This window comes from Mangifera indica, chromosome 4, assembly GCF_011075055.1.
Source record: "Mangifera indica cultivar Alphonso chromosome 4, CATAS_Mindica_2.1, whole genome shotgun sequence".
In the NCBI taxonomy this organism is placed as follows: domain Eukaryota; kingdom Viridiplantae; phylum Streptophyta; class Magnoliopsida; order Sapindales; family Anacardiaceae; genus Mangifera; species Mangifera indica.
The window spans coordinates 1,385,345-1,457,433 of NC_058140.1; the positions used below are offsets into that span (position 1 = coordinate 1,385,345).

General features: G+C 30.9%; 6 protein-coding genes and 1 non-coding gene across 13 annotated transcripts; 4 read left to right on the forward strand and 3 right to left on the reverse strand.

Moving 5' to 3' along the window:
• The first annotated feature begins 11,221 nt into the window (after positions 1-11,221).
• On the forward strand, positions 11,222-13,356 carry LOC123213345 (heavy metal-associated isoprenylated plant protein 22-like). The gene is made up of 3 exons (XM_044632763.1): positions 11,222-11,415; positions 11,511-11,586; positions 12,783-13,356. The coding sequence occupies exons 1-3, from the start codon at positions 11,344-11,346 to the stop codon at positions 13,073-13,075; spliced, it is 441 nt and encodes a 146-aa protein (XP_044488698.1). The 5' UTR covers positions 11,222-11,343; the 3' UTR covers positions 13,076-13,356.
• An 11,974-nt stretch (positions 13,357-25,330) lies between these two features.
• On the forward strand, positions 25,331-27,660 carry LOC123213008 (heavy metal-associated isoprenylated plant protein 37-like). 2 transcript variants are annotated; one of them, XM_044632319.1, is made up of 4 exons: positions 25,331-25,554; positions 25,665-25,730; positions 25,917-25,992; positions 26,332-27,660. In XM_044632319.1, exons 2-4 carry the CDS (start codon positions 25,692-25,694, stop codon positions 27,465-27,467), a joined length of 1,251 nt encoding a protein of 416 aa, XP_044488254.1. In that variant the 5' UTR covers positions 25,331-25,554; positions 25,665-25,691; the 3' UTR covers positions 27,468-27,660. The 2 variants fall into 2 exon arrangements, with proteins under 2 accessions (XP_044488254.1, XP_044488253.1); XM_044632318.1 differs by lacking the exon at positions 25,331-25,554 and having other exon boundaries at positions 25,566-25,730.
• A 2,551-nt stretch (positions 27,661-30,211) lies between these two features.
• On the reverse strand, positions 30,212-34,187 carry LOC123214859 (actin-interacting protein 1-1-like). The gene is made up of 8 exons (XM_044634863.1): positions 33,652-34,187; positions 33,365-33,526; positions 32,877-33,063; positions 32,360-32,782; positions 31,805-32,212; positions 31,109-31,398; positions 30,819-30,880; positions 30,212-30,662 (listed from the first exon to the last, which is right to left on the reverse strand). Exons 1-6 carry the CDS (start codon positions 34,041-34,043, stop codon positions 31,141-31,143), a joined length of 1,830 nt encoding a protein of 609 aa, XP_044490798.1. The 5' UTR covers positions 34,044-34,187; the 3' UTR covers positions 30,212-30,662; positions 30,819-30,880; positions 31,109-31,140.
• A 2,030-nt stretch (positions 34,188-36,217) lies between these two features.
• Positions 36,218-44,475, reverse strand: LOC123214623 (transducin beta-like protein 3). The gene is made up of 13 exons (XM_044634501.1): positions 44,056-44,475; positions 43,620-43,802; positions 43,033-43,182; positions 42,657-42,874; positions 42,213-42,498; positions 41,716-41,850; positions 41,391-41,509; positions 39,841-39,997; positions 39,345-39,591; positions 39,188-39,264; positions 38,179-38,298; positions 36,899-37,204; positions 36,218-36,716 (listed from the first exon to the last, which is right to left on the reverse strand). The coding sequence occupies exons 1-13, from the start codon at positions 44,350-44,352 to the stop codon at positions 36,363-36,365; spliced, it is 2,649 nt and encodes an 882-aa protein (XP_044490436.1). The 5' UTR covers positions 44,353-44,475; the 3' UTR covers positions 36,218-36,362.
• A 9,517-nt stretch (positions 44,476-53,992) lies between these two features.
• On the forward strand, positions 53,993-58,430 carry LOC123212738 (multicopper oxidase LPR1-like). The gene is made up of 3 exons (XM_044631910.1): positions 53,993-54,310; positions 56,661-58,118; positions 58,247-58,430. Exons 1-3 carry the CDS (start codon positions 54,083-54,085, stop codon positions 58,298-58,300), a joined length of 1,740 nt encoding a protein of 579 aa, XP_044487845.1. The 5' UTR covers positions 53,993-54,082; the 3' UTR covers positions 58,301-58,430.
• A 588-nt stretch (positions 58,431-59,018) lies between these two features.
• LOC123213018 (uncharacterized lipoprotein syc1174_c-like) lies at positions 59,019-64,593 on the forward strand. Of its 6 annotated transcripts, none has more exons than XM_044632332.1 (10): positions 59,021-59,208; positions 59,298-59,432; positions 60,255-60,419; positions 60,501-60,629; positions 61,048-61,224; positions 61,722-61,862; positions 62,480-62,665; positions 62,803-62,874; positions 63,480-63,646; positions 63,782-63,968. In XM_044632332.1, exons 1-9 carry the CDS (start codon positions 59,089-59,091, stop codon positions 63,642-63,644), a joined length of 1,290 nt encoding a protein of 429 aa, XP_044488267.1. In that variant the 5' UTR covers positions 59,021-59,088; the 3' UTR covers positions 63,645-63,646; positions 63,782-63,968. The 6 variants fall into 6 exon arrangements, with proteins under 6 accessions (XP_044488269.1, XP_044488267.1, XP_044488265.1 ...); XM_044632331.1 differs by lacking the exon at positions 63,782-63,968 and adding an exon at positions 64,313-64,593 and having other exon boundaries at positions 59,022-59,208; XM_044632330.1 differs by having other exon boundaries at positions 63,480-63,968.
• Positions 64,594-70,035: 5,442 nt separating this feature from the next.
• On the reverse strand, positions 70,036-70,109 carry TRNAN-GUU. Its single transcript has one exon. It is a non-coding gene; the product is annotated as a tRNA-Asn (tRNA).
• Positions 70,110-72,089: the final 1,980 nt, after the last annotated feature.

The following is a 72,089-nucleotide window of genomic DNA, read 5'->3' on the forward strand; positions in this document are numbered from 1 at the left end:
GAACATTTACTTGAATTCCAGAAATGCCCTTCATAATTTTTTTATATCAATTTATGTGAGCTTGATTTTTGGTACTATCAAATCCTTTAGTGATGTATCTCACTATGACATAATGCGGATAAAAAACAATTATATAATATAATATATTAGTGTATTTAAAAAATTTTAAAATTTTATTTTTGGTATGTAATATTTGATAATATTATAATTATATGTATCATATAATATAATATAAATAAATACCAGCAAGATGCGAATAAATAATGTCCTACTTTCATTCAATTGGCTTTAACGTTAGCCTATAGAGGGATAAGGATAAATTAAAAATTAATACAATATAAGAACTTACACCAAGTGTTTCTTAAACAATAAAATTACACACACATTTTTAATATATAATTTATGTAGACAAATGATAATATATTTTTTATGTTAAAGTATATTATCTATGTGTTCAAATTATATACAAAAAATATATACATATAATATTATTCTTTCTAAAATGATGTAACATTTATAATTTTTTTTTCTATTCTATTATTTAAGAAAGAGTATCTCTTCGTATAATACTCGATTTAAATTTTAAACAAAATTTTAATATACAATATGATACATAGTTCAAGTAATACTCATGAAATCAATAATTTAAAAATTAGAAATTTATAATAATTAAAACAAGAAGTTTGATATAAAATATGAAAATTCTCAACTATAGATTGAGTCTTATTAATAATCTTAAACTTTAATTAATATCCATAAAAAAATTTATTAGCCATCCTTGTAGCAAAATCTTCACTACTTCCTTCATAAAAACCATAATCCTGAGGACGGTCATAATAGTGAAAAGGAGGATAATTATTTACTGCACTGTGGAAATTAGGGTATTCCACTATTGCTTCAGTATTCGAATTCCAGTTGGGATAGTCCATGGTATGTGTTTCTTCCATATTTGAATTTTCAATCGCAGGTGCTTTCTCTTTAATTTCACGAGTTTGAGGACGTGCTAAAAGACAACAAAAAAAGAAATAATAGTTAAATGCTGGAAAATATACAAACTAAGAAAGTAATTAGAAAATTTTCACAAGGTCACACATCTAGTGTTACGGATTAACACAATATAACAAAGGAAAGTTCAGAAAATCAAATAGAGGATGAACAATAATGAGTTTCATACCAAAACAACCTCCCATCTCTGCTAGCTATGACTAGTTTGAGCTACTTACGATGAAATAGTTTGAGCATGAACTCGCCTTTTTTTATAGTAGAGTACTGAAAATTTGCTCAATGTAAATTAATCAATTTGATTGGAACAATGGGAAAATTAATATTTTTTTCCCTTTTCAATACTTAAAATCCCGTAATTGGCATTTCGAAAGATTTCTTAGAATTTGGTATTAAATATTATAAAAGTTGCGGATTTTGATCATTTATGGCATGAAGCATTAATTTTGTATATAATATATATATCTATTATGAATATATAAATTGATATATATTTATGTGTGTCATAATATGTTACTTTATTCTTAATTCAAAATTACTAAATAATATGATATTGTACACTAAGTATATTATATTTTATGTATATATAATTTTATTGAAAATATTTTTCTCGAAATAAAACATAGAGAAATTAATATTTTTTTTCCTTTTTAATGCTTAAAATATAGAGTTGCGGATTCTCATCATCTATGGCTTCAAGCTTTAATTTTGTATATAATATTTTCCTCTATCAAATTGAAATAGAATATTCACAAATCCACAAGAAACTTACTAAAATAATTAGTCAAACGACTATGTCCCACCCAAGATTTGATGAAATGATGTAATACCAACCTTTAAATTTGGAAAAGTCAATTTCTCATCTATTTGCTAAATTTGTTTAAAAAATCTATTAATTTTTTTTATAAAACTATTAAAAAGGCAAAAAACCGTCAAGCTAAATAATATTGTGCCCCAAATTTTTATTAAATTATATTTTATACCTATAATTTATATTAATTTTAATTAAATATAAAAAAATTACTAGTACAAGTATAGATAGATATATCAATAACATCTAGTTGTAGGTTTGGGGCAAATTATAATTTTCCAAATTTTAGGGTTGATTAGAAAATTTTCTAGGGGTTTTAGAAGTACTACAAAAGTTTGGAGGTGTTTTTAAAAATTTTTTAATTGTAATATGCCCCTCAATAATTTCAAAAATTATAATTACACCCTAAAGAAAAGAAAAAAAAAATGTAACAAATTAGGAGTGCAAATGTCATATTATAAACTATTAGGATTATAAAATATTTTTAAAATATAAGGGGGAATAATAATTTTTGAAATAAGATAGAGGAAATGTTCATTTGCCTCTAAGTTTTGAAAAATGACAAGTACACCCCACATACACCTCATAATATTTATACAAAATAACATAAATATTTTTTGATTATTAAAACTAACAGTTAACTTTAAAGATTGTGTGTTGTGAGTGTGTGCAAATAATAGAGAGGGTGAGTTAGGGGTGTGAGTGTAATTAAGTGAGTCAAAGTGTTGAGTTGAGTTGTCAGTTTGTGTATTGTTAGTGAGTGGTGTAAGTTTTTGTGTAAGTGTGGCATTATACAAATTTATAATCGTTCAATGTTAATAAAATTATCATTTTATAATTACCACTCCTATTGAACAAGTGATATTAAAGTAGGCGGTCAAGGATTAGGATGAAAATTTTGAAGGTCATTAGGATTGTGATTGTGAAAGCTCTAAAGGAGATTAGGGACTATAACACATGGATCGAGTAATTAATAGTCAAGTTACATCAAAACTCTGCCAATATACAATATGGGATTGTGAAGTTACTTGGTTGCAGACCAAACTTACTTGGTATATTGCTAAGCATTATTACCAAATTGTTATGATAGAATTTTCAAATTCAATTGACAACATCGAGAAAATGAGACGTGTAACATTTACAAGTATATCTCAAACATGAAATAGTCTTTTTGTCTGAGTATAATTGATGTAATAATACTTCAAATCGCAACAAATGTCAAAGTGTGATTTATATGTGACACACAGCCATGCACGGTGAGGCTACACATATGTGTCATTTCTATGTCAGTTGAATAAAATGATTTTTGCAACACAACCATGTATGGTAAAGCATACGCCTGTGTATGACATTACGAAAATTCAGTCTTAAAAAAACATATTTGTAGTGTTTTAGGGATTTTTACCCCTATTTGAAACTTGTAAATGAGATGAGAGAGAGAGAATTGAAGTTTTACTTTCCAGCTTTCATAGGCAACTCTTGTAGTATTTTTTGGTGATGCAATCGTCACAATAGTAGGGAGAAGTTTTTAAAGTTTTTTTAACGGTGAAATTGTTATATTTAAAATGTTTGAGTTTGATATGTAAAGGAGTTATTTTTTTAAATTTTATTTCAAAATTAATATTTTACCCTTATACGATCAGTTTTTTTTTTAATTATATAGAATTTTGATTTTGGGTGAAAAAAGTGTTATTTATGTCAACTTAAGATAAAAAAGTGTTGTTAGGCCAAAACTTTGAGGGTGTTTGCAATTTTTATTTTAGTATAATGACAATAATTATAGATTTTTATTATTTTATAATTTTACAAAAAAGAAAAAATCTATCTTACAGTATGATACATAATTTAAAAAATTAAATAAAATATATTTTTGATACAAAATAAAATACATGATTTGACTATTATGTCAACAAAGTTTTATTCATTAATAATTTAAAATTAAAATTTTATAATTATTAAAACAAGAAAATTTAATCAAAACATAAAAATTCTCAACAATAAATTGAGTCTTATTAATAATCCTAAACTTCAATTAATATCCATAAAAAATTTAATTAGCTATCCTTGTAGCAAAATTCTCATTATTTCCTTACGTAAAAATGATGACCCTCATAATAGTGGTAAGTATGATAATGATACCCTTCCAAACCAGGATAATTATTTATTGGATTGTGGAAATTAGGGTATTCGACAGTATGTAATTCTTCAGCATTCGAATTCGAGTTGGCATAGTCTACCATTTGTGTTTCTTCTGTATGTGAATTTTCGATAGTGGGTTCTTCCTCTTTATCTTCGATACCGGGTTCTTGCTCTTCATCTATTGTGTGTAGTGGTTCAGTATTTGATTTTTCAGTCGTGGATTCTTTTTCTTTATCTTTGTAAGTATGAGGATGTGCTGAAAGAAAGTTACAAGAAATTTTTCGTAAAATCACAGATCGAGTGTTCTATATTAACACATTATAACAAAGAATTGTTCAGAAAATCAAATAGAAAATGAACGGTGCCAAGTTTCATACCAAAACAACATCCCATCTCCGTTAGCTATGACAAGTTTGAGCTCTCCTCGATGAAATAATTTCAGCATAAATTTGGCTATTTATAAAAGAGTTTTGAAAATTTTATGAATGTAAATTAATAAATCTGGTTGGAAAAATTGGGAAATTAATATTTCTTTGATATTTTTCCTTTTATAATGCTTAAAAATCCCGGATTTTGGATGGGTTATTAAAATTTGGTAATAAATATTCTAAGAGTTGGGATTATGATCATTTATGGCATGAAGCTTTGATTTTGTATGTAATATTTTCCTTCTATGACATCGAAATAGAATATTGAGAGATCCGCTAGAAACTTCCTGAAATATTTTTTTTATTATCAAAATAAAATTGGATTTTTTTTTTTTTTTTGAGAAAACCCATTCGGTGGAGCCTGTCAACCAAGCTAGTAGACTCTGAAAAGATTAGTCTAGTAACCTTTTGTTAGTCTTCTACTTCGATACACACATATCAGAAGATGTTAGTAGATGCATTCAGGTCCACTTGGAAGAGTGTGGAGTTGAATTTAAGTCTTCTTAGAGGTGTAATTGGGGGAGTCTAGTTGAATAGTATTTGACTCGAGTTTGGCTTGATAGCAATAAGACAAGATCAAATTTTGAGTCAAATAGTTATTTTAAACCACGATTCAAAGTCAAATATATTTATCATAAACTCACATATTCAAAGTTAAAGAGTAAAATTTAAAATGTGTAAGTTGAGATTTGAATTCTTTTAGAGGTTTATTGATATTTTACCTCAATCAAATCATGAGTTTGCAAACTCGAATACCAAGCTAGTAAACCCCATATAGACCAGCCTAACAACCCCTGCTAGGGTCTCTTACTTTGATATAGGTACATAAAAGGGTGTTAACATGTGCATTTAAGTTTCTTTGTAAGAATTTGAGGTTGAACTTAGTTTCCCTTAACAGTGTAGTGGCGCATAATCATGCCAAGTAATACTTGGCTCAAATTTTGTTTGATGACATTAAAGCAAAACTCAAGCTCGAGCTTTCGGAACTAGGAAGTTCTTAGTTCAAATTCGAGATAGGAATAACTTTTTAGAGCTCAACTTAGAAAAAATATATATATTTAAACCTCGTAAGTCATATATTTTTCTATTATCTCATATTCGAAGTTAGAGAGAAAGATTTTAGGAGTGTAAATTCAAGATTTTAAACTTTCATAAGTTTATTAATATTTTATTTAAATCATGTCATGAGCTCATTGAGTTAACTGACAATAAGCTCGAGCTCAACTCAATTGCCTTATAAAAAAATTTGCTTGGGGATTGATTATTAATGCTTTTTTCCATCTCTTGTAACATTTTGACACAAGTAGTTGTAATTCAAATTGATCCATTGTTGGTCAATTGCTAGCTCTATCTTTATGCAGTTTAACAAGCTCAACATAGACTTTCACCACCTCTGATAATTTTGATGACTAGTTGACCTATTAGTTCGTATTATCGGCGTTATGTTTATATCGTATCAATTCAAGTTTTGAAATACTCTTAATTCTAAGTCAATCAAAATTAAAATTATATCGAAACCTCTCAACCTTTACCCAATCTGAACTATGTTTGAATTGACTTAATACAACCCGAATTAATCCAAAATCATCCACCGTTTCTATCCTCCTAAGTTGTTTTAGTGTTTAAATTTTTTTCCTAAATTACAACAATTAGCTATCAACAAAACGCACAACATAATACGTTGTTTTATTTATGAATGACTCAAAAATTATATACTAATACCCTTTAAAATACATTAATAATCTTAATAACCAAATATCATTCTCACTACCCAAAATTTAAATTAGATTTCTAAATAATAATCAAGAATAATTAGAGTAAGTATAACTATATGAAGATAAAACTATATATAATATATAAAGATTTCAGTAATACTTTCCTTTTAACATTTCTTCAATTTCTCCTTAAAAATTCTAATACTTTTCTAAACATTTGGGTTAATTAAAGTTGGTCTCGTGTCAACCCAAATTAAACATAATTTAGTTTCAAATCATATGGGATTAATCTAAAAAAAAAATTGTGTGAAAAAAATCAATCCTAACTTGATTTTTTGTGTTATGTCATATCGTATTAATGGATCAAATTGAAAATTACCAATCTTTTTTTTTTATCAGTGGCGGCACAGAAATAAAAATAAAGGCAAGTTTGAAAATCATTTTCGTGCTATTATACACGTTGAATCGGTATAAATTAAAGAGGCATTAGTTTAAACTTAACAAGTTTAGCACACAAAAGTCCAAACATGTTAATCCATAGAGAAACCCATAGAAGCCCAAAAAGAGGAAATCGTTTGAAGTTCTTAGAGTATCCATGGGCCGAAACTGTCACAATTGTATTCGATTTTGATTGAGTTTGAATAAGATTTAATTTGAGATTAAATTAAATAAAAAAATCAATTTAAGATTGATAAATTAAAACTCAAACTTAATTTGAAAATAACTTAATTTTAAATTTGATAAGAACCAACTCAAATTTGAATATTCAAATATACTAAAACTCGGTTCATTTTATGAAACGAGTCCAAACCTTATCTTGAATGTGAGTCATTTGATTCATCTTCAATAGTATGATTGAGACAATGATTTAGGGTATGGGAAATTTATTTGGGTATTATTTGACTAAGTCGTGAACCTTAATCCATCTCCAATTGATATTCAATTGAACTTGTCGTGCACTTAATAATTTATTCTCTTGCGTAATATAATTCAATCGATTTCTTGAATGAATTAATGTTCATGTTTCTATGGTGAAGTAAAACATAATTTGTATATATTATATTATATTGTTTGTAACGTTTCAAATGTGTATATGGACACTAAATTTAGTAGACACGTGTGTGTAATTTAGATGAAATTAAAATCAATTATTGAAACCCACTACCGGTGGAAAGTCTAGTTAAAACATGAAATTTCAAACTTAAAATTAGAAGATTAGATTCAACTTTACACTCCTTTGAATAAACTTAAGTGCACATATTACTGTTCACTAACGTGTTCTACAGTCCTTGTATTAAAGTGGAAGAAACATGATGAAATTTGTAAGGTAATTTATCTTATACCTCATAAGTTTATGTTTATGATTATATTATTGATTAGTCGAAGTAAATTCTAGCAATATATTAATATTGAGTGTATCGTGCCAGAAATTATAGATGCGTCTAAGACTCCGTAAATCTTGAATAAAAAAGTAATATTACAAATTCTAATAATTGCCACCATTATTAGACGATCATACGTTTCTGTAATGATAAGAGAATAATTATGTTTCAATTGTAATAGGTATTATCACGAGAGTAGTCTTATAATTATAACATAAAAGGACAATTGTATCTTTAAAAGCTCATGAGATCATGATAAGTTGCAAGTCTTACACTTCACCCTATCTTTGAATGTGAAGGTTTCTACCCATATTTTAAACCAATGAGCATATAGACAATAGCCGCTAAGTGATGGTGCATACTAAAGGGACGTTTACCAGATCTTCATCTACCTCTTTTAATTTCAAAGTGGAATCCTCTTGGCTCCAATCACGTCTGCTTTCTGAAACACACTTGAATTAATTTCTTAAAATCATTTCACACGTTATCTGGAGTCAAATACAGGCCATCCACGAGATTTTACAAGTTTTCCAGCTTTGATTTCAGAGTTGTTTAATTATTGTGTTTAATTTCAATGAAAATCAAGTTTGATTTTATGTCGTACGGCAACGTTTTTATTTTTATTTTTCTCAAATATATATATATATATATATAATTATCGAATTTTCTGATTCTTGTCTATTGGTAATAAGAAATAATAAAATTATACGTATATATTATTGATATATAATTTAGATATATAGATGATATATTATTATGAAATTTGATGAGTTTAAATTAAAAATCAAGTTACACTCAATTACATGATGATAAATCATTTATATATCTGATATATATATAAAAAATATATACACATAATATTATTTAATTTAAAAATAGAGTTCGACTATTAAATTAATAAACCCCTGAGATACCAGATTAATAACTATGGGTAGATTCGATTTAAGTTGAGTTAAGTCTATAATTATTTTGAGCTCATATCAAACTTATAATGTTCAGTTTGAGCTCTTGTATAGTGTCATTAGACAACCATTATAGATGCAAACAATGTTGTCAAAGTGTCGAGCAATATCACTAACAAATGAGTAATGTCATTAGATAAACCAACGAGTATTAAATTGGTAAACCTCGAGGATATATACCAATCCAAGAAGTTTAGATAGATTTAATCTAAATTGAGTCGATTGTGAGATCTATTTAAACTCATATCAAAGATATATTGTTTAATTTCACCCATCAGAGGGGTAAATAGTATTATCAAAGAGTAAAATAATATTATTGATAAGATAAATAATTATTAGACAAATAAATAAATCAATTTTAAATCAGACTGAATTTTTTTGTTCAAAATCAACTCATTCAATTGTATCATAAATTTAATTTGAATAATAAATTTTGATGCAAATTATTTCGAATTAGATCCACCTCAACTACCAATCCACAGGTCGGGCCTTCCACTTTAATGCGAAGATATGTCATAACAATAGATTTTTTTTTTTTTTCCCTTGATTTTCCGGCTGACAACTAATTCCATAAATTACATACACGTCAATCAATATAAGATTATGATAGGCAATTGACTGGGGGAAATTAATGCAATGTATTTTCCATCAATCTAATGTCAAGTCAGTTTAAACTTAAATTTTCTCACTCTCCAAACAGTGTCCACAAGAAAGCATGGGAAAATTTTCACGGTGATGAGGAAAGCTGGCCCTCCATTGATTGCCTCCACAGTAGTCTGCATGTCCTTTTCGAATAATTAATAATGCAATGCCCTCGTATATGTATTTATGTTCAAATAGTTGTTGCCACCCACAAATTAACCAGTAATTAATTATGTTCATTCTAGCTGTAAATTTCCGGCTACAATGTGAACAAAAAATTAAAGTATAGGTGGAGTTGAGTCAAGCAATCTCGGATTGTATTTATATTGGGTTCAAACAAAATTAACTCAAGTTAAAAATTTAATTTAACTCGAGTTTAAAGTAATCATCAACTTAGTTTAAAAGGTTATTAATACTATTGTATTAGAGTTTTTTTTTCTCCCGTAAATCTTCTTTTTCTTATTTTTAGTCGAATGACTTATTATCTTCTTATTTAACATTATTGTTTACCAATCAATTAAACCAAATTCAAATTAACCTTTGTTTAAGCTAAATTTTGCCCGAATTTGCATGAGTTGCAAACGTATTGGGTTTGTATCAGGTTGAATATTGCATGTAAAATTATTAGGTTTAATTATTTTACGTGCAAGGTGTCAGGCCGCCATTAATGAGTGAGCATGTTTTGTCAAAATTGGCATCACATATTACAGCAACATTTCACATGCAACACGACAACTTTACAGGTTGATCTTGTCTATATTTAGGGTCCCAATACATTATTTACACCATTTGCAAATTTGTTGGTATCATTGATTCTTATAATATAGATAATATATTATTTATATATTTAAATTATATATTAAAAAAATATATATAAAAAATTTTATTATAATTTTTATATATATAATAATTAATTATATAAAATTATTTTAATCTTAATTATTGCTTGAATCATCTAATTATCTGTTAAACTGAAACACCGCCTTCATCGATCAAATATCTCCAATTTATAGAGAGGAAGCATCACTTTCAATTTTGCAATAATTCAAGACAGATGGGCTCCAGATAATTCAATTTGAACTCTTTTTTTACATCTGTAAACTAACCATCTCCATCATCACAGCAAATGGTTTTTTCAAAGAAACTTCGCCACAAACAATAAATTATTCAAAATTAATTTTCAAAATGCAATCCCAATACGCTTTTAAAATTGAGTTAAATTTGAATTAAAAAGAGTTTGGTTTAATTCAATTTACATCAAAATTTGATTTAAATTATGTTAAATAATTGTTATAACATCTTTTTTTCTATTAACATTATCTTTGGTTCGATGAATTCTAGCTAAACTTAAATTATCTTATTTTTCATTTAATCCGAACTTGAGTTAAGAGATGTTTAGACTCAATTCGAATCATATTTGACCAACTTTGCTGCGAAGATACCAAAAGCGTGCAAAATTCTGATGATGAGAAACAGTGGGCAGAGAAATGGGAGTGTTGAGGAAACCGTGTTGCGCAAAGTAGAGAAAATAAGAGCGTAAAACCGAAGCACTTTACAGCAATTTTTTCTGCATTTTAATTTTTGTTAGGACCAAACCCAACACAAACAGCAAGACGACAGCTCTTTTTTTACCTGTCTTACAAGCAAACTACTGATAATCCAAATTAAACGTGTCTTATTTTATAATTTAATTAATTATCTTACGTTTAGATTATGAAGGAAAGCACAGATATGCCAAGTTGTCACTAGTCACTGCTGAAAATTGAAATTTCTCTTAATGGTATGCATGATTTAGGGGCACGGCATAAGTCATTTTCTTCTAACTTTGTTTATTTATATTAATTAATTAGGCTTAATTTTAATTAATTAAACTTAAATTGCTCCTTACTATAGGTGGATCCAATCATAACGGGTTAGAATTGAATTCCACAATTCAATTCGAATAAATCGATTTTGAGTTAGAACTTTAAATCAATAGTTCAATTGATTTAAACTATCAAATGATATTGTTTATGCATTTGACAACATTGTTTACAATGATGCATTGGTTGGAATGAGTTTGAGCTGAATATTATGTCTTCGGTCCGAGCTCGTGCCAGCTTGATCCCTATTTATACTCACCCTTTTTAACCTCTTATAAATACAACCAAACCTTTCTTATTATTTCATCCTCCTCCTCCACAGCAACTGTCCTCTCATCTCTCTCTCTTCTCTTTCTCTTTCTCTCGTACAGATTTCTCTGAAGCTTTGTGTGTTTCGAAGATGGGGGCACTTGACCATCTTTTGGACTTGTTTGAAATCACACCTAAAAGGAAGAAGAGAAAGCCGATGCAGGTATTTATTTTTTTCAGAATCAAAATTCAAAATTTAATGATAATTAAAATTAACTCTCCAAGTTTATTGAGTTCATGTTCTTTCTTGTTTTGTAGACGGTTGAAATCAAGGTGAAAATGGACTGTGATGGCTGTGAAAGAAGAGTTAGAAATGCTGTTTCCTCCATTAAAGGTAAAAAAGTTAACCTCTCTCAAAGTTTTCCCCCGTCAATCTCTTCTTTCAATGGAAAAAAATGGAGCCTGTTGCCTAGTTTGAAGGCTATTAAAGCCTATAGAGTTCAATTTTTTTTAACAAGTATCCCCATCACCATTTCTTTGAAGTTAAATCAGTCCCAGTGAAGATGTAAAATTTTAGATCCAATGACGAAGCCTACAATTACTTAACTGGGTCAGTAAAAAATATTATTTTTATATGCTAGGAGTTATTTGAATCTAAACTCTCTACCTTACACCCCCTTGTCAACCTACCCACCTCTTGGGGAGAGTTCAAAAAAATTCATGCAACAAAGCGAAGGGTTTTTGCATGGCTTTCCATTTTTTCCAACTTACTGGGCTTTCATGGTATTGGAAAATGGCAGGACCAGAAAATCTGTACATTTCTGCACCCCATTCCTCTTTGATATTCAGATTTAGATCATTATTCATCTCTGCCAGAACCCAGAAACCCTTTTCTATTTCAATCTAGTCCACCTCGATCTCTCTTTGTCTTTATAGCTAAAATCAATGCAAACATTTATTGCCCAGGACCAAATTCCATAAACTCTTGACTTTGGTTTACTGCATCCAAACTTAACCCTATAAAGATAGTCTTGTCAATTTATATTATTAAATTAGTTTTTGAATTACTTAACTGGGCGAGGTGGAAAGTTCTTGACTCAAACTCTTTTTTTGCTAAGCAATTTTTTACTTCAACTTGAGTTTGAAATTGAAATGAATGACTTAAGATCATCTTAATCAATTACAATTAAACCTCTCAAAGTGTCTGTATGTATATATATTTTAATTACCTCATATTCTAAGTCAATAAATTATATTTTAAGGGTGTAAGTGAACCATTTTAAATTTTTTTAGATTTGTTGATATTATATTCAAATCGAATTTAGTTTGAGTTTAGCTTGAAAGTTAAACTCTAGTTGTGCAAGCTTGGCTCGACAACAATCAAGCTCAAGCTAAACTCATTTAAAACCCTAGTTTTTCATGTCTATAATGGGGTTATTTTCCAAAACCCAGAGAGAAAATATCCTTTAACCATAGAGTGGGGGTCAAACTGTCATTAAGTCTTAAAAATATAAATTAAGTCCCTTTTACTTTATTAAAAACTCAAATTCAAATGATTTTTTTCTTTTTCTTTTTATTTTTTTTATACAGGAGCGAAAAGCATAGATGTGAACAGGAAGCAAAGCCGAGTAACAGTGACGGGATACGTGGAGCCGAACAAGGTGTTAAAGAAAGTGAAGAGCACCGGCAAGAGAGCCGAATTTTGGCCGTACGTGCCTTATAATTTGGTGGCGTATCCATATGTGGCGCAGGCGTACGACAAGAAGGCGCCGTCGGGTTTTGTTAAAAACGTTGCTCAAGCTCTTCCCAGCCCGAATGCCACCGACGAGCGGCTCACTACTCTCTTCAGCGATGAAAATCCTCATGCATGTGCCATCATGTAGAGAAGATGACTTCAAAAAGTGGGAATTTTGCACAACTTTTTCTAGTGTAGGACGTGTTTGTCTTTTGTTGTGATGTATTTAGGTATTTATAGTTGTATTATCGTTCGAAACTTATGTATATTATACATAGGGAGGCTTGATGAGTGCTGCTCAGCTTGAATCTATATTCGGATTGAGAGACTTTGTATGGGGGGAAATCAATTAATATAGGTTTTGTCATTTGTTGTGGTGTATTTTATGACATAATAATAATAAGCAATACTATGCATATTTACCTTGAATACGTAGATAAATATACACTTATGTATATTATCACATGATTTGATGTTATTTTATTTTTAATTTAAAATCATTCAATCATATGAAACACATATAAGTGTTTACCCATTTATATACTCAAAGTGAATACACATAATTTTATTAAATAATTATATTATTATTCAAAACCCACAAACTTAATTGATATAATAGTTATGAGATTGATTACTGGATTCAAGTTCGTTTACTTGATGAAAAGGTATGACCTTCTTAACAAATAAAAAAAAAGGTAAGGGACAAAGATCAAATTTAGTTGAGCAAATCATAGAATCACTAAGATTCTATCATTCTCATTAGTTTGGGATAAATGGATTCTTACTCATGTTTTGATTCAACTTAAATATAAATAGCACGTCTAATCACTATTTGTTGTATAACCAATCACTCACTTACGATATGATCAAACGCTTCCTTAATGTAACTCTTGTGCATTTTATAAAAGAAAGTCCGATGGCACAACAAAGATAAAGAATTTTGTAGTGTATGTTTTTTTTATTTTTCAAATGAAGAATCATATTTTTTAATTGAAGATGTCACCATATCTTGCAAGGTATCCCTGTAAATTAGGGATCTCATTGAAACAAGCAAAGAAAGTCTCTTTATTTCATTAATATAATTCAATTATTGGACATAGATTTCGCCCACGGCTGAATTAATAATTCACAGCCACAAAGATGGAAAAGAACAAGACAGCAGCATGCAATTTTGTCACTTTCATGTCCAGAAGATATAATTTAATAAACCATATAGTAAAATTTATGTGGTCTGTATCTCATAAAAGTAGGCAAGACAAGGAATTAGTAGAGAAGCTTCTCAAAAGGAGACACTTTTTCCCCAAGCAATATAACACTTTCTCTAAGTGATTTGTTCGACTGATAATATAGATTAGTAAGGATGAATTTGATCTAAACAACTCATGTTCAGGTCAAATGAATTGGGTTTGAACTAAGAATTGGTTTTGTTTTCATAAATAATTTGAGTTTAAGTCAATCTAAATATTCTAATTTAAGTCAATTTAAATTAAATTCAAAATAAATTATTTTCGAATTGAATTCAATACGAAGATTTCACTCAAATTGTGTTGTTTGAATATTTAATTTCTCTTTTTTCCTCTTAATCATAAAATAAATCTCTTTTTTTTAAATAAATAATTTTTTGTTCCAATACAAGTACAGGAGTGAGCCTAGGGCTGGATTCGAGCCGAGCCAGCTCGGGTTCGAGCTCGGCTCGGCTCGGTTCGAGCCCGAAACGAGCCGGGCTCAGCTCGGCTCGATCGAGCTCGAGCCGAGCCGAGCTGGCTCGGTATATTTTTTTAAAATTTTTTTTATACAAAACGGCGTCGTTTTGATTTATATATATATACAAAACGGTGTCGTTTTGATATAAAAAACGAGCCGAGCCGAGCCGTTACCGAGCCGAATTCGGCTCGAGTCGAGCTCGAGCCGAGCTCGAGCCGAACTCGAGCCGGCCCTCAAAAAGCCGAGCCGAGCCCGAGCTGGCTGCGAGCCGAGCTCGGCTCGGCTCGAATCCAGCCCTAAGTGAGCCTCAATAATTGTAGGAAACTTATTATTATCATAATCAAGAGTAGAAATGTACTGAGTTAATTTGAACTTAAATCTATAATTAAATCAAATGAATAAAAGTTTTAGTTCGATAACTCAATTTGAGTTTAAGGCCTCGTTGGCATTACTACATCAAAGTTTTCTTTTTCTTTTTGACAATTTTTTTTTTTTTTATATATCATTGTTCATCATCCGAGTCAATATGAACTTAAACTTAAAGTAGTTGTTATAGATTTGAATCGAATTCAAAATAACTCATTCAAGTTAAGTTCGAATCTACCTTGATCACAATACTCAAATATTATTGAGATATATATTTTTTAATTTTGTCCTCCACTTTCATTAAAGAAAGTTATCTATTGATTCATTTACACCCAGCTGTCCACCAACTTGTATAATTCTTACATTTTTTTAATTAATTAATTAATTGATTACCATTCTCTTATTTGAATTTTGCTAATTAAGGTCAAAACTAAGATTAAGAGAAGATTATTTTCAGTTAACATTGTTACACATGTCTCTCAATTATTAAATATGTCAATTATTAAATAATCACAATTTCAAACTAATAACTACAAGCTTCCTCCTTTCTAGTCTTCTGGGTGTTTGCCAAGTGTCCAATATCCTATAACTTTGCTCCGATAATCACTTAATTAGGTAAATTGAATTAGGATTAACATAAACTAATCTTGGGAGATGAAGATAGGGTTCAAGTAATTGTCATCCATTTCTCTTTCAGTCTCTAAATTAAATAAAAATACTGTGTGTGCAAGTTTCACTGCTGTACACCATATGATAGTGATGTCACTACCCAGAAAGTCACTAGAGTTTTCTAGGAAACGACATGAAATATCAAGTAATGCTTCAAGGTCAACCAGCCCAAAGACGATCAATCTCAAGATTAGAGTGGGTGCGGATAGGATTTTAGCTCGAGGCAACCAGAAGACCTAATTTGCTTCCTATTTCAAAAAGGTTATCTTCTCTTACTTGACACGATATTGTAATTTTTTATAAAAGTAATATTACATGTATTTATTTGAGTACATAAATAGATACACATTTATATGTTTCATTATGTGATTAAGTGTTACGTTATCTTTAATTCAAAGTCATCTAATCAAATGATAATATATATCAAATATATACATTTTTATATATTCAAAATATATATACATAATTTTATTTTATAACTTCTCTTCACAAGTTCTAAACTATGAAATAGAGATAATAATGCCCTAATAGACATTTCTAAGACATTCTAAAACTAAGAATGTACACTTGACAGTGACATACAACATTCATTGTATTCATCTTCCACATTATATATATTAGCTAATGTCTATATGGTGAATGTTGTCATTCTGATCAATTTAGACCGAACCATGTTAAATATCTTGTGTCTAACTTATTTATTTATTTTTTCAATCATTTTCACCCACCATTAGAAACAATTGGGTCTAATTAGATCTTTATCATTATTATCATAGTCTAATATTCTGAGTTAAGTGTAACAGTTGGTCTCAAGAAATCTCATCAACACACACTAAAAAAGAAAAAAGTAATAGCAATAAGAAAATAAAGTATTCGATAGTTATAAGTATTATATTCATTATTTTAGTGATTAATTATTTATACTCTCATTAAAAAAATATATATTTAAGATTTTGATAAAAAAAATAGTTGTTAAAAATTTAATTTTCGTTATTAAAAAGTTTTAACGCTAAGAAAAATTTTGTTATTGTCAGTTGTTATAATTTCTCTCGTTAGAAATATTATTTTTAATAGAAAAAGTTATAACAACAGATAACGACGAAAATTTTCTTATAGTTAAAACTTTTTAATGACAAAAAAAAGACTTTTAACAACTATGTTCCCCTCGTTAAAGTCAAATTTTTATTTAGTTTCAACGAGAATATAAATAATTAATCTTTAAAATCATGAAAATAATACTCATAACAAACAAATATGTATCCACTTGCTATTTTCAAATACAAAGTTGTATTAAAAAAAATAGGGTTGTTGAGATGCACAAGTAATCAATAATATAAGTATTGTGAGTTCATGCCAATCTGGTTATGTGTAATTTTATTTGTATTTTGTGTTGAGCGATGGTCAGAATGAGGGTAAATGTGGGCACCAGGACCCGCCATTAAAGGAACACTTTGTTAAGAATTACTTCTCCTGAATTTTTCAATGCTCCATTGAAGATGAAACCCAACTGCAGAAACAATTCCTTTGCTATATTAATTATTGTAGAATTTAAAGATACTGGTGTCTAAGGTTGTCATGGCTAGACTGGATTTGATCACGCCGAGTCTAAACAAAATCTAGTTTAACATCGATTGAAATCTAAATTAATTAGTTTTAGATCAATGAGTTGAAATTTAAATTCGATTAAAAAATAATTAAACTTTGAATTTAATCTGAAATAGTTCAAACCCAAATATTTAGATCAATTTAAACTTGTTTTGTTTATGAAAATAAGTCTACTCTTTGAATCATTCCATTTGAACTCGAACAATTCGAATTGAATTTATCTCGAATATTGGAGATCCCATACTTATTTGATGATCATGAATTTAACTAGTGTTGGAAAAAGACTCCCATAAAGCCCCCAAATTTTGGGAAAACTACCAAACGACACCTCCAAAGACAAGTATGTCTAAAGTAACTTTAATAAATGGGCTGAACTGAAGAATAGCCCAACCCATTTCCTTGTTTGATCAATTTTAGGCTTTAATTCCAAGCCTTAGCAAAATTAGAGTGAAGCTTAAAATTAGGTACAAAAATCCAAATGGGTAGACACAATCTTTTCAGATCTAAACCAGGCGTTGCCTGATCAAAGAGTCAGTTTGGGTCTTAACCAATCCAACCATCCGTTGATCGCCCACATAGAGCACAACAACCCATAAATCCGAATTCCAAACCCTATGATAAAAGAGTAAAAAAAAAAATAAAGATGGAAAGGCCCATAAAATTTGAGACATTGTAATCATCAAGCCTACCACTGTCATAGCCCAAAAAGCAATCAGAATTGAGAATCCAAAGAAGATTACAGAAATCCCAGTTCAGAGATTAAGTGAAAGATGAAAACTCACCCAGCCACCATTGGATCCAGAAAAATGTGGACCCCAAACTCATCTTGATCGTTGAATATTCATCTGATTTCACCATCACAATGTACCGTCCATCCCTACTAGCTTTAAATTTTCAGAGAGAATTTTTACCTCTTTTGGGGAATTGAAACTTAATAAAAAAATCAATTAAAAGAAAAGCCCAAAAAAAAAGTTAATAACAGTTAAGGACTAAAAGTTAGAATAAATTAATTGTCCCGCCCAAGGTTTTGCCAAATGACATTTCACACTTCTTGAAGACATAAATAATATTCTCTATTCAAAATTAATTTATATTGATTAAAAAATCTTGTCACGGTGTTAAAAAGTGAAATGTAAAATTATTATTTAATCACTTTTATTTTTTAAAATTATTATATAATATCATATTAAAAAATTAAAATAAATTTGATAAATATCTAAATTTTATCATAATCCACTTGTTTTCATTTCCTTTTACCTTTATTTATTCTTTTTTTGTTTATAATTTTATACTGTTGCCAATTTCACCCTTCATCTTCTTCCTCTATTTCACATTATTATCGATAATAACTTTCAATCAATCCAAGTTATGAATGAATCAATTGATCCACTAAAGAGTATCGTCAATGATAGCTTTTAGTTAATCGATCGAGTCGCTACTGGAAATCAATAGTTATTTTTTAATTTTTTTCACAATTAATTAGATAATAAATATACTATTTGACCCTTATGTTGTTAGATTTTTTTAAACTAAATTTAATTTTAGATTTTAAAAAACAGTGTTCTTCATGGCATATAGGGATGATGAAAAGGGCGTCAGAGGCAACCTTGGGTGGAAACAGTAATTTACTGCTGAAGCAATTCCTTCAAACATAAGCAAAAGCACCAGAAAAAATAGGCTGGAGCTCTGAGGCACCGGCAGCCCACACAACCTGCAGAGAAATTTGCAGTTTCTTGGGTTTTGCTGGCAAAAGGCAAAAGCAATGATGAAAGTTTTCTGCAGAGGCCAAAACTTGAAAAAAGAAACGAACCCTTTTCTTTTCTTTTTTTGTTTTCGATTTCTGTGATTGCGTGCTGAGTTTCTGCTGGCTCTACTAATGGCATAGCCCCTGAATTATGTATATAAAAACAAGGCCAAAAGAGTTATTCCCTCCCAAGGAATTTAAAACTTAAGAATTCTAATTTCTCACTTTTTACAACTAAATCATTTATTTATAAGATAATTTTTATTAAAAATTTTAATTAAAATTAAAAATAAAATTATTATTTATTAAAAATTTAAAAAATAAAAATTTTATTATATTTTTTAAATAAAAAAATTCTGTACTTTTTTTCAATTTAAAGTTTAAAATATAACAATTTTTTTGTAGAGTTTTTTTTTCTTTTCTTTGAAGACTATTCACCGTTTTCAGTCGTTGATCGTTCTCCTTTCTACCTTTATCTCTTTCTCTCAGTCTTTCTCTCTTTTTTCTCCTCGATCATGGATTGACAAAAATCTTCTGGATGACAACGTTTAGATTTTTATATGATTTTTATTAATCTGTGATCTAAGACAAAGGGGAGAGAGATCGAAAAAAGAGATAAGGCCAAAGGAAGAATGGCCGACGATTGGAGACGGCAAATCATCACAAGAGAAAAGAGGAAAAAAAATTTTTTTTAAAAATTATTTTTTAAACTTTAATGAAAACTTTAGAAGGAAAATTGAAATCAAATTGAAGGAAAAATATAATAAAAATTTAGTTTTTAAAATTTTTGTAAAATAATAATTTTATTTTTAACTTTAACTAAAATTTTTAATAAAAATTATTTTATATATAAATATTTAAACTTTTAAAAATTGAAAAGTAAAATTCCGGAATTTTACCATAAGTTAAATGGTAACAAGTCTTTTGGCCTATAAACAAAGCAAAGGGCCAACGCAAACCCTAAATATGCGAGGACTAAAAGTTCATAAATGTATATATTTATGCGCATATCAATACAAAGTTGCATTACAGGCATATGCAATGTTTGGGAAACTGTGAACCAAAAGTGGAGCTTTTAGATTTTGCATTTGGTTTTTTCTACTTTAAACTAGGGTTGCTAAAAGAAGACCAAAGTCCGACAAACCGGGAAAATCAATTATGAACTTCGGTTAACCGATTATTCACAAAGAAAGAATGACTGGTTCACAAGTCGTTCAATCAAAAAAGGCTTTGTTCCTCTAGTCTTTCACAACAATTTTGTCAAATTTTGGACAAAAATGAACGACGAAAGATAAAACATCTGTAATTGAAGCTTTATAGTTGTTTCAGACAAGAACAACATTATTCCATTGTTTGTTTCAATTTTTGTCAAGATTGAAGCAAACTCGGAGTTTCAATGTTGAACATTCATTCCTATATTGTTTTGAACTAATCTAGAATAACAATCGTAATTGTTTCAAGTGAAATTTGATTATATTTTGAAAATAAAATTTGACAAATACGGTTAATTAATCTAATATCACTAGTTAACTAGTAATATTAGATGGGTTATGTTTGGGTCTCTTCTATCCTATAAATGAGCCTTTAGCTCTTCATACACTCGTTCACTATTATTTATCGAAATAAAATTACAAATATTTAAAAAGAGTATGAATTCGAATAATTTTTTTTTTGTAACCAGAGATCCTATTCATAATAGTACTGGTGATACAATAACCAAATTTATGATTATTGTTGCAAGTGACTCAGGTTTTACAAACGTAATAAGAATTCGAACTCGATTTTGCTAACAATTCAAATAAATTTCTTCTCACATTCAAAGAAAAAAATATTTGGGACTAGGGGTGCATTCGGGGTGGGCCGAGCCCAAACACCCCTTGGCTCAAGTTTGGATAAGACAGAAAATGGTCATATTGGAACTTAGCTCGAATCTATCAAACCAAAATTAAGTCCAACTCGATTCGGTTTGAGTTTAACTTGATTTCGTAGCTCAAATCAATAGCTTGAATTTGTAGCTTGATTGGATTCGAATTAATAGTTTAAATTGATTATTCAAATTATGACTCAAATTTGTGGTTCATGAACAAAACGATATTATTTTACTTAAATAATATTCAAAATTTCTAATTTGAGTCATAGATTCAAATCATACTGAACCATGAATTCGAATGAATTTAAGTCATAAATTCAAGTTAAATCAAATTACGAATTTAAACTACTATTTTGAGTTATAAATTTTAATCAAATATTCTTTAACTCGAATTTAATTTGAATTAAAAAATAAATCATAGTTTTTAATTCAAATTTAATTCAAATTTTAATTAAATAAATTTAAATCAAATTAAATCAAATCAATTTTTGAGATCTAAGATAGCCGGATCATATCCAGGCGTATTTGAGACTTTAATTCTAGCAATGAATATGAAAAGTTGTCTTTTAGCATATGTTTAAAGATTAATAAATTTTGAAGAGGTAGGGGAGCAGTTTTCTATGAAAGTTACATAGGGAGGGAAGAATCAGTGCAGACAGGGAATCAAATGCAATATTTGTTCAGTTGCTTTATCCTTTTGCTTTGGCAGACAACTCCAATTTATCCACTACCATTTATTGGGACTCAGAATTTAGTTTGAGCTTGTTAGGGACATTCTCGACTCCAGATATGTAAATTCACCCTCTTTTTTTTTTTTTTATATAGCTATTCATCTTAAATAAGATAAAAATTTTAAAACTCAATCGATCAAATTAAATATATAAAATTTCAAATTAAGTGGCCGATTACATAATTACTGATAAATATTATCTTATTTGAACACTCATTATATTTATTATTTAAACTATTTTTCAAAATTTTTATATTTACCTATTAATAATGGTGTTTACATTATAAAATGAGGGTTAATCATGTGATGTTAATATGACAGATAGAGTTATCTATCGGTTTAACCTCAGGTCAATATGATCAAATAGATAAAATCGAGTTCTAATTATAACCAAAGCAGAATAAATATTTATAACACAATTTGATTGGATCCCTCTTGTTAAACTAAACTAAATTATTATTTACGAAGTAGCTAGTTTTACCATATTAAGAACCATAATTCTTAGTTGTTTAGTATATTATATAAAAAATAATAAAATTATGATTTTTTTAATTAAAAATCTAAAATTTCAAATTTTTAATAAAAATATTGATTTATTTAATTAAAAAAAAGGGTAATTCAATACTTTCAAATGTGATAATCCCTTCAAATTAATGTGTTCAATCGAAGCAATAAATAGAAAATTAACTAGTTTTGGCCACCAGTAGGGGAGAACAACATAAAGATAAGGGGTGTCAAGTGGCACAAATTAAAACTTGTCCTCGTAAGAAACCAGGATTGGCAGTGGACTGAAACAGGGCCCACCAGTCACGGGGATTCGTGAAGTTATCCGGTTTTAACGATAACGGTACATATTGAATTTATCCTGACCTTGAAATATCGCGCTATGCTCTAATTTCTCGTTGTACAAACGGAATATTTAATGGGCCAGGCCCACGTGATTAACACACTGTTATTGGTGACCAGGTAATTAGCTCGACAGCCCTATTATTGCAAGGTTTTGAAAATGACTAGGTATGGAATCAATTCGAGTTTGGTCTAAAGAAAGACTAATTTGATGAGTTCGAATTAAATTTGAGATTGATAGTGTTGTCATACTATATCTCTTCTTATTAGTGATTTTTTCTTTGACGGTCTTTTTTTAACAACTATTCTCCTCTGATGTTATTGTTTATCAATTCGAACGAATCAAACTTTAAGTAATTGTTATAAATTTGAGATAAGTTTGATATGATCTATTTGGAAACTCTAACCCCAATCGTTAATGAGAATTTCATTTTTATAGTCAATTCAATTATTTTCATCACCTACAATAATATTATCATCTTTTCTACCTCACAAGAAGTTAGTTAAGAAGTCAAAGTCGTTATACTTAGTTAATAAATTAGCCCAATTGTTGACGAGAATCTCGCTTTCATAATCAACTCAATTGTCTTCATCACGTATAACAATATTATCATCCTTTCTATCTCACAAAAAGTTAGTTAAGAAGTCAAAATCGTTATAATTAGTTAATGAATTGTCGACATAGACATAATTTCTTTAACAACATACTAAATGTTTGCATTTGTTAGCATGCTAATAATGATGCCATGTCCAAGTAATAATTCACACACAAAACATGAACATGACAAGAACATTGTCCATATTTCTTTGTTCTCTTTTCACTCTCGTTTTTTTCCCATTTGTTGAAGAATAAAAACTGTTCCCAAAATAGTGGGGATAAACAGCAATTGAAATAAACATGTTTGGAGTGGATTTTAGTGGAGTTAACTCCAGTTTGGTTGTCAATTTGATTCAAATAAATTTGAAATGAATTCAAGATTAAGAATTTTATATTATTAAATTTACGCTTGAGCTTAAACTTACAGGGTGTTTTGTTAAGTAAATTAACTAAGTTTAAAAAAATTCAATTTGAATAAATTAAAATGACATCGTTTTGATTAATACACATTAAAATCATATTATTTTAAGTAATACGCTTCAAAATGATGTAATTATAATCGATTTTGGCACCACAATATCAAGTTGAGTTTGAATCCCTTCAAATTAATCTGGTTTGAGGTGAGCTTATTGACCTCGACTTTTTTAATAGAGATACATTTGAGTTGGTTCAAAGTCAAATTTAATTTAACAGAGATACCTTTTTCTTTCATAAAAAACGATTTAGTTTATAATATTAGTTTAATATAGAAGAAATTATGTTTTTTCTTTAATCAAAAGAATTTTATAAAGAAAACATGTAGTCCATGACCCTTTTATAAGCCTTTACAAATATCTTTTGAGACAGATTTGAGCTAAACTAAATTAAATCTGAATAAATATCAATTCAATTTTAAAACAAGTAGTTTAAAATTAAGTTTGACTCGTTCAAATTATTAAACAAAAAAAATTATCAAAGAAAAATTGATAACAACATGAGCTCCTGTTTAAGTTGAGCCATATCAAAAGCTCAATAAAAAAATTTAAGATATTCTTGTATTATATTGTGTAATAGCCTTAATCAAGCCAAATCAAATTAAAAATTAATTAATTCGAGCTAAGCCCAATTAGATTTATACATAACTCAAGCCCAAGAGTCGTAAGTTTAAACACAAACTCTCTATAGGAATGTTTAACTCAAACTTAATTCAAAAAATTACGTTAAACCTTATATTTTATCAATAATCTCCAATTATAGGTGAAAGTGAACCGTGCCAAGCTAAAAATGGCAAGGCTTGAAATGCCATGAGTTATGCCATTCATTGGTGAGACGTGTTTGCACATCAAACCTCAAGGCTTTGTGGGTCCACCTACAAAATATATAAATTTTAAACTTTCGTAATTATTTTAAAATTTTTTTAATTAATTTAATCTTTGTGAATTTTATTATATTGACCTCATAGATCTTCTCATGTGTCTCCATACGATTTATTTTATTTGTAGGTTTGACACACTTACAACATGTCTCATAAATTTATAAGTTGTACTAACCCACGTAACGCTATGATCCACTATCAATTTTATCCCAAGAGTAAGATTTTAGTGGCACAGGCGAAAGAAATTAAATTTTTAAAGATTTGTTGAAATTAAACTCAAACTAAGTCACATAAACAATGAATTCGAGCCCAAACTTGACTATAAATAATTGAATCATGCATGATCTACAAACCAAGGTATAAGTAGTTTGTCAATACCTTATATTGTTTGCAACCCTACCCTTATCTAATATAATAAAGAATTACGTTATTATTCTTTTATCTCAAACGATAGGTAGTTTGAATGATAAAAAATAAAAGTTTTCAACTGCAGGAACAATTATATAAGGAATGGCCCAGTTAAAGTTACTTTAACCTTAAATAAATGGTCCCATTAAAGTAAAGTTTTTTCTCTTAAATAAGTTTTTTTTTTTTACTCAAAAAAATTTTAAAAAAAATTGTGAAGGATGAACTTGATGATTTTAAGAACCTTGAGGGACGAAAAAGACAAATGACTGAAGTTGATAGTTGTAATTATTTCTCTCTCTCATTTTCACGAGAAATGAAAAGTGACAAAAGAAGGACACAGGGATAAAAGTCTGTGGCTGTCAAGTCGCTGCTCTTCTTTATCTTTCCTCGATCATCTTTTTCTTCAGTAAGTATTCAACGTTAAATCACATCCTTTCTCAATCCGACATCTCTCTTTTTCTCTCTCCCCACTTTTACTCTTCCTCTGACTTCCATTTTTTCTCTTCCTTGTCTTTATATTTGTCCTGGGATTCTCTTGTTGTGTTGTGCATTTGTTTTTAATCTTGAAGAGCCAACACCCATGTGCTTTTCTTTTGTTTGTTTCTGAAAGCAACAAGAAGCAGCAAAGAACAGCAAAAGTAGAATCTGAAATCGCCCTATAGTTTATAGTCTGCAACTCAGTCTCCCACATGCAGCTCAGCCATTTTTAGTTTTTACTATTTCCCATTACTGGGTGTGTGACTGTTTTACTTTTCATTTTCAGTTTTTGATTTATTTTTTCTGTTCCTTTCTTCTCCTATATTGAGAGAAGACAGTCTCACTCTCACTTTCATTAACAAACAGCTAGGTAGCTACTACTGAAGAAAAGAAATGACTAAAGAAGACGACTTTAAGCTTCTCAAGATCCAGGTCTTTCTCTCTTAACCACATTTGCTTTTATTATCCTTTCTATGTCTTCTCTTTTTTTCTTTCTTTCTTTTTTTAATATTATTGCTGTGTTCTTTTCCTTGAGAATCTTTCTTCTTGTTTTTGTTCTTTGTTTCTTTCTTTTTATTATCCATTTAGCTGTCTATCTATCTGTCTATTCTACTGCAGACTTGTGTTCTCAAAGTGAACATTCACTGTGATGGCTGTAAGCAGAAAGTGAAGAAACTCCTTCAGAGAATTGAAGGTGCTCATCACTTTCTCTCTTTTGATTTTGTATTTTTCTTGAGTTTGTGTTTGGTTACTAAGAAAATGGAGAAAAAGAAAGTGACCCACTTGAGTTACTTTGCTCATTTTTCCTTGGAAACCATTACATTGTGGTAAAGTAAAAGATAAAGTTCGAAACTTTTCAAGTCATTTTCTTAGTATTTCTCAACAAGACTAAATAATTTTCACAAATAAATTGTCTGTTTCACTGTTTTGAGTTTGCTTAGGGGATCTCTAACTTGGGTGTTTATAGAAATTTTGTGTTTGGCTAATTTGTTTGTGATTTTTCTGTTATGTTCTTTTTATTTTCTTGTTGCAGGTGTTTATCAGGTAAATATAGATGCAGATCAGCAGAAAGTTACAGTTTTAGGGAGTGTGGATTCTGCAACATTGATCAAGAAACTGGTGAGAAATGGGAAACATGCAGAGCTTTGGTCCCAAAAGTCAAATCAAAATCAAAGCCAAAGCCAAAGCCAAATTCAAAACCAGAAGCAAAAGATCAACTGCATCAAGGATGACAAGAAGAACAACAATCAAGGTCAGAAGCAAGGGTTGATGAAGGGGCTTGAGGCCTTGAAGAACCAGCACAAGTTTCCTCTATTCATTTCTGAGGAAGGTGGTGAGTTTTATGATGATGATGAAGATGATGAGGAGGATGAGTTGCAGTTTCTCAAGGCAAACCAACTAGGCCAATTTGGTTTGCTCAGGCAACAAGCCATGGATGCAAATAATGCAAAGAAAGGTGTTGCAGGTATGCCTGGTGGTGCCGATAACATTAATAAAATGAACAACAATGGTGGAAATACAAATGCTGGGAAGAAAGGGAACCCAAATCAGGTTTTGGGAGGAATGAATAGCTTTAATCCAAGTGGGATTGATCCTAAAACTATGGCAGCTTTAAAAATGAACAATGTTTTCAGTGGTGGTGGACACGTCAATGTTAATGGGGATGGCAAAAGGGCAAATGACATTAATGCCATGATGGGTGGTCTTGGAGGTGGCTACCATGGAAATGGTGCTAATATTGTTTCAAATACTGCTGCTGCTTTGGGAGGAAATCCTAATGGTTTAGTAGGGTTTCAACATGTTCAACCCACCAATGGGTACCAAAATTCAGCAGCAGGAGGGTTGACAAATGGAGGATATGCTACTGGTCAACAATATCCATCATCCATGCCCACGAACATGAATGGTGGATACTCGTACAACCATCCATCAGCACAAATGATGACGAATATGAACATGCAAAACAGGCATGCCATTCAACAGCCTCAAATGATGTATCATAGGTCCCCATTCATTCCTCCCAACACAGGATACTTCTACAATTATAACCCTGCTCCATATCCATTCCCTGAACAACCACCACCCCAGAATTATAGTGTTGACCACTTAGGTGCCCCGTCATCCGATATGGTTAGTGATGAAAACACCAGCAGCTGCACAATTATGTAATGATATGTATGTAGGAGAGAGAGAGAATAATGTTTGACTTCAAATTCTCTCTTTGTTGAAACTAGTTAGTGACTTATTGAGACATCAATATTATGTAATAGCAGTAGTGTGGTGTGAAGGAATAGGGTGAAGACTGGATGATGTTTTCCGCCTAGTGAATCTTATCTGTGTCTTATGGTGTTTCCTTTTTTAATTCGATCCAGCTCTCTAATTTTTTTTAACCTTTCTTTGTGGACTGACTTGATCTGAATGTAGAATAGAATAATAACATTACAGCATACCTAACAATCTTAAAAAGAGATTAAAAATATGCGTATAAATTCTTGGTGGGTGGTTTTCAAGACCATGCCCAAGATGGAAGCTCCAATAATGTACAAAGTGACATTGGTAACAGCAAAATGTACAGCGATATGATAACGATTAGGGGCTGATTTGAATTTAAGTTAATTTCGAGTGAATTGATTTTGAATCAGTTTGTTAATTTGGTGATATAGTTTATCTTGTTTGTAATATTATTAATCTTTCGTTGATATTATGCATTCTATTGATAACTTTCGGATGATACTAACATATCAACAAGTTGAGTATTATAGATTTAAACTAAATGTGAATTGATCTCAAACTAATTTAATTTCAATTGGATCTAACCCTGGTAATGTTGAGCGTAAAGGAGAGGTACGACAGGGCTGATAATCTTTGACATTAGTGAGGGCCACTTTTAATAAGCAATCTGTAATTTTCATATAGGGCCACATGCTGCCTGGTGTGCAAAAAGCCAACAAATGAACATCATCAGCAGTCAATAGCATTTTGGAAACCTTTTTGACCCCATGTGTGACAAAACAAAACGTTGGAGCCTAAACATGGGTTAATTCCATCACAATTTAAATTTATAATAGTTAATTTGAAATTGGGTTTCAAATATAATAGAATAAATAGTATTATCGATGTGATAAACAGTATCATTAAAAAGAAATTTGAATTGAACTGAAATTCTAATTTAAATTTGATGTGAATTGAAGCAAAAACCAAATTGAACCCATTAGCTTATTTAATCTATAGTGGTGAAGGTGGAAGGTGGAAGTGATCGGTGAGTGAATCTAGGAAACCTGAAAGGGGATTTGAGGCATGGCAAGTTTAGTGATTTGAAAAGGGTATATTGACAGAGATTCTGAGAAATGGAGTTGAATATGGATTAAGAATATGCTTCGGAAAAAGAAAACATGCAGGAATCTATTCCCAACTGTTCTACTATTTATTTAGTGTTCTGCCATGAATGGTAGTTCTTTCAGCACATCCAAGGTAACTCCATTGTTAACTGATTTCCCTGTCCATTCAGTATTTTTAATTGAAGACGACAAGTCAATGACTGAATATCTCTTAGAATTGATGTGTTTTGATATTGGAGAGCTTAAAGTCATATATAAACAGTTTAAAGTTATATAAATTTCTCGTTAGAAGATTATACTCTTTAATGTGAGATTTAAATCACATATCTTATACTTGGGATTTAACATACCACTTTGCCCTGCCTTTGCAGTCCCGATGGTATCACGGGTGGCAGTGCTAGCATGGCATTGTGATTAAAAAGTCTAAAGTTGTATAAATTATACACTAGAAACTTATATTTTTTTACACAAGATTCAAGCATCATATCTGAGATTGCCTTTATTTTTCTACAGAAGATTCAAGTCTTATATTTTATATTTGGTATATTAAAATACCACTATTCTCTATAGTCTCGATACCTATATAGTTTGACTGTAAATTAACTCTACTCATATTATACGATTACAACTAGAGACATAATGATGACTTTAATACCAAATGCTATGAACTTTGAGAGAATCTTACGTCAAAAACTAGTTATTAAAATTAAAAAACTCAAAACTTTATAAATCCCACAAAAAAAAAATTTGTACTTTTTCTTTCATGAAATCTAAGTTTTATTCCATACACCTAGTCTCCTAACATATACTTTAATGCTTCAACATTATACTTGAAAACTTGAATGCAGTCCAAATTTTCCCGGCTCAACTATTACAAATTGAATACAAAACCAGTAACACAAGATTTAACTCAAATTGGAAAAATTCACGGGCGAACAAGATTCTAACTATAATTTGTACTTAAATGTAGTGAGGAGTCTAATCATTGATTCAGGTAACCCATTTGCGACTCGGGTCACCTAAAACACCCAACATGGCTTGAATGCACACATGTTTTAAGGCCTCACGGCTTGATCATAAATGTTGATGTTACCAACCAAAGAGAAAAGAAATCAAGATTTTGAAAGCAAGAATGGAGAAGAGACCATGGATGTTCTCGGAGACTAATAGAAGTTGGCAAAAGAAAAGAATGATCATGTGTAGAGTAGAGAAAAAAGAGCTGAAGAGATAAGGTGGTGGCGGCCAAGTGGCCACTATCAAATCCACCCATATAATAAATCTGGTCAGATTTCACAAATTGATTCCGTTCGTCAACAGTTGTGAAGACCAAAGAATCAAAATAGTGAGTACAAGTGATACAAAGCGTTGGCCTTCTGAGCTTAAACTAGTATACAGTGTTATCGGAAGGTTACAACAGAATGAATAATATCATCAAAAAAATAAATAATATCGTTAACGAGACAAATGCTTTCATTATATAGATAATTGAATCTATCTCTACTTAAGTTATTGAATTAGAGTTCCAACTCAAAATTAGTTCAATCAAGCCTCATGGTGGATTAGAACCAAACCAACTTGAATCATATCCACCCTTAATCAAAAAAGGGTATTTATTCATTAATCAATGAAGCTCATGAGAAAAAATACGTAAATAAATCAATAACAAGCTCATCAACTCTAGATCTAAAATTGTAAGCAACATTGTAAAACAGATGTGTGGAAGTGTAGCTATCATTAATAATGAAAAAACTTTCTTCTCAAAAAAAAAATCAAAGAGGAAACACAGAATCACTTTTATCTTTTAAAGGATGCTTTTATTCTGTTAGTCTGCCATAACTTCACCAAAAGAGAATTGGGTCCACAGTAGTTTCCCTGGGGGCAAATCCTCTGTGCTCTGGCGAGCCCTTTTTGCATTCTCAGAATTGATTGACTTAGGAGAAATGTACACTCAATACGGGCAAAGATCAGTGAGATCTATACATAAGATCTATGGACTGCATAGCTGTTTACACAGTCAAGTCCAAAGCTGCAGAAAAAAGCAAAATGATGGCTTCAATACGATCATACAACTGATTTCAAAGAATCTCTAGAAGCCAGCCTGAAATTGAAGGATATCTCATATTCCATGATGAAAAAAAGCATAAAAGAACATTAATGTAGCATATTTTAGGAAGTGTAATACCATTGTGGCACTGTTTGCTGCCACTCTTAAATATGGCACCATTTTTGCATGAAATTTGCTTCCTGCAACATGGAAATTGGTTTATGGTTTAACATAGAAAAATCTAAAGTAAAACCAAGCTGCTCTTCTTGCAAAACAATGCATACCACCTATAATTTGTGCCAGGTAATCAATTTGTTAATATGAGACTTCATTATATGCTAATTTGCCACCTTCTAAATGCCCTTTACATTTTAGACGAGATTTCTTTATAACTGTCTATGTTCATTTACAAGCTTGGTGCAACAAACCTGCATTAAGCATATGGGAGGCAGTAATCTTCTTATTCTGATGCTACCTTCCATACACGGATAAAGCCATCCTCTCCTGAACTCACCACATTAGAATCATCAGTAAAATGCAAGCCATACACTCCACCCAAATGAGCACACTTTATGGTTATGCGGCTTGATGCAGGCTTCCCTATTTCATAGATGATGACACAAGTGTCCAGTGAACCAGTAGCAACCATTGTGTTATTTGGAGACCAAGCCACACAGTTTATGCGAGCAGTGTGAAACAACATGTTATTAAGCTTCACCTGCAAGAAATAAATATCAGAAACATGACGGAGTTGAATAGAAAATGTGGCATTAAGAAGTAAAGGCAAAACACTTCCAATTGAATACAGAAAAGGCATTTCACAGTTAACATGAATATTTTATCACTTGAAATGTTTTGATGGCCTACAAAAGAAAATGAGGAATATGGTTTGATAGTCATTTAATGGACCAAACAATTTTGAGTCTTGTTGGCCAGGAGTCCTTACTAATTCATACTATTTCTGCACTTTTTCTAACTCATTATACTAAATGCACATAAAAGAAGATACATTAAATTGGATTCTAGGAGAAATTTTTTATATGCTTAACTATTCATCAGGAAGATTCAGAGATTAAAGGGCTTAAAATGGACAATTAATATTATTACTCATGAATACAAATTACCTCTTTGGAGGCACGGTCCCAAACTACAGCTTCCCGATTGTCATCAGCTGAAGCATACATGGAGATATCTGGTGAATATCTTATTACAGTAATTGCACCTCTATGCTTTTCAAGAACTGCCTCTTCTTTAAGAGTATTGTCTGAGATAGAATAGATGTGCAATTTGCCATCCTTACCACCCACAATGGCTTCGGTTCCATCAGGTGCAATCACACTTGCTGTCACAGTAAACCCAAGGTTGATGTTTGATAACACTTCCAAACCTCTGAGCAAAACAACTCCAGTGTCGATTGAAACCAAAGCCAGTTCTGGGGAGCTAAGGGCAAGGCTCAAGTCTTTGGGCTGACTGCCAATATCAACATGCTCTGCAGCTCCACATTCCTCTCCGCACAGAGGAACTCTCCATACCTTAAATTAGAAGTAGTAGTAAAAGAGCTCACAAGCATCAATATACAAGAAAAGAAACTGTAAGCTTGGAACTATGCCCCTGTGAAATCTATAAAAACCAAAACTGTAAAAGCATGCTTATGCATTCATCTGCTTGAAATATGTTACCTTGTTATCAAATCCAGATGTAACAATCTGCTCTTCAGAAACTGCTAAACATTTGATTTGGGCACTACATTTCCACTCTAATTTCCCACTGTACCCAACACCTTGCATCCATTTAATCAGAGCTCCATCATGGCTGCAGGACAAGATCATCTTTTGGCTGCTTTTGAGCATAGTCAATGCATTGACATTCTTCATGTGTCCAGAAAATGAAATAGGGTCTTTATCAAGATCACTTGCCGAGTATATGTTAATTCTGCCACCAAGGGACACAGTAAGAAGATGATCATTCTGCCAAAGGCATCCCACAAGCATGTCCTCCACTGCACCAGATTCAGAAGAAGCCAATGTTTTAATCACCCTTCCATTTCCATCTTCAGAAATCTCCCAAACCTTCGCAGACTTATCCGCAGACACTGTAAGAACCTAAATTCCAACAAATGTGCATCACCAGGAATGTAGAATGCGTCAAACAGAATGCATTCAAGCTGATGATTCAAAAATTTAACAAATTACTTACCTGTTTACTATCAGGACTCCAACACACTGCATAAATGCTGCCCTGATGACCATTTTCAGAGGACAATTCTCCAATCTTTTCCCCAGTTTTCCCATCATATAATAAACCCTTTTTGTCAGAGCTTACACTGATTAATTTGTTCCCATCTGGGGAGAATCTAATACAATTGACAAAGTTTGAATGATCCCTGCAAATCCCAGAGCAGAACCACATATATAAACAAAAATAGATGATCACTCATGTAACATCCCGACCCACTGTCAAGATATTGACAATTCAAAGTGCATCCCTATTGATTGACCCAAGACTTCATCCATAGACATAAATCAAGAAAACCAGTACAATCAAGAGAGATGCGCTCTGAGTCTCTGAGTTTGAGGTGAACATGAGACAGAAGTAGGACAATATCTTGACAATCCACCGGAATGTTATAACTCTAACTTAAAATAATAGCAAATATGATCAGCTATTGCTGAAAATATGGCAACCTGTGAGATAGTTTGAACTTAAAAGGTGGACCTTCATAAAAATTGACTAAGAAATCCTCCCCACATGTGGCAATTCGAAATGGCCTTGTTGGCTTAAATGCACAGCTCAGAACCCTCCTTGAATGGCCATCAAAATCACCCACAGTACTCCCTGAATCCCACCTAAACGTTTACAATTACAGAAATTTATACAATCAACCATAAAACAATCAGGATGCCTCTGGAACTTTTGCTTAAAAAAACAATTTTTTATTTTAAATTAAAAAAAAAAATTCAAATGAACTCACATGAAAGCGCGAACAAACGATTTTCCTTTGCCATCACCGCAGGCAACAATGCGCATACTGTCGGGCGACCATTGCAGATCATCGATCCGACCCGAAATAACTTTAAATTCGTTTTTAAGCACGAACTCATTGTGGGTACCCCAGATCCTGACCGTCCCAGACACGTCAGCAGACGCGATCCACTCTCCATTGGGGGAGTAACGGGCCACGGTGACCGGGTACCCGTGCTCCCCGTAAACCTCCACGTGGAGCGGCCTGTCCAAGTAACGGATCAAAACGGAACGGCCATTGCAGTAGAGAATGGAATTAGATTTCGGGTCCCCCGAGATGAGAATTCCTCGTCCACGCTCGGTGGATGGCGAGCAGGCGTAGGTCTCTGTGAGTTGCGCCATGGATTTGGAGATGGGTTTGATGGGTCGGCTTGGGTAGTTATGTTGCAGAAGAAGAAGAGAATTTTGCCGCGAATCTTGGGAGGATTTTTGAACGAGTTAGCGGGTGAGATAAATGGGCTCAAGCTCGGGTCTGGGTTTCGGCTCTTTTTCGGTAACCAATCCTTTCATAATACAGTCCATTCATTCCAATCTCATACAATGTTTTAATCTATTAGGATTGGATTTAATCCGAATGGTCTATACTCAAATTTGAGTTTGGATTAAACATATCGAGTTTAAATAAGATTTTATAATACATGAACATAACATAATTCAATCAATTAAATTCACAAAATCTAGTATAAGTTATAAAATATTGAATTAAATACTGAATTTATAAAATTTATTGATTTACCCATATGTCCGTAAAGATCCTTAAATTTACGGTATTATAGCGGCCAACCTTTCTCTCGTGAAACCTTGCAAATGACACTTTTCAATTCCAAGATATAACTTACCTATTATATATTATGTTATCAAACCCCATAATAAATCTAATAAACCTTAAAAGTTACATTAATATTATTTACTCAAACATATAAAGTGTGTCGCACTTATTGTTATTATCCATTTATCAATTATCATTAGACAATTCAATTATTTAATTTTACTATACTGAATTATAATTAATATTCCCACATAAGAAAATTTTATAACAATTTGAGTCAAATTAGAGATTTAGCTTGTTTTCGTAAAATAAATCTTATTCAAATCAATTTAAGTGTTCAATTATTTTTTAGATAAGTCCAAATATTGACTCATTAATCTCAAACTAATTTTTTTAAATTCAAATCAATTTCGATTTTACTATGTTTGAGCTACGCTAGGATAGAATCCAAAAGTACAATCAATTATGTTTGTTCACTTTCGGCTAAATAAATTCTATAAAGCTCTAAATTACAAGTGAATAAATAATTTTCTCAAACTTACTCATGTGACACCCTCCTTGAATGTCTGATTTTAACCTTAGGGTAATAGGAGTTTGATTGAAGCAATGAAACTTTGCTATATTTCATTACCGGTCAGAAATAAGTTTAAACAAGACTTAGTTATAAATCAATTTAAATCTAAAAAAACTAGTTTGAAATCGACAAACTATGATCTAATATCAATACATTAATAACATTAATAAGTTCACTCATTTTTATGTTACGAACGGTTGCATATAGAATCACAAGCAATCAAGGCTAATGAAGCGTGGATTGCGATCAATTTAACATTAGATAATCACCTATTCCACATACATCTAAGATTATTTGCAATGTTGGAATAGACAGAGTTAAGGTTGAACTCAAATTAAACTTGTTTGAACTTAAACTCAATTTGAACAAATGCAAAACAAACTTGGCTCAAGTGAGATCGAGTTTCATAGTTCAATATTTTCAAATTCGAGCTTTAGAGGTATTCAGTTCGTAAAACTCGCAAGCTTGAAAAATTCAATACAAATAGACTAAAACAACATTGTTTTGAGCATTACACATCAAAACAACGTTATTTTAGTATTGAATTGAACTCACAACTTGATTCGAGTTTAAACTCGAATTCAAACTCGAATTCAACGTCTCTTAAATGAATCGAGTTCAAACACCTTTGAAGTGAGTTTGACGAACTCACACTCGACTTAGCTTAAATCCTATCCTAGGCAAAGTTGATCAAAATAAGATAGTTCAAGTCATATAAAATAATATTATGTGTACACACTTTTATATATACAATATGACATATAGATGATATGTCATCTATATATACTTAATTATTTACTAAAAAATATATACACATAATTTTATCGTAATTCTAGGATATAAATATCCATTTGATGCTACAAAGGAGTCTGGATACATTTACCACAGCCACATAAATATCATTTTCATCTTTCAGGGATCTATTCTTTCAAATTTTAGTTCATACATTTAGGCTTGGATTTGATTTTGATTCAAGCTGAACTCGAATAAAAACCCAACTCGATATATGCTCAAACTCAAATATCTCAGATCTAATCCAACCTTATGTATTATTTTATGGATAGTAAACTCAAATTCTATATAAGTATACTTCATGGTTGAGTTCTCTGATGTAACATTATTAATGCAGAAATGCAGATCCGGGGTCACGAAGACAATGAAATGATAACAAGATTCAAAGAAAAAATATGTGTTAATTAAGTTATAATTATGTGTATTTAAATTGTATAATCAAAATTGATTGCAGAGGCAATTGTAACAACTGATGAACTAATAAAATACAAGCCAACGACACTGGTTAACTATACCAAAATACCTGCTATGCTTGCACTGAAATAGCGCCAGATTTTGTGTTGTATGAACCCTTGACTTTCTTACTCGAACTCTCTCGAGGCTTGTTCGATTTCCGTTTCTTTGAAGCAGACTTCAATTTAGACTCAGTTTGCTCCTCGTCGACATTTCCTTCTAGAGCTACTTGATCAGCCTTCTTGATGTCAGAGTGTATCAAGGATTTGGGTTTTAGTTCTCTCGTGTCAATATCTGGTTCAATAACTGACATTCCAGTTAAGGTATAGTCCAATAAAAATGTGCTTCTCAGAAGTCTATCTATTCTGCTGTAGTGCCTCTGAGAGTATGGGATGAGGCCTTCAAGAAGTTCTGCAATGCCTTTAATCTGAAAATCAATTGCATTGAAAAGGTAATCAGGAAACGTGTGCTTATATATAAACTCAAGATTTGTCATTCAAAACATAACTAGATGAAGTCCAAGAGACCGACTATGCAAAATATCCTGCCATATGCTGTCACTCAACTGTGTGAGAAGAACCAGAACAAGAAAGCATAAAACACCATTACCTCAATAATCTCTGTCGGAGAAAGGATGTTGAAAAGTCGGAAGAGGATGAATTGTGCAACATGACACAACTTTGGCTTTGAATTCCATTCTCGAACATATTCAAGTAGTAGACGAAACTCTTCTTTGCCAAGTGCTTGAAGGGCTTTCTCCATCTGATGTTCGGCTTCTCTCTTCTTGCAAAGATTGGAAAAAAGCTCAAAGAGTTTATGAGGTCTGCGAAGTTCAAATGCTATTTGGATTGCTTTACTGTAGTTGGCATCCAAAACAGCATTTTCTAGTTCTTGACCTCTTAAAACACCTTCTTCCTGCATCAACATCAAAATAGATAAGAGCAAATATTATTACGTGATTATTGTAAAACACCTAACGATATAATGAAAAATGCAAAGAGAAGTTGTATAAAAAACATTAAGAGCCATTACAGCTTGAAACTTGAACGGAAATTCAGAAACTGTATACTGTATATTAATCAGATCTCAGTCAGAAACCTATGGTCTGATGTGCAGAACTCATCATTTCCAAAACAATGAAAAATTAAATACATCCAGCATGGAAAAACCAATTCTAGATCAAACTTACAAGCAGAACTATTTGTGATTCACTATGGAACCATTGATAGAATAAACCGTCTACTAAAGTATGAAAGATGAAGGGTCAACTCAGTAAAGTAAGACACTTTTCGCATATTTTATATGCCACTGCATCAGAATATTAGCTGAGAAACAATTTACTTCTGTTGTTATAGACTAGACTTGAGTAAGAAAGTAGCAAAGGAGCAAGTGGAGGTGACAACTGTTAAAACTGAGAATTTCATAGGTAAGAAGCACAACTATCTTGATTGAAATTATGGATCATTCTTATTTGACTTTATTTCACATATTCATATCTTATACTAATTCTCCCCAAGAAAGAAGGTTGAATAGCAATGCACTTCTCCTTGTGCACTGTTAGGTTCAAGTTGTATCAAGCATTCATATTATAGTTTTGGACAGCCTTATCACTATGGAGCCAGGCAACACCTAGGCTCTGCCCACCACTTCTTGCTCCAAAAAATATTTTCCATGTTAAGAAATAGAGAGAGAAGATTATCTCACAATAAATCAAGTGTCAATGCTAGAAGCATATACAACATACATCGCAAACTTCTAAATATTTCGACTATAATCATAATATAGAACAATATGTTAGAAGAAAAACAAGCTTTTTTTTTCAGATACATCTGAAGAAAATCCAAAGAGTGTAAGAAAAAAGCACTCAGAAAATGGATGACATGACTGACCTGTTTACGAAAAGCTTCCTCTTTATCCAAAGCAGTTGAATCATGCCACAGATTGACAAGTGCATCACTGCCTCCAGTTGCAAACGCTTCTGTCTTCTTCCCAACAGCCAAGGCCCAAACCTGCAAAGTCAAATCCTCATAAGCAAAAGAAAAAGAGAAAGATTAAAAAAAAAAAGAAGCACATTAAAAACTTCAACTTAATCAACTGGGTAATGCTAGAAACCAACATATACATACATTAAACACAAGTTTAAAAAAAAAAATACATTCACTTATACAATCTCTTTGGAAGAGCAGAAAGTATTTACTGCAAATACAAAATTTCGGAAGCATTTCAAATGGCATTTAGAATCCAAACTCAGAGGTACAAATTACAAAGTACGATCATGAATATACAAAAAATAAGATGTACATTAGTGGAGAAATACAAAGAAATACTTATAGTTTAGAGATATGAAAAAGTTATTTGATTTAAGAACTAAGAGTTGAATGCCCTTGTTAGGTGTGAGCTTGACAATTTTTATAGATAATCATCTATACTCCTGGATTGGATTCATTCTGCCTGAGGTTTATGGGGAACTCATGATGAAATTTCCGTTTCTACACCAGGATCTGGGTAGGTTTACATATTCTAACCTAACCTGCTGTCCCTAGAATTCAACTGACATCACCCTTGATGTCAGCCATTCATAATGGTGATCATATACTACATTTACACAGAGATAGCATCCCAATGTCACTGCAAACTCTACAAAGTCATCAAGAAATATGTAACCCATGCCAATTGATTACAAAAACTCAAGTATGACCATCTGCAACCCAACATATGAAATTTAACTCATCCAAAGAAAATCAGAAGCACATGGATTCAAGGCTTCTTCAATAGTATGCAAATAATCAACTAGAGATGCATATACCTTTACAGGATGTAATGACCAAAGATAATAATACTTCAAAAGCAAAATGCAAAAAACATATTAAAAAGAGAGAGAGAGAGAGAACTCAGTACCTTGTCCTCATGCTTATCATATGTAGCAATACATTCACTAGTTCTGACAGTCCACAGCTTTACCAAACCATCAGCACCTAAAAGTAAATATTCAGTTCAATGAATATGTCATCACAATACACAGACATGTAAAGCAAGCAACAGCTAGCCTCATTACCACAAGAAACAATTTGGGCACCACGAGTAAGGAAAGATGCTCTTAGTACACTTGATGTGTGCCCTTCAAATGTTTTCAGGCATAAACCATCTGATATAGACCACATCTTTATTGTTTTGTCAGCAGAAGCTGTTATGACAGCTTGATCAACTGGTGAAAACTCTACAGACCAAATCCCTCTTTTATGCCCTCGAAGTGTAACAACAGAAACCAGATCAGGAAGCCTCCAAACACAAGCAGTGCGATCCTGATCAACAAAAGAATCCAGATGGAGTAAATAAATTAGCACGAATTACTTTCATAGTTTTTTCCCTTCTATCTTTAGGAGAAAAAATTCTACAAAACCCATTTCCCTGAAAAGGCTAAAATTTCCTATCAGCCAAAATTTAACAAGATAAATAGTTTCTTATTAAAAAAAAAGGAAAAAGAAAACTGTAACTTGTGGAGAACTACAATAGATTCAAAGTTAAAGAAGCAGTTCCAGTAAAGTACTGACCTGAGAACCACTACAAACTAAGCTATCATTTGGTGCTACAGCCAGAGAATTTATATCTTTACTATGGGCAGCTACAACTGCTTTAGCTTTCAAGTTAATAGGCTGTTCAGCATCATCCAAGAGACCATCCAAACTCCAGACCTTGATAGTATGATCACTAAACGAGAAGTGAAAAGAACTTAGAAACATAATCAAATTTCATAGAAACTATCAGTTAAAGAGAAAAAATCAGTATTGTCACATTTCAGCACCATGACATAATATTAAGATTTTATACTGAAAATAAAATTCAAATTAAATTAACAGGGGGTAAATATCTACAGGAATATTAGCAATGAGAGAAGAGAATACAAAAGCAAAACAATGATGAGCACTAAAAAAATAATTGCAAAATCAAGAAAAGCCAACAAATTAACAAAATTGAATGTAATTTTATTCTCTTCTCACTATGAAGTATCAGTTACCCTTTTTCTTTTATTAGCAGAAGTAAAAGTTAGCCATAATCCCTAAAAATCCAAGAGTCGTCCAGCAGCCTTTCACCCTTTTCCATGCAGCTCTCATAACAGATACTACCAAGGCTTGTGGATTCATCTATTTTACTTTGTGCTATTGCAGATGAATGCATGTCATGTCAACGCACAATGAAGAGTCAAAATGCCACTTGAATTCATATCACAGGAGGGTAGAATTCACTGATCAGACACATCTATTAAAACTCCTCTCATGGCCAGATCCTCAAGAACATCAAACAAATTCAAAGCCATAGAACAACTAATTCACTCAATGAATAAAACAGGTCTACCCAGAGAGCATGGCACTAATCCTTTTTCACCCAAAAAAAAATGAGAAAAATTAGGTTTTTTACACTTTCCTTTTATATTATTGCTAAAGCCAATAAAATTAGGAGAACTGAACACCCTATATAAGCTGATGTAATTTCTTCTCAACTTTCAAGATTTAATAAGAAAATATATTGGTTGAGTAGATGCTCTATCCATATTAAATTCACTACATTAATTCTAATTCTTCTTCTTATTGACTGTTTATCTCTATAATAAAGTTTAATCATCTGCCGTAGTAATTAATTTTCCCACTGAAAAGTTAAGTTCAAATTGTATATAAACCCTATTTTCTCTGACTCAATTTGGATGTAATAAAGCAAACATTAGGGGTGGCCATTTTCATAATTTCAGCTGACATGACAAGAACGCATGTTTGTCTCATATTCATGTCACCTTGTTTAAGCTACTACATGTGTCATTATTGGATATTTGCATCAAACTCTTGCAGAATCCTTTGATGTCATGGATTATTACGTCTGTTCTATCACCCATCCAATGAGCTACTCATTTCCAACCCACTCAATAACACATTATGAATACAACATTTTATAACAAACTGTAAAAAAGGTTAAATGATTTCAATTGCAAACGTAAGTAGATCAAATCTATGTAAGCAAATGGAATGGAACTGAGCCTGTGTTGAATTGTATAAACTGGTTGAGTGGCCCAAGTTGTAAAAAAATAGAATATTCAAATGAAAATGCTCACCTACTGCCACTAACAAAGAAATTTCGCAACTTTTTTGAAAACGCAACTGCTCCAACAGCTCCCATATGACCTGAGCCAACCCCAATGCAGTGCCTGCTTTCCGATTCCCACAGCCGTACCTACAGAGGAAATAAGTACGGGGAAGATGAGAGTGCCAGAAGAGCACACATTATACTCTAACACACTAACCCACAAAAGCATATCATCAACAAGTAATTACTGAGTCAAATCCATTTTTCTAATATTTTATTTTCAGAAATCATGGCTGAACACAACCAAAGTGCTGATAGAAATCCCAGTAAAAGAAAAAGGGCAAAGAACTTACACTGTTATCCTTACTTCCAGTTACAATAAGAATTTTTCCAGAACTTGCTATACAAGTATCAAGGCATAAAACAATTTCACTATGGCCTGCCAGTACATAGGAGCACGACATGGTCGCAAGATCATACACTTGAACCTGCATGTGTACAAATTCATACATATTAGGAACCAAAATCTTTGAAATTGACATCACATTTCCTTATGCACACAACATAAGTTCTCTGCAGCTATCAGGAAAATAATGCAACATAGCATGTACATATGAATTTCCTTGCTACGCACATAAATAGCATGTACATATGAACTTCCTTGCTACACACATAAATCAACTACCAAAAAAGATTTATTACCATCAGTCATGTTCAGAGAATTACAAACAATAGATTATATGATAAACAGTAACAAGAAGCCAGTCATTAGATATCAGATCCTCTGCTACAAAGACATCAACTCAAAAGAAAATTTAATTTTGATATTACATTTTTAGAGAAGGAATACCTGTTCAAGATTCGTAGCAACAGCAATATATTTTTCATCGTCACCCAAAAACTTAATATCCAAAATCTCCTCATTGTACCCTACCAGCCTTTTACTTAGTACCAACTCCGACTTACTTTCAGGGAAGTCCACTGGGACATAAAACAGAAATTGCTGATCAGCAGTCACACAAAGCAGTCCTTGATCTGAAGGCAGCAGAGTAGCAGTAGTGAAGCCCCTTTTAGATTCATCCATGTCAGAGCTAACAGTAACATCTGAGGACTTTTGCTCATACAGACATACTGCACTGTCAATACCAAGAATTCCAAGATTAACTGATTCTTCAAGCACATTTTGATATGAAATAAGAAAATAAATGGCATGGAGGATAGAGTCTTTTATAACTAAACCAATCCTTCGTTTATATTTAGATATAAAGTACTTTAATGCAACATAATTCTTTACCCGTCAGAGTTCCATATGCGTACAACCCCTCGTTCACCAACAGTTATGAAATAAGTTTCTAACGATCCGCTTCTTTTCTTTTTAGTCGACTTTTTGTATGAATTCAGAAATGAAGAAAGAAGGGTCCCAGAATGAATTATACACACGGCTTCAACAACCTCAAATGTTGGTACAGTCATCTTACAGCTGTAATCATGAAGGTCCCACAAGTTCACAACCTGATATTATAAGTGCACAAATTTTCTGGTTAAAAACTTAATTATGCAAATAAAAAGACAGATTATATGATCACCTATTATCATTAAATATAAACTATACAAACAAATGTCCAGACAAAGCAACTAGATAAATCACATCAACAAATTTTGAGCCTTGCCTTATCTCTACCAGCACTGAGCAAGGTCCATCCATCTTCAGATATAGCAATAGAAGTAACGGTTGAAAAATGTTTTTCTAAAGTAGCAACACACTTCTTCGCTAAAAGATCCCAAACTCGAACTGTTGTGTCGTCACTTATAGAGAAAAGCTACAAATAGAAGTCGGAATGATAAGGGAAAAATACATCATAATAAAATTCTACTAAAATAACTAAAATAACCAAAAAGACAAGTGAAAGCTCTGCTCCGAAAACACAAAATTTACTAGCATTTATCACTTTTTGTTCTACCTACATAGGTATTTTTAGTTGGGATTTTCCAAAACATGTGAAGAAAGACTCAACAATACTAAGCATATAATTAAGATTTTCTAAAAAAGCAAAACTTTCAATAGAATTGCAAAACAGAACTTGAAAAGATTAAAAACATTGAAATCATTTTATAAACTCAATGCTTGTATGGCTTAATCCTAGACTAACAGAAGTTTGCCCTATTCTGTTAGCAGGTATTTATCCTTAGTAAAAGGAGTTCACAAGTTCCAACTCCTAGCAGAATTATCAAAAGATGGTTTGAATATAGAACTTACAAGAGATTTATTTGTGTCAGGATGGAACATGACAGAATTGACAACCCCTTTATGACCTTTGAAGTAGTGAGTACAGAAGCCACCATCAACATCCCAGACAAGAACTTTCCTGTCAGCTCCTGCAGTAGCAAGCAATCCGCCTGACGCATGGCACGCCATGCCAATCACCGGACCATCATGGCCCTGTTCAGTGCCAAGATAACCACCAGCCACACTCAATGAGAAAGCAAAAAAACGAACTTTTTTACTTAAAAAAAGAGATTAAAAAAATAATATTTTAGCTATCTTTCTTATGACACAAACGCCACAAAACAGATGCCCAAAAACATAACTAACTCATGATAAAAATTTTACATACTTTGGGCACATTAACACAATTATGCACCAATAAATCAACACAATACTAAATTTGAAATTCATAAAGCAACTAAATTACCTTCCAAGTACGGAGGCATTTGAGTGTAGACAATTCCCAGACCTTTATTTGCCGACTGTGACCTGACGAAAATAGAAGCTTATCATTAGGACTAAGAGCCAAGGCCGTGATAGTATCAGAGTCAGCTTCGATTGTTGATTTTATGGAGGCGTTTGACGAGTTAACAATGTTGATTGAGTCGCCACAGGAGCACACCATGAATGAACCGTCCGATGACACCACCACCGGCCCGCCGCCGTAGAATTGCCGTAAAATCGGTTCGCCCCGGTAGTTCTTCTTCATAGCTAGGTTTGCCATTGAGCTATGGCGGCGGCGTCGCTTTCTACTTGTCTCGCAATTGAGGAGCCTGTTTCAGTGTCTAATTAGGTTTAAGGCTCGTTTGGCTGCTGAAAGAGAACATAGGGAGGGAAGGAAAAGGAAGTTGAAATTATTATTATATTTGATTATAAATAATAAAAATATATTAATATATTATTTATTTAAATATTTTTGTTATAATTATTTTAAAAAAATTTATATTATTTATTATATTAATTAAAAATTAGATTATTTTTATTTTTAAAAAATTAATAAATAAAAATATGATAATTTAAATTATCTTTTACTAAACTCTCCCTTAGGATTTTTATATATAATCAAATGAAATTCCTCGTAAAAAATGTATCCGCTGTTTTCAATAGGTTGCAGAATTTCTAATGCTTCCAATAGAAATAATTAAAGGTGTCAAAGGGCATGAAGGCGTACAAAAATGGTTGGCTAGAGTCAAGGCCTCACCAGAAGCTCTACAAGTTGGTCTAAATATGACTTGCTTAATTAAACAATCAAAATTTTTTAAATTTAAAAATTAAAAATATTTAATTTTTGAAAGATTGACCATCAAAACACATGGGTCAACTAGTTAAAAGTAAGATTGAATTCGAATTGAGTCAAGTTCAAGCTCATCTAAACTTGAATTTGATTCGATTTATATAAAATTGAGTTTAAACTTAAGTTTGAGTTTGTCAAACTCACTTCAAATGAGTTTGAATTTGATTCGTTTCAAAAAAATCAAATTTGAATTCAGTTCGAATTTAAGTTTTTAACTAGTTCGTTATTTAAACAATGTCATTTTAATACATATTGATCAAAACGATATTAATTTATATCAAAATTTTTAACTCGTAAGTTTGACGAACTAAACACCTTAAAGCTTGAGCTCAAAAATATTAAAGAACTTTCAGACTCGAACTAGAGCTCATTTAAGCTTAGCTCGTTTTAGACTCGTTCGAGCTCGAACTTGAACAAACTCGGTTCAAATTCAACTCTAGTTAAAAGCCAATAATGCATAATCTATCATGTTATGGGTCATATCCCAACCTTAAAAATTTATGGGCCAACGCAGCACGCATGCCACACCAAATTAGACACGACCTATTGTTGACACTAGACACAATAGTTTAACGCTCTTCCTATACTTTTCAAAGTCATTAAATGGTTGATGTTTCAACCAGCATACGCACTAAAATTCAAGTGCTTTACACTTTGGAAATCCACAAACTTTACACTTTGGAAATCCACAAAAATTATATATATATATATATATATATATATATATATATATATATATTTTCTATCTTAGACCTAGAGCACTAAAACTGTAAATGCAGAACCAAAAATATTTGAATAATCATTTGTTAGATTGAATACCAATCTCAAATCTATAATTACAACTTAAACTTCTAGGTGGATCGGACTATGACCTAGTCACAAGTTCAATTCAGGGTTTTCTCAATCTAGTAGTTGGACCACTCGATAAGAACTATGGACATATATACACACGATATATAACCAAACTAACATATGGTATGGGGATGCATGTCAAGACATGCAACCGTTGGAAGTAATTGCAAAAATAAATAAAAGTCCGGAGTAGTAATAATACTATTATTAATTGTTTGGGACGTACTTTGGTGGACGTTAGAACTTTGATAATAGTATTATGAATAATGAGCTAAATAGAAACTGATGTTTAAATAAATCATGTTTTCATTTAGATCTTAGAATTTAAAATAAGTTTGTTATTGGTTTATTGAATACTGTTATAGATAAGCTTGAAGATCTTAATCTCAAGGTATAAAATTTAGACAGTAAACTAAATTACACAATTTATCGTGTATTTTTAGTGAGTCAAGAGCTAACTAGAGTGGAAAAATCTCTCTCTAAAGTAAGCTCTGATCTATAGAGGATTATAGTTCTGAAACGTATTCTTACTATTCTATTAAATAGGTAAACACAAAAAATTGGCTAAAAATTTTGACTATTCAAATACTATCACAAGAATAGGTAATTATCCTATATCACTAACCCTTAATGATATAAAGCAAGTGAATTCGATTAAAGGATACATTGAACAAGAGATCAAACAATATACTTTTGATTTCTATAACAAAAATCCAGATATTTGATAAGACTATTTGAAATGGTTAGGAGTGAAAAAGTTACTAGACGCAGTTCAAAATAATTTAATGACTTAAACAATTTTTGAACTTCATAGACTGGAGTGAGCATCGAATCCTAAGGATCGGACAAGTTTTAAAACTGTGCTTCTAGGTTGAATGATAATTTGACATTATATCATAGAAAAAAATCAAGGATTCTCAACCTTGCTATTTTGATTCTAATATGATATAATCAAAATTCAAAATTAATTATTAGATAACGATGTGCACTTAAAAAGTTTGAAAATAAATATTCAATAATCATTATAATGTCACTCACTTTAAATTTTAAATTTTCTAATATCATAAACTTCACATATCTCCATAAACTTTCAATAGTTGCATAAGGCCCCTTACTTCAAAGCGGGGAAACCTATTTGAGTAGTATTATATGCATAAATAATATATATAATTTTATATATAAATAATAACATATCATCATATAATTATGTTATTTTAAATTATAAATAAAACAACATTCAATTATATAATAATATATTATTATTTATGCATAAAGTTATGTATATTGTTTGTATACGTAGTTTTATTCAACCTATTCTTCTTAAACAACTCACTAAATTCAGTTACAATAAAACTATATATACATATTTTGAATACATAAATATGTACATACTTATATGTGTTACCATATGATTGAATGATTTTAAAATAAAAATAAAGTAACATCTAACCATATGATGACACATATAAATATATACTAATTTGTATATTTAAAATAAATACATATAATATTGTTCATTGAGTTATATGTATTCAGACAAGACATTACATCTTAAATATAAAGTTGCATATTTATCATCTTCAGACAAAACTAGAAAATTATATATATTAGGTCAAAAGACTTATTCCACTCGAGGTTTAGTCTATTCAAATACTTATATATATATATATATATATATATATATATATATATATATATATATATATATATATATATATATATATATATATATATATATATATTATAAAAATTAACAAAATTTATTAGTTTTAAATGTCAAATTGTCATTTAATTAGTAATATTAAAAAATATAAAAATTTATATTATTTTCCCTCCTTGGTTTGAAAAACTAACAATTCTCTCCAAGATTAAGTTTTAAAAAATTACATTTCCCCCTAAGGTTTCAATTTTCCGACAAAAGCTCTACCTTTTTGGCAATCGACATCCTCCGACCCTCTCTTTCCCTTATTCCAAACTTGTCTTTGTTGGAGAAAACGAGTCTTCGTCTCGACAAAAATGAATTGTCCCAGGAGAGAGCGACTTTCAAGTTGTTGAAGAGAGAGAGACATCGTCGGGAGGGATAGAGAACGTCAAAGAAGCTGGTCATTTATTAGAAAATTATCCTTGAAAAATTGAAAACCTAGTGGGGAATGAACTTTTTAAATTTAATTATACGAGAAATTGTTAGTTTTCAGAGTTTAGAAAGAAATAAGAAAATATTTTATTTTTTTAGTATCACTAGTTAAATAATAATTTTACCTCTAGAATTAACAAATTTTATTAATTTTAATAATCTATGGGTGGATATATAAGTTTTTGAAATTTTATAGGTAGGAATAAAATAAACTAAACCTTGAGTGGGAATACTTCTTTTGACCTATATATTACAATTGAACCCTTTGGCATTCAAGTACGAGGCCAATAACAAAAGATAAAAATGCCACCACTATAAAATTATTATTATTATCATTATTATTTTAGTCCAAATGGCTATTCTCACTTAATGTTTGACGGAATAATAGAGTCTCGCACGTGTCAAAGGTTATAGTTGGTTTTTATAATTTAAAAATATTTAAGTTATTTTATTTAAATATTATAATAATAATATAATAAAATATTATTTTATTTTAAAATATCACAATAATACCTTAATTTGATTAAACTGTAACAATATCGTACGGATATAGAAATAATTTTTTAAAACTTATTAAGAGTAAATAATATTTTCTAATAGTTTAAAAAATTATTATATTTACTTATTATATATTTGAAAAATATTATGATCTTAATAGGATTAAATTAAATTAAATTAGTATTTAAATTAAATAAATTTAAATTAAATTAAATTAAATTAAATTAGTTTTTAAATCCGAACCTATTTGGTTCTGATCCGATTGTAGTTGTGTGGAAAAAATCTCCACAGATTGGACTGGGATTTGACCCCACCCATCGATAAAGGTGTGGTTGTGAATTAATATTAAAATTCCCTAGGCAGAACTATAGATGAATTACAAGGAAACACATGGAACAAAAACAACAGTGCCTTTTTGAAAAAGCCAAAGGGCTCTTTCCCATCTATAGTATACCCTTTTTATAAGTTTTTTCTAGTTAATTTTAAAAATTTTATTTACTAATTTATAAATTATTAAAATTAATTAAGTCTATTAATTATATATATATTTTTTAAAACTCTGAAAATAAATAATTTTTTCTGATCTAAATTTTAAAAAATAACATTTCCCCTCTAAGATTTTCAATTTTTAGATTCAAATTTTCGGTGTCGTTTTCTTCCTCTCTAATGATCTCCAAAGGATGCCTCTTCCTCTCCCACCCGACCTCGTCTTCATCATCAATCATGTTCAGGACAGTAGGCCGAAGGAGACTGTGTTGGAGAGGAAGAAATGTCGCTTGGAGGTCATCGGAGAGGAAGAAACGACGTCGAAAAATTAACTCTAAAAAATTGGAAACCCTAATGGGGAAAATGCTATTTTTTAAAACTTGGGTTGAGGGAAATTATTAGTTTTTAGAGTTTAAGGGAGAAAATAAAATCAAATTTAAGTTTATTTTTAATAATATAGATAAAATAATAATTTTATCCTTGAAACTGTTAATTTTTAATTTGTCATAATTAGATAAATGAGATTTTCAAAATTAATAGGAGAAAACTTGACAAAACTGTATACTTTGGGTGGACGTAGTTATTTGGCCTTTTGGAAAGTCCAATCCGGAAGCACTTTTGGTCAATAAACATGGTCCCGGTGTGTGGATTTTTTTTTTTATGTGTTTATTGGTTTTATTATTAATGTGAAACGTGTAGAATTGATGATAGGTGGTACAAGGATGTCGGTAAAGAAAGGGTTTAATTTGGGTAATATATTATTATCAAAAATAAAATATTATAAATAATTATTATATATAATAAAAGTTTATCAAGATATTATTTTATTTAAATATTTTTAAATATAATTTTTTAGAAATATTTTTTATATTTTTTATAATATTAATTAAAAATTATATTATTTTTATTCTAAAAAATTAATAAATAAAGATGAAAATATAACAAAATCAATATTCAGTTGACAATATTTTAATACTTAAAATAAAATTAGTAATTAAATTACTTTTTATATTATTTACTACATTATCATTAATAATAAAATATTATTACTTATCAACTAAATTAAGTAAAGTAATAAAAAATATATTATCAAAATAATTTTTTTATTTCTTGATTTGATTTATTGTTTAAAAACTTATATTCATTATTATGTTATCGGGTATTCTAGTGGGAATAAAATAAGATAAAGAGTTAATATAATGAAATGTTATATGGTGATGAACAGAGACAGTTTTGGAGGAGACCAAGTTATTCAATTAATGTTGCCTTGCTTGTTGAATAGACTGGCCAAGAATTTTGCGGATTTTGGCAACCATGTATGGCCTAGTTTGTGGCACATTAATGCATTATCTTCCATTACTTTTCTAAGCAAGATCTAAATATTCGCATCCCTGTCATCACTTTCACTTGCAAGCAATAGTCTTCTTCTTCTTATTAGTATTATTATTTTGGCCAAGAGACTTATTCCCACCCAAGGTTTATCCGTTAAGTATTGAAATGTTAAACTTTCATTAGTGAGTTGTTAAAATTAATAAAATCTATTAATTTTTAGGTAAAATTATTATTTAATCATTAATATTAAAAAATTTAATATTTTATATCATTTTTTCTCGTTAGTTTGAAAAATTAATAATTTTTCTAAGGATTAAGTTTTAAAAAATCACATTCCCCCTCCCTTGGGTTTCATTTTCAACCCATATTTCTCCGGTAACCAGAATTCAGTTGTGACCTCTCTTTCTTTGTTGCCTACGGTCTCTCTCTCGACGCAATCTCTTTTGGATCCTCCACTAGCTACCCTCCAGTGTCGTCTTTGAAGATTTTAGAGAAGAGGGAGGTCTAGAGAAGGGGGAGAAGGTGCAGTCCAATTGCCTGAGGGAGAGAGTGATTAAACAATGAACAATATTTTTCTTACAGTGGGGTTCAGCTGAGTTCAAGTTTGATTTAACTCAAATTCAGAGTTACATTTAGCGGTGGATATGCAATGGACTGAGCTCAAATATGCTCTAACTCGAGTTTGATTATAACAAAAAATTGTTCAGTTTAAGTTTATTGTCCAAAATAAAAAGTGACTCAAGTTTGACTCGAGTTCAATTTAAATTTATAACTCAAATCATAGATTTGAATTCATAACTTGGATCGATGGTTTATTAACAAAATAACATTGTTTTATCCGAATAATAGACAAAATCACTTATTAAAGTCATGAATTCGAACATAATTTAAACAATGAATTTAAACCACAAATTCAAGCTATAAATTTGAGTTGAACAAAACTATAAATTCGAATTACTAAATTGAGTCAAACTCCTTGACTTGGTTTAAAAAATTGATCAAATATTACAATTTGAATTCAAAATTAACAAATTCAAGTTAGAGCGAGTTGAGTCATCTTTCAAGACTGAGTTAATTAAGTTACTTTTGAGTTAAGTTGAGCCTTAATTTTATGAATTGTGCTCAACTCGAGCTAAAAAAATTTTAACTTGTTAATCTCAAGTCAATCTCGAATTAGCCTTTTTAAATTAAAACTGATTTCGAACATATCATTATTTGAACTTGATTTGGAACGAATCCAACCTTGAAGTAAAAGCATAGGGAAACCCACTAATATAAGAGCAATACTATGTGTACCCATTTTGGATACACAAATGTATACACACTCATATGTGTCATCATATGATTGGTTATTGTTTTATTCTTAATTCAAAATCATCCAATCACATGATGACACATATAAATGTGTACATATTTATGTACCCAAAATGGGTACACATAGTTTTATTGCTAATATAAATATTCGATAGTGTTTTATAAATTGATGAACATTGCAGATTCGACGATTCTTTAAAGACAGATGAGGCCATCCCTTTGCTTAATTTTTATGGTTGCTTTTTCATATTTTTATGTTCTCTCTTTGTGAGCCAACCTGTAATGTCGGCAACAAAGATAACGAAGCCTGCACTCCGATACAGGTAAAATTTTTAATTACAATCTTGCTCTAATTAAATGTTAATTAATTAGGTTTAAGCATAAGCTTGTTAGGCTTGTTGGTAGGTAAACATTATATTTATCAAAAGAAATCCATCCAATGTGAACATCTTACATTAACTAAAGTACTATTTTTTTATACTGGTAGATTATCTATAATATTATATGTATAAATGACGGATATTAACATACAGAAATGATAATTTTGATCTGAATTTAGGGTTTTTGACTTTCTCTGATCCTAACAGAGAGAGGATTCCCCAATATAATAGGGAAGGAGATGAAAATATGTGTGTCCCTTTCTTGTGTCGGCCTATCCTTGTTTTCGTCATTTTATATTAATATATTCACTTAAAATACTAACATATTCTTATAGTTTTAGATTATTTATGTTTTCTATATTTATTTATATTTTATTGTACATATAAAATGATTAACATATGTTATTTGTGACATTTAAAATAGTAAACTGATTTTAATTTTAGTTCAATTTTTTGTTTAAAATATTTATGTTGTATTTAAGGAACACAAGGAGAGAATTTTTTCTCGTAAATAAGGGATGGGAAAGGGGAATCCTTGTCATTTTTGTAACAGAGACAATGATTGATATTTCCTTTGAGGACATAGATGAGGAATAGGGTATTTAGTTCGGTCTCTCCCCATTGTCATCCCTACTAATAAATATAAACAAACTGATATATCATTATGTGATTGAATGTTATTTTATCTTTAATTCAAATTCGAATCTATGCTCAATTTGAACACATTGAATTTGAGCAAGAATTTTAGCTTGATAGCTTGAACCAAACTCAACTTATTTATCAGTAATATTATTATTTCGTTGATAATTTTTTGATAAAATTATACACTAATTTAAATAAACTCGAACTTAAATTAGACATTAAGAATTCATATTAATCTTTGTTTAGGTTTGATTTGATTTAAATCTACCCATGAAGGGATCTATGTGGAATTACCCTTTTCAATCTCAACAATTAGGGTTTACAATATAATTCTTGAAAGTTCGTATCATCCAATCCAATGATGCTCGTGATTCTTCCTATGTTCTCAATCGTTTTTTTTTTTTTTTTGTTAGGACGAGACTTTTCCCTGAAAATTTTATCTTTCGAAGAAAATTTATACAAGATTTAATGACATCCACAAAAGGATTTCTGCATATTAAGTACTGATGTAATTGAACTCTCGTTTCACTATCTTTCTTTTAGGAAGCATCCAAACCCACCATGGGAAAATAGACTAGCGCCTTATATGTTGTAAAGAGTAAATTACATGTCCCCACCCAAGGTTTGGCTTAACAGGGTTTCCACCTCTCAATATTAAAAGACATTAAAAAAACTTTATTAATGAATAAAAACTTGACATAATATTAGGAAGTGACTAGTTTATGGTTCAAAATTATCATATAATTTAAAATTAATAAAAATAAAATAAACCATTTAAATATCAAAATTACATGATAAATCATTTATTTTTCTTTCTTTTTGTCCTTTACACCGGATTTCAAACCATTGTTGATTTCATCTTCTTCCTCTTCTTTCATATTCCTTCATTCATCTTCGTTCTTTTTGATTGTTTAATCTATTTTAGTTTAATTAATGAATCGATCATCGATCGATTTAATGATGAATTGATTGATTTATCAATTAAACAATATCATTGACAACATCTTTCAATCGATCAATTTGGTTATTGTTGACTACAACTTAAAGTTGACTGAACAAGTGATAGCCTAAAGTCAACGACGGACAATGGTGAGATCTTGGAAATGGTGAAGAAGCTGTAATAACCTTATTGTTCCAAAATATTTTAAGGACTTATTTGTAAGTTCCTAATATTTAATGTTACATTGCGTGTTCAAAAATGTTTGGGTATGATCGGAAAGAGTTATTTTTACTTTTTCCAAATTTATAAATGACAAATTACTATTTTGCCTTGCACCATTATTTTTTTAAATATAGTTTGATTTACTGTTGAAAATGTTATTTATATTGTCTTGGGGCAAACAAATCTTTAGGTCAAACCTGGGTAGGAAATGTCATTTACTCTGTTATAAATAATAGTAAATAAATAATAAAAATCCATATAAAGCACAGGGACACACCCCTCTATCCAACCCCTTCTCTCTCTTCTCTCTTCTCTTTCTCTGTCGCCTCTCTTCATCTTCCTGCTGCATGCGGCCAATAAATGGCTTCTCAGCTGAGATTCTTTCTGCTTTATCTGACGTTCATAGCTTCTTCCTCTTCTTCAAGAGCAATCGCCTCAACGTGGAAGCAAAATGAGCCCATATCTCCATCCCAGTTGGAGATGTTCGTTGATGAGCTTCTGATTCTACCTAAAATCCAAGCTTTTGATCTTGTCAATGGCGTCCCCAAGCCAAAGCTTCTGAATATCGGCATGTTCAAGAAAAAATGGGTAACTATTTCTTTCTTAAGTTTCTTCTTGGTTTTTTTTTTTTTTCCTTTTTTATGTTTTTGTCTCTTTATATTTGCTTTGCTGGTTTAGATACTTTCCGAGGCCACTAGTTTGAACATGGCCTAGCAGTTTTCTCCATCATTTTTTATTTTATTTTTGTGGATATTTGTCCTTAAGTAATAACATAAATCCGTATTTTGAGCATATAATAATAAAATATTATTTTAATTTTAATTTAAAATTATTTAATTATATTAAAACATTTTAAATATATATATTTATATACTAAAAATAGATATATATAATTTTATTATTCATCTTTGGCCCCGAAGTTGAATACAAATAATGTTTTATATTTATTGGTAGTAAATAAATGGAAAATTGACTCATAATTTGTCCAATTAATTATAGATGATAACTTCAATGCAAACACCTAATCCAAACACAATTCGTTTGAGCTGTTTTAAAAACAAAACGGGTCATGTTATAACTAGTGTTTTTAGAACTAGATCAGATTGGTTGATTCACCTGATTCAATTAGCAATTAGAAACTGCTTTTTAATCCAATTCATTAATAATTGACTTTGATAGGAGACAATAGGTAGATATAGCCAAATCAAAAATTGAACTGATTAAACTATAAACCACTAAGGTAGTTGATTCGATTATCATTCTAATTTTTAGAACATTGGTTATACCACAATCCATTTGCCTCATTTTGACACAAAACAACATTTTTTTTTTTTTACATGTTTTTCATTTATACATTACTGGAGTTGACCTGATAAAGCATTTGTCGATGTCTTTTGACGTCGATCTAGGGCAGATGAAGACGAATAGTTTTCGTCTGTCTGAAGAGATGAAGACAACAGTTTGTCGGACAAAGACGAATCGTCTTCGTTTGACAAAAATGCATGTCGTCGCTTGAATATTGGTGGGAGAGGAAGATAAAAGTAAAGGCTGGTTGTTGGCTGGAACTGAGGTGATCATTAAGGAATGGAAAGAAAACCCGAGAGAAAAAATGGTCACTTTTCGAACTTTAAGTGGGGGAAAATAGTTAGTTTTTAAACCTGAAAGAAATGTGATGAATTTTCAATTTTTTAATATTTTTAGCTAAATAACATTTTTATTCCTAACTTTAACTATGAATTTTAACAAAAAAAAAAATAAGTATTTGGATTTTTGAAAAATAAAGAGTTGAAACTTAGGAAAAGGGAATAAATCCTTCGACCTTTGTGTAAAAAATACCCAATCTGAACTCATGTTTTTAAATGTGTTATATTAGGCATGTTAATGGGTTGTTTTATAAATTGTTAGTTTTAACAAACAATTGGGTATTGATGAGTACAAACAAAATGAAGTGTTATCATGTGATTGATATCATCCAATCATACGATGATATATTAGTTTGTTTGTTCCATTATACCCATGTAATATTACTATTTAATTATTAAGAAAGAGACACTAATAATTAGTCGTCTAATAGATAAGGATGGATTCAAAACGCATAGACTTAGTCTCAAAAATTCGTTCGACTCAATTTGATTTGGTTTATTTTTGAAATCAAACTGAATTCGAGTTAGAGGGAGAGTGGTTCAATCTAACTCATAAGTTAGGTAGATGATTTGATTTTATTCAAACTTATCACGTAACTCAATTCAAGTTATATCAAATAATTGTCAAAATAATATCGTTTTACTTATTTTTTGGTAAAATGTTGTCGTTTTATCAATAAACCATAAATTTAAGTCATAAATTCAAACTACATGTTTGAACTATAAACTCAAATTAAGCTTCAAACTTAGGGATATAATCAAACTCAAACTATTTTTAGGTTTGGTTTGAGTAACTCAAATTAAATTCAAATCAAATAATTTTTTATTTAAATCAAATTTGAGCAAAATCAAAAGTTGGGTTAATTCATATCCAACTTTGCTAGCAGAATCAAAAGTGACTAATAATTTACATTGCACGTGTAGATTAGGTAAGATATTATTCATGTTGACATCAAAAGAATATTAGTTGAGATTTTATTCAAAGTTAAAATTTTTTTCTCTTTTCCATTTTTTCCAATTCACCTATTAGTTGAGATATTATTCATGTTGACATCATAAGAATACACAAAAGTAACCGATAAATGTTTCTTTGACCCCCGTAAATTAAGTGTCTTACATGTTGGTCCAAGACTTTGTTTAAGCCTTCTCTAGATGTTAATTGGCTTATGGAGTGTGAGCGAACCTTCCCAATGTGTGGACAAAATTTTTCTGTAAAGTTGTAATATCTTTTAAGTGGGTCCTTTCAAATATTCCATTATTTGACTTTTTTTTATTAATTTTTATTATTTGTGCAGAAATTCCACAGAGATCTTCCTCCAACTCCTGTCTTCGCCTACGGTACATCGAAGCTGACAGCAAGTATCCCTGGTCCAACGATCGAAGCCCTTCATGGAATTGACACCTACGTGACGTGGCACAATCATCTCCCTTCAAAACACATTCTTCCTTGGGACCCCACTATCCCCACAGCCATTCCCTCCACCAAGAAGGGCGTTCCTACTGTGGTGCACCTCCATGGTGCTATCGATGAACCCGCAAGTGATGGCAATGCAAACGCATGGTTTACCGCTGGATTTGAAGAAAAGGGTCCCACCTGGGTTAAGACAACTTATCATTATCGTAACTTGCAACAGCCGGGGAATTTATGGTATCATGATCATGCCATGGGGTTGACACGTGTTAACTTATTGGCTGGATTGCTTGGTGCCTACATTATCCGTGATCGTCAAGTGGAGGCCCCACTTGGACTGCCTTGCGGTGAGGAATTTGACAGATCGCTGATTGTTTTTGATCGTAGCTTTCGTAAGGATGGTAAAATCTACATGAATTCCACTGGAAATAATCCCTCTATACATCCACAGTGGCAACCTGAATATTTCGGTGATGTTATCGTAGTGAATGGGAAGGCTTGGCCACGTATGGAAGTGCGACGTCGTAAATACAGATTCCGTATAATCAATGCCAGCAATGCTAGATTCTTTAGATTCTTCTTCACTAATGGTTTAGGATTCATCCACGTGGCATCTGATTCAGTGTATCTGGGAAAACCTGTCATGACCAATGAGACCCTAGTGGCCCCATCTGAAATTGCTGATGTGGTGGTTGACTTTTCAGAGTCAAACTCTGATATTGCCATTTTGGCAAATGATGCCCCGTTTCCTTACCCATCGGGAGACCCGGTTAATGATAATAATGGTAAGGTAATGAAATTTATCATAAAGAAAGAACACCAGGTTGACACATCACAGGTGCCTGATACATTGGTCAAATATCCACCACCTGATTTATCCAATATAGCACAAACACGGTATATTGCTATGTACGAGTATACGAGTGACATTGATGAGCCTACTCATCTTTACATCAACGGAAGATCATATGAACAACCAGCAACAGAGACACCTAAAGCTGGGACCAATGAGATTTGGAATGTGATTAATCTAACGGAGGATAATCACCCATTGCACATTCATTTGGGGTTGTTTGTGGTGTTGGATCAAACAGAGCTTGTTAACTTGGAGAAGTTCAAGACGTGCATGACAAAATGGAATGATGCGATCAAGTGCAACATAAGCAAGCACGCACGTGGCAAAAAGATAAAGGTGCCAACACATGAAATGGGGTGGAAGAATGTGTATAAAATTACACCCGGATACGTGACAAAAATACTAGTAAGATTTTCTTACATACATTCAAATGCATCGTATCCATTCGATGCAACTGCAGAGCCAGGCTACGTGTATCATTGCCACGTAAGCACTCTCTAATCTCTGTGCTTTTTTGGAATACCAATTAATCCACAAAAATTTAGAGATTTTTTATTTTCTATATATTTTTAAAGTGAATTTTTCTGATTTTATTCTGACCATTGGATGTGCAGATATTGGATCATGAAGACAATGTAATGATGAGGCCCCTCAAGTTCATCAAATAATTAGGGTAATGTTGTAATTTAATATGGTAATAGTTGTAATTTGAAACATTTGCAGACAGAATAATAGGTTGTTGTTTTATTACTATTTTAACCTTCCATTTTCAATAATTTAAGTAAATTTCTACCTTAAGTCCAACTCTAAATGTTCTAAATTCAAACTTAGATCCATCAAATCGGGTTTGAGTTGATGATTGTGTTTGTTTTTATAAAATAAATTGAGTTTAAGTCATTATGAACATTTAAGTTTAAATCGATATTATAATATTTTTAGTTCAATAGTTTGGTTTATTATTTAGATACTGTTTATTTTAAATATACAGTCTATTATGATTTTAATTCTGAGTTTTATAATCTAAAATATGTTTTGACGTTTATAATTTAAAATATAGACAGACATAATATTTTTCTCGAGCTTTGTGGATGTGAGATTTACTTAAGAGTATCATTAATATTAAATTATGTTTTATTCAACTTTGAGTCTTAACTCGATAATCTTAAATAAAATATTTTGAAATTCAAATCTAGGATTTATTCAAACTTGGTCATCTTAAATGAAATATTTTGAAATTCAAATATAGGAGTTATTCAAACTTGGTCGAAATCGAAATCTAACCATACTTAATAGAAGACTTAAAGGGACTCTCTCTAGGCAAAGCCCAATTGCAAGAGTTCACACAGCCCATAGACACATTAATGGCAAAAGCGTCAAAATGCCGACAAAATTCAAGAACTCGAAGATTGGAACTGGAATTATTTAATCCTCAGTAAAGAGTTGATTGCGCCAAAAAATGGCGCTCCATCTCAGCCGTCCACTTTCAGCCCTTCTCAATTTGAATGCGGTCTCCGCTAAATCACCACCGTCGACCAAATTCAAAATTTCCTGTTTCGCTTCTCACCAATCGAATAAGGTCAGCCATTCGTTCAATTTCTCAGCTCCTCGAACTGAAAATTGATTTAGTTATAATATTTTAGTTTGTTCTGACAATTGAGGATTCAGTGTAAGCGGGAGTACACGAGCGTGATGATAGTGCCGACAGGGGTAGGAGCCGCCATTGGTGGTTACGCCGGTGATGCTTTGCCTGTCGCTCGCGCTTTGTCCTCCGTCGTTGATTGCCTCATCACACATCCTAATGTATGTACACTATTTATCTCTATCATTTTTAAAGCTATGCCTTCAGTCACTGTGTGTGCTGTTAATTTACTTTGTGAAAATTTAATAAAACATCTCTCAGCATTTCTTAACAACTTGTACGTGTTATGCGATTTTTTATTTTTTTATGGGATGCTGTCATAGATAAATTACTATGAAATGATTGTGCATGAAGTATTATTTGTGTAAATTTTGCCAACATATTTGCATTATAAAATTGTGTCTACCAGTAAGAACTAATAGCTGAAGTTAGAGTAAATCAATTTGAGTAATACTAGACACAGTAGCAATGTGTCTAAACACAAGTACAAACTTTGATACGTTATCATGTCACTGAATATTATTTTATTCTAATTTTAAATCACTTAATTATATAATGATATATCAACATTTGTACTCAAGTTTGTATCTATTATTAGTTTATGAAATACGAGAACATTCTTGTTTTTAGTTAAAATAAAATAAACATTGACAACTTCAATGTCGGAAATATATTGAGTCTATAAATATAAAGATTGAAAACTGTATTACACAAAATTAATTAGCTTGTGTTAAGATTCAATCTACTACACTTATATACCACTCACTTATATTGTTTTTATTAAATGTGAAACTTTTTTTAGTCTTCAACGCCCTTCCTCAAGTTTAATTACTGGCTGTTAGGCCTATCGTTAGGTTGGGTGTATTGCCATTTGGTATTAGGATCACTTTAGACTGTTAGACTTGATGATTGATTTGATGGTTCTAATTATTTGATGATTGATCACCAAATGGCAACATTTAAGGGTATGGCTTTGCTTGTAGCAAACCTATGAGCATGCAGTATATATTTCACTCTGTAGAATGGCACAGGTGCTTAATGCTGCAATGCTCTACTGGCCCATGCCTAATGTGTTATATGTTGAAGGTTATGCTCTTGACCGGTTTGCTGAAGGATTATGGGCCCTAATGCCTATTCACCAAAACAAGGTATGTGTTACTCATCTACTGTGGGCCATATTTCTGCTTGTTCCTCAGCATACTTGTGTCATGAATTTTTTATTGAGGCAGGTGGGATTGGTTCTTGATGCTGGAATAGAGCCAGATCTCCGTTTGCGCCATTTACAAGTGGCTGATGCGGCTCGGGCTTCCCTTGGATTGCCCATTGTGGAATATATCATCACCGATACACCATTGAAGGTGCTCATTGTATTTAACTAAATTAACATTTTGGAGTAGAAATGGCATGCCAGTGCAATAAGAGGTTGGGCCATTTGGCTACTTGGTTTTTATTGTATATGACTGATTTTAAAGTTCAAAGTTGGAGTCAAGCAATTAGTGATTGATTGAAGGTTGTGTCACTTTATATGTTGTTGGATATCTTTGAACTTATTTTAAGTGTTGATTGTGCTTAATTTACTTCTTGCCTCCAATTTTGAAATGGATGCTTTTGTTGATTGTTTAGATTTTACTCTTTACAGATGGAATGTGGTGTTTTTACCTCTGTTGGGAGTTGACATGAATTTTAGTTTACCTGCAAAATATAGAAAAAATTAGGGAAAATGAGAGAAGATTAAAAATTGAATTCGCTGATTCTTGAAATTGAACAACTTTACAGGTAGAAAAATGGGTTGATCCAAAAACTGGGCAGTCAACAGGAAGGATCAGAAACCCCAATTCATTACTGCAAGCTGTGCAGACTTTAGTTGACCGAGCACAAGTGAATGCCATTGCAGTTGTGGGACGCTTCCCAGAAGATGATGTTGACGATGTTGATGATTATCGGCAAGGAATGGTGAGTTATGTTGAAATGTAACAGATTGAAGATGGAGGGGTATTTTAAGATTATTTATAGAACTTTTGGATTCAAATGTCATTGAAACAAAAGAGACGGTGATGCAGTTTATCTTCCATTTTTTTCCTTTTTCTTTTCATGTTGCCTTTTCAGCTAGTCATATTAATTAAGGTGGTCACTTGTACCTGAAGTAATCATAAAATTCCCATATACATTCCATTATCTCTACCGGAATTATGCTATACTCTTATTTACTTTCATAACTTTGTCTCAGTGATGAAGGATTTTTCCAGCTGTTTCAAGCTTTCAAGGGAAATGATTTAACCATTTCTTACACTTCCAAGACTGTGTTAAGCTGTATAATTGTTATGCTTCTATCTCAACGATATTGTTGACACTAAAAACACTAATTTGTATCTGTGCTAGCAGCTGCAGACAGATGTGTTATTTGGTTGTATGAAGTTTATATTATTCAACATTATATTCATATTTTGCAGGGAATAGATGTATTGGCCGGAGTGGAGGCTGTTATAAGCCATCTAGTGGTGAAGGAATTCCAGATTCCTTGTGCACATGCTCCTGCTTTATCTCCTCTTCCATTGACTCAATTCCTTAGCCCTAAATCAGCTGCTGAGGAGGTTTGTAAACTTGTTACTGAACTTACTGCCGCTGAGATTTAGGAGTGAATAACTCTTTTCTCCTTGCTCTTTCTGCATGTGTGCATGTTTGATGTGTTGAATCTATTCAGTGCGAAGTTTTTTCACCAATAATGTGATTATAAAGGGTGCATGATTACAAATGTGACACGTAACTTCATAATACTGCCACATTAACCTGTATAACATGTTTTGTCATTCACCCAGGTGGCTTATTTATCTTTTGACAACACTTTCCAAGTAATTATGGGTCTTCTGTTCGTATTAAAATATCTTTTAATAGCATAGAAGCATACAAATCATATATTAGTAATTTAACAAATGTGCATATTTTTGTGTTTTCTTTTCTGGCTAAAAAAAAAAAAAAAGAGTTAAAGCTGGAAAAACAGGACATGGTTGAAAAGAATATTTATGATACTTTCAGAAAAAAATAATATTAATACTAATAAAGAAAAGAAAATAATCTACTAAAGTACAATAACATGAATGAAATTTACCAACTATGTAATCATCCACCTGAGTTTACGTAGGGGCATGCATATGTTAGCTTGGCTTGTCTCTTATATGATATGTATTTAGGTCTGAATACTCTTTTACAGATAGGGTATACATTTTTGCCATGTGTACTAGCTGGGCTGAGTAACGCACCACAGTACTTGGCCAAGAGCTTTGAATCTTCGGGGAGTAGTTGCATATTGGCAAGTGATGTTGATAGTGTTGTTCTTCCCATTGATGCTTGTGGAGGAGATGGTGCTCTTGCTTTTGCAACCAGCAAAAGAAAAAAGGTGCACATTCAAAGACATTAACATACCATGCTTTTTTCTGCTCAATAACAAATTAATATTTGGCAATCAGTTCCATGTAATCACAGACATTGATTTTTTTATTGTGTGATTTCTTTGTTTTACATTTTGGTTCCCAGCCTCTTATAATTGCTGTAGAGGAAAATGAAACAGTTCTCAACGATACACCAGATAAATTTGGGATTGAAGTGGTATGTGTTGATTATTAGCAGCAATTATATCACAATTTCTCTGCTGTCCATGCATTTGTTTTTTAAGGAGTATTTAATTGAAAAAAGTAAATAAAAGAAAACATTTTTTTGGCACCATTGGAATTATTTTCTGACTCCTCTGTGTAAAACAAACTTAAGGCAGAAGTGAATTCTGTTTTCAATTTTTTTCTTTTTTGCAACAATTTGATTATGGATCCTTTAATCAATCGTGAGAAGCTATTTACCTGCTGTTACAAGTTTCTTTTGCTCTGGATTGGCTTAAATCATTGAAGTATATTCCCTCTATTATCTCTTTCTTTTAAAAAAGACCAAAAACCTATGTTATCATTCTCAAAAAAAGGAACTATTGTTTACAATATTTTGGCAAAAAACTGGTGCCATGTTATGTAGATTTCTGAAAAATCTGCAGAGTAATTTATATTGGAGTGGGCAATTATTAATTCACTTTCTCAGAAATTGAATAAATAAAATAAAGATGAGAGCCAAAAAAAAAAAAAAATTATTGCCTAACATCTTTGCAACTGTATGCTTCAATGGCAGCTGCAACCATTTGGTTATTGAGTGAAATGGAATCTCTCATGCAGGTCAAGGTTTCAAACTATTGGGAAGCTATAGGTGTTATTGCAGCACACAAAGCAGGATTAGATCCGCATTCTCTCCGAAAAGATAGAATCAGCAACATTAGCTGCACTTCTGGTATGCTGACAAATGGTACTGCAGTTTCTAGAGCCACGCCAATCACTCGATAGAAGTATGAGTTCTAATTTCTTTTTATTAAAGTTATAAAATCAAAATTATGATTTTTGATTCATTTCACACCAGGTGTTAGCACTTTTTTGTTTCTTTCTTCTTTTCTTAATCTGTCCATTATTTTCCTGGCGGTTAGAAATGAGGTCACTGAAGGTGTCATTCAATATTAGAAACAAAGCTCATGGTAAAACATATTGTCATGTCGAATCTGCTGATGAAAAAATATATTGATTGTTGGGTTGGTGAAACAGATGAAAGTGGGGACAACTTTTGATTCCAAATGCTTACCTTTAATCCAGAAAAAATCAGATTTGGTATCTTGATGAATTGATTGGTCATTTGAAGCTAGCATCGCTGACTTAGATGGGCATTATCTATTTCTAGTCATCATTATAATTTATAAGGTCGTTGAAAGCTTTTATTTAAAATTAATACTCTGTTCTATAACTTTGATGTGACCCAAAACAGAAATTCAATCCTGTGACTTCTTAATTAGGATATTCAGACGGGGTTTGCTTATCTCTTTAGACTTTTGTTAGTGAAGACTGTTTGTTACATAAGCTGCAATTATCTTATCCTTAGTGCACCTTTGAAAATTTTATACTTGTTTTCATTCATGAGTCGCAGATGTCATGGTGATTTGATGATCATAACATATTCTATGCAGTTGATGACTGAGATTTTATCATTCCTTGCTGAAAATCTATGAATGAACTGCACCAAATACTATCTTACACACTTGTAGAGTAGCTTCATCATAGCTTCGTAGAGCCAACTAACACTGATGATTCGTGCACGTAACTAATTACATAACGAGGCATTTGACTACTGTATTTACTTGCCATTATTTTTTCCTTGAGTTTGTTAAAATTTTCAACAAAGTTTAGAGCATCTGTAGATTGTCTATTGGTTCCTTTCTATTCTGTTACCTTCGTTATATTTTCCTTATTTCTGTTTTGTATGTTCATATAAAGATGATTAAAATGGGCATTAGAAAAGGCTAGAGATGGAGGAGCAGATTATATGCTTGAGATACGAAGCTCCTTTCTAGTCTCCAAAATGGGAATTCTTAAATTTTACCCCGTAAGGGACGTTATGATGTAGTAGGTAAGTATTTAAGAAAAAAGTAATCTTTTTGAAAAGACCAATGCTATATATATATATATATACACTTTGAATATATGAAATGAGTACATATATGTATCTAATCATATAAAGATACATTATTTATATATTCTTTTTATGTATTAAAAATATGTATATATAATTTTATTGTTTTGAAAAATGTTTTTATCATAACAAAGGAAACTCTTTTTGATGAATTTGACAAAGCTGATACCAAATTTAAAAGAGTGTCTCAAATCTACCACAAAGGCTGGAAACATTTGTACTCGAGGCTTTCACATTTTAGAAAGGCCAAATGATTATTTCTCACCCAAGTTTAACTGCTATTGCAAAAACATGTCGGTGAGGTTTGAAAAATTCAAAATCTCATCCATCTATTAAAAATTTTAGTTAGGGTTAAAAGTAAAACTATCTTTTAACCAAACTAAAGTTTTATTTCTTTGACCTTTTTCAGTTTAAAAATCAAAAATTTTTCCTTAGGGTTTGCAAATCAAGGTTAGAATCGTCGAAAATGGTTGTCTCCGATGGTGTTGGCTTTCCCTCTCGACTCAACTTTTCTTGTCAATCACTTTGATTTCCTCCAATGAAGTCGCCTACGTCGGTGGCTGGGAAGTGATCGACAAGAAAAGTTGAGTCGGGAGGGAGAGCCAATACCACCGGAGACAGCCATTTCCGACGATTTTGACCTTGATTTGTAAACTCTAGGGGGAAAATTTTGATTTTTCAAACTTTAGGTGGGGGTTGAATTGTGAGATTTTCAAGCTAAGGGGGGAGATGTAACAAAACTTTAGATTTTTAAAATTTTTTTATTAAATAACTATTTTGCCCCTAACCACAGTTATGATTTTTAATGGATAGTTGAGATTTTGAATTTTTTAAACTCATTGGGATTTCTTTGGGGACCATTTAAATTTGGGGGTGAAATAGTGCTTTGGCCTTTTAGAAATGATTTTAAAATGACTTTACACGAGGCTGTGAAATGACTATTGTTCTATGATTTAAAAATAGAATATTTCGTGTAATTATGAACACGAATGGGTAGCATGCATATATGGTAGAGTAAATTTGAATTTGAGATAAAATAAATGATAATTATTTAATTATATAATAATATATTATTTATATATATAATATTACTATTAAAAGTACATGGGTTATTTGTAAAAGAAAAACAAAAAAATTGGAAAAATTAATGTGAAAATATTATATATCACACAATGATTGGAAACCTCTATCATTTTAACACGAATTTGATTATTCATGGAATCATAGAACTGAAAAAAGTAGGTCCTTAGGATTACATGGTGATAAATAAAGCTCAAGATGTTAGCGTATTAATTTGTATGTTAATAATTACGTGGTATTACGAAGAATTTCAAAATTTTAAAAGATTGCATAGGTTGAAAATCTTCGAAAAGTTTGAAAAAGAATTAAATAGAAAAATAACCAAATTTTAAATCAATTTTCATACGGGTGAAATGGGAAGATAGAATTTAGTAAGGGGTAAAGTAGACATTTTATTATCCTATTATTGGTAATGTATAACATTCTTTCCAAATTTGGGAGGAATGACATTTAGGGTTAGAGTTGAATCAAGTACGCTTAGTCTTGAAAACTAATTTGATCTTATTTGGTTTGTTTTTGAAATTAAGCAATTTCTCTCTGCTTGAATTCGGTTTGGTTTGGCTTATGAGTAAAGTAGATGGCTCAATGCGATTCAAATTTAACTCATGGGTCGATTTATGTTGAAGAATTTTAAAACGACATTGTTTTATTTATTATAGATTAAAACGGCGTTGTTTCCTCATGAGTTAACAACTCGAGCCACGAATATGAGCTACAACTTTGAACCATAAACTCGAATTGAATCGTTTTTTATTTAAGTTAAAACTGAGCTTTCTTAGCTTTAGTTTGACAAACTCAAATCAAATTTTAATCAAATATTTTTTATTCAAATTGAACTCAAGATAGAGAATATTTGAATTCAGTTCAATTCAGATTAAATTATTGGTAGATATCAAGATGATTTAAAAAATAATTATTTTTTTAAAAGAAAAATACTATACTTGTTTTTATTACTAATTTATGAAAAAATATCGATTTTGTATATATAAATTAATAAGCATAACGTTATTTTTCAAATATAAAGAAAAGGTACAGATGATTTATGGGGTCATATAAATTTGACAGATAATAATGTGCGTGCTTGAGATAGAAGTTTTGTATAGATGTATTGTCATGCTATTTAGTATTTTGATTTAAATTATTTTCTTTCTAAGAGATGGAATAAAATAACCCGGTTGACGCATAATAATCATACATCTGTAATGCATTGTATGCTCCATAATAGGCTCCATTCTTCCATCTTTTTTTGGGAGTTGATGAAGATTCATAGCTATTATCTTGACACTAAAAAAGGGTTCAGCCCAATGCTTTATTTTTGTCGTAGTTGATCCTGATTCGATAACAGAAGAATTCTGATTTTTCCCCAATAACCCAAAATACTGCATATTTGTTTCGATTCATGGGAGATGAGAATTGTTGAAGTTATGTCGTCAAACTATTTTGTTTCTCCAGTTTGAAGTAGGGGCCCCCATGCAACCCAACCCTCTCTTTAATTTTGAGAGATAAATCACATGGGGAAAGTTAATCTGCCAATTTTGCACTTTAGGCAGCGAAACCTCGTAGCCATAAATGGAATAAACCAACATATTTTTTTCTACAAGCCTCTAGCCAACCGACAGCTTAACCCTTTGTTTCTTCTCTCTCTCCTCCTCATCTATGGATGTTAATTAATTGAGTTAATTTTAAAAGTACATTATTTTATTCTGTTCTACAAGCTGCTGCTCATTAATGCAACATAGAATGAGAGAAGAAAACCCTCTCTCCGCTAATGAGTAATTTTCACATCAGCTCCTCAAGAAGAGGCAAAAATGGGGAGAAGTTTTCTATGATCAAGGCACAGTAGTAGTGTGTTTAGCAGACGGAAGTTGGCCTGTTTCTAGTGGCGCTAACTTCTCAAGCTTATCATTAATGCACAATATTTCTCCTAGATTATCTTTTTTGATGATGAGAGAATCTTCTGGTTTTGATGATGAAACTGGCAAAAATAATGCAGTCCTAGTTGCTGTTGTTGTTGTGTTAGATTGTGTAAGCTCTTTTGCTCTTTCAACTTAAGCCATCCAATCTATTCTATATATGATAGTTGAATCATGTATCGAAAAACTAATTTTATGTATTATTTATCGAGTATCGTATCATATTATATGATACAACTTTTAAAAAGAGCAATTTATATGTATACACTTTTAGCACATAATTTAGATACACAGATGATGTATTATCATGTGATTAAGTGCTATTTTATCTTTAATTCAAAATCATCTAATCATATGATAACATATTTTTTATGTACCGAAATTGTGTATTAAAAATGTGTACGTATAATTTTATTGTTTTAACAAATAAAATAAAAAAAAAAAATTAACATATCATTATTTTGCAAAATATCACAAACACGTTTGAAAATTTAAAAATTTTTCACATATACTCTTACTATATCATTATTTTCTCTAAAAAGCGTATTAATCCATATCGGTAATATGTATCGTATCATAAGATACATATTTTACTATATCATATTAATTACGATACATCTTATGATATGTATCATTTTTTATTTATATTATATCATATCATAAGATATGTATCATATATTATAAGATACTGATAACTATAGTTTTGCATAGATCACATAACATGGGAAAAACACATAAACCTGAGCTGCAAGCAAGCCAGCTAGAGCTCGACAAACCCCATTTTGGCTACAAATCCCATGAACATAGCCACTAGCATACCTACCCATTTAATAGTTTGGTTTGAATTCGACTAATTTGTTCATATATCGATATTATTTATCTCGTTGATAATATTATTTATTTTATTGATAATATAATTTATCTTATCAATAATAGTTTGATGACATTATTCACCTATTCAAACGAATTCAAATTTGACTCCTCACTTTCATTCTTAAATTTTGAGCACATTTTTACTTCATCAAATTGGGCTCAAACTAAATAATACTTAGTTTAAGTTCGATTTGTTTGTATTCCTAAATCTTGGATGTTTACTTAATTGGGTTTGGGTCATTATAATTGGTATATGAATAATTTACAAAATTGATAGATATGAGCTTAAGGTCTCTGTTAAAAGGAGAGCTTGTGAATATAATACCCTAATGAAGGAGAGTAATGTCAATTAGGGTTCAACCATGTGGTGTAGTAGCCACCTTGGTTCAATCCTTCTTAGGGTTAAGTTTCTTAGTTCCGGACTTTCTCAATTAGGCAAGAGAAAATTACTTCGAAGCTTAGAATAAATCTTATATAGACTAAATTCAAAATGGACGATATCAATTAAATATTATATAAAAATAATAATTTTTTACGTCATTTATTATTATATACATTATAATCGTAGGTGAAATCAGATCAAATCGATTTCAATTAACAGTTAATTTAAGATCAACTTAAATCAAGAACATTTAACTCAAATTGAATTTTATTTGATCGATTGATAGATAATATTATTAAAGAAGAAGAAAAATAGTTAATTTGACGAATTCTAATGTAATGAAACTAGCAAGGTGTGGACCTCGATCCGAGTTGTGTTCACCCAACCTTTGGCAACTCAAAAGGTTGAGTGGATGCTTTCAATATACGGCCAAAGCCGACCAATTTAATACATTAGTTATTGAGTTGAAGTCCTAAAGATCGCAATTTTAGTGGCAAGGAATTTATTAGATTTTAAAGTCGAAAAAAAATCTATAAATACCATAAAGATATTACATTTTAAGTTAATATATTTACGTTTTTTACTAATTTTTAAAAAAAAATTAATAAAACTATGTGTATTTATTTTAATATATAATTAAATATATATTTTACATGTGTTATTATATGATTAAATAATTTTAAATTAAAGATAAAATAATAATTACATAATGATACATATAAATATATATCTATTTATGTATTAAAAATAAATATATATAATATTATTTCTTTAAAACATATGAGTTTATGACTCTTTTAAAAGATAAAAATAAAATAATATTTAATTATATAATAATATATATAAATATATATTTATTTATATACTTAAAATAAATACAAATAACACCACTTTCGAGGACATATGGGTTGATGGCAATGAGATGGAAAAAACAAAAAAATCTGTAAAAAAGGCAAAATGAAAATCTTAAAACGCTAGAAGGAGGGCTTGAACCTCCGACCTTGTGGTTAACAGCCACACGCTCTAACCCACTGAGCTATTCCAGCGCGATGGCAAGGGAAGGAGAAATACTAATTTTAAACAAAATATTTTAAAAGTTCATCACCCTTTTACATTTCCAAATATTTTATAATCGAATTGTAAATGAACAAGAGATCCATAGATGTTTTAGTAACTCAAGTAAGAATAATTTTATGTAATCAAAAGTTATGAAGTTGTCAATAGTAATATGTAAGAAATGATTCAAATCGAACTGTTTTGAACTTAAAAGTAAAATTCATATTCGATTTGAATAAATCAAACTTTATCAGAAGATTCAATTCAGTTTAAGTTTAAAGATTTGTTAACATTATCATATATGAGTTTTTAATCTCTAACGATTCTTTTGATGCAATTTATCTTCTTCTTCTCTGACATAATGGTTCACCAATCAAAAAAATCAAGTTAACTTGAACTCAAATTAATCGTTATGGATTCAAATAGAGCCTAGATGGCATGAGTGTGTTACATTTTTCATATTAATTTATATTATTATTTAGTTCAATGTTTGGAACATAAAACATAGTACTCTTTGAAACCAATAATACAAATAATATTTAAATAATATTCAACCAAATTTAAGTCAAAATATTTAAAATCTACGTGGTGGTTAATATTTCTTTTGTCACATTCTTAATAAGAAAACAAAATTTCCGTCAATTTATTAGTTGTAGTTGGTAGCATCCGCACATGCAAGAGCTTCTCAAGAGAAAAGAAAAAATAATAAATTGAAAATGTAAAATTTTCAGGATCAATTTAAGATTGAGCTGAGTCAGCAGAGGGATTAATCTTATCCACATGTGTTAAAATCAACATGACAGTCCGTTATACTCCTCATCTGCATCAAGCCAAATCATGACTCAATGATTAGGGGGATGAAGACCGGTAAAACTCGAATTGAGTTATTGACCGAAAATTAATTTAACTCAAATTCAACTTATATCAAAATGATAGTCAATTCAAACCAAGCTAAGATTGTTCGAATCCACCCGTAGTTCATGCATTAGTCATGGTGGATTTTCCTGGAAATGAAGCATAATGTGAATATTAAACAAGTCCTTTATTAATAACCTTGGTTCTTTTTCTTATAAACCAAACAGTTTGGGTGATATTTGTAAGATTTATTTTATATAAACTAAATAAAAATTATTCAATCAATCATTCTTAATTTCATAATTTACGTATAAATTATAAAATACTAAAATGAAGACTTTAAGGTTGTATAAATACCCAAAACATTATATAATTTAAATTTGTTGAGCTTCTAAAATTACCTACATTGAAGTGATTGGTCTTTCATTCTTAAGACTTTTCTGAATGACAACTTTTAATAGATAAAATTATACTATATAGGGGTTTCAGAGAGAAATCTAACAAATATATAATAAGTTATTAGATCCCCTTCAAATATTCAATAAAACTTAGACTCACATTAATGCTATCTACCCATATTATAATTTTAGGTGTATTATTTTTATTCATCACTTAAACTGTCATTAGATTATCTAATTATCCGATTTTTATTTAACTAAAATCATAATTAATATTAGATTACATAAAAAAAAATCTATTAATATTGTTAAAGAAGAAGAATTCAGAAGATATAAATCAAGAAATTAAGATGGAAAGGAATGGCAGTTGATTTCGGTCCTTGGCTCTGAAAACCCTACCTATTTTTCCTCCATCCACGATCGTCATGCATGCACCAGTTCTTTCAAAGCACGAGAAACACGTTCAAAACAACAAGTCCAAATTCATGAATTGTATGAGCTTTCCCTACATGAAAACTGCTTGAAAAATTACTTTTATTTGGTCCCAACAATGGCAGCTACCTCGAAAGTCTTATAATGGTTAACCCTTTCAACTTATTTGTTAGGGTTTGAAGTAACAGTACAACAAACATCCAACCAGGCCGCCATGTGTCCTTATTTTATCCATTTAAAAAGAATGTTATATTTATTTTTCTTCCTACGTTCTTTATCTTATCC

Bases quoted from the DNA above. Each gene is read 5' to 3' on its own strand.
- LOC123213018 (XM_044632330.1), top strand. From the start codon at position 59,089: ATGGCGCTCCATCTCAGCCGTCCACTTTCAGCCCTTCTCAATTTGAAT. The intron at 61,863-62,479 runs GTTTGTAAACTT...ACTCTTTTACAG, and splicing joins CTAAATCAGCTGCTGAGGAG to ATAGGGTATACATTTTTGCC. The intron at 62,666-62,802 runs GTGCACATTCAA...TTTGGTTCCCAG, and splicing joins CAACCAGCAAAAGAAAAAAG to CCTCTTATAATTGCTGTAGA.
- LOC123212738 (XM_044631910.1), top strand. From the start codon at position 54,083: ATGGCTTCTCAGCTGAGATTCTTTCTGCTTTATCTGACGTTCATAGCT. The intron at 54,311-56,660 runs GTAACTATTTCT...TTATTTGTGCAG, and splicing joins GCATGTTCAAGAAAAAATGG to AAATTCCACAGAGATCTTCC. The intron at 58,119-58,246 runs GTAAGCACTCTC...TTGGATGTGCAG, and splicing joins GCTACGTGTATCATTGCCAC to ATATTGGATCATGAAGACAA.
- LOC123213345 (XM_044632763.1), top strand. From the start codon at position 11,344: ATGGGGGCACTTGACCATCTTTTGGACTTGTTTGAAATCACACCTAAA. The intron at 11,416-11,510 runs GTATTTATTTTT...CTTGTTTTGTAG, and splicing joins AGAAGAGAAAGCCGATGCAG to ACGGTTGAAATCAAGGTGAA. The intron at 11,587-12,782 runs GTAAAAAAGTTA...TTTTTTATACAG, and splicing joins TGCTGTTTCCTCCATTAAAG to GAGCGAAAAGCATAGATGTG.
- LOC123214623 (XM_044634501.1), bottom strand. From the start codon at position 44,352: ATGGCAAACCTAGCTATGAAGAAGAACTACCGGGGCGAACCGATTTTA. The intron at 41,510-41,715 runs GTAAGTTCTTTG...TTTCCTCTGTAG, and splicing joins CTGGAAGTAAGGATAACAGT to GTACGGCTGTGGGAATCGGA. The intron at 38,299-39,187 runs GTACTGAGTTCT...TTGACTTTGCAG, and splicing joins ATGATAAGCATGAGGACAAG to GTTTGGGCCTTGGCTGTTGG.
- LOC123214859 (XM_044634863.1), bottom strand. From the start codon at position 34,043: ATGGCGCAACTCACAGAGACCTACGCCTGCTCGCCATCCACCGAGCGT. The intron at 33,527-33,651 runs GTGAGTTCATTT...GTAAACGTTTAG, and splicing joins TCGTTTGTTCGCGCTTTCAT to GTGGGATTCAGGGAGTACTG. The intron at 32,783-32,876 runs GTAAGTAATTTG...GTTGGAATTTAG, and splicing joins GGAGTCCTGATAGTAAACAG to GTTCTTACAGTGTCTGCGGA.
- LOC123213008 (XM_044632319.1), top strand. From the start codon at position 25,692: ATGACTAAAGAAGACGACTTTAAGCTTCTCAAGATCCAG. The intron at 25,731-25,916 runs GTCTTTCTCTCT...ATTCTACTGCAG, and splicing joins TTAAGCTTCTCAAGATCCAG to ACTTGTGTTCTCAAAGTGAA. The intron at 25,993-26,331 runs GTGCTCATCACT...TTCTTGTTGCAG, and splicing joins ACTCCTTCAGAGAATTGAAG to GTGTTTATCAGGTAAATATA.